Source organism: Urocitellus parryii, chromosome 10 (assembly GCF_045843805.1).
Source record: "Urocitellus parryii isolate mUroPar1 chromosome 10, mUroPar1.hap1, whole genome shotgun sequence".
Classification (NCBI taxonomy): Eukaryota; Metazoa; Chordata; class Mammalia; order Rodentia; family Sciuridae; genus Urocitellus; species Urocitellus parryii.
This window is the reverse complement of record NC_135540.1, coordinates 73,821,704-73,882,651: the sequence shown is the minus strand read 5'-3', so window position 1 is coordinate 73,882,651 and position 60,948 is coordinate 73,821,704. Positions and strand designations below refer to the sequence as shown.

At 38.4% G+C, this 60,948-nt stretch overlaps 1 protein-coding gene across 1 annotated transcript; it reads left to right on the top strand.

Annotated features, from left to right (window-relative positions):
* Positions 1 to 1,513: 1,513 nt before the first annotated feature.
* On the top strand, positions 1,514 to 39,233 carry LOC144257223 (WD repeat and FYVE domain-containing protein 3-like). The gene is made up of 9 exons (XM_077803265.1): positions 1,514 to 1,565; positions 5,154 to 5,263; positions 8,708 to 8,869; positions 12,665 to 12,857; positions 14,102 to 14,288; positions 16,936 to 17,104; positions 22,620 to 22,721; positions 25,201 to 25,394; positions 36,972 to 39,233. Exons 2-7 carry the CDS (start codon positions 5,222 to 5,224, stop codon positions 22,686 to 22,688), a joined length of 822 nt encoding a protein of 273 aa, XP_077659391.1. The 5' UTR covers positions 1,514 to 1,565; positions 5,154 to 5,221; the 3' UTR covers positions 22,689 to 22,721; positions 25,201 to 25,394; positions 36,972 to 39,233.
* Positions 39,234 to 60,948: the final 21,715 nt, after the last annotated feature.

Sequence of the window (60,948 nt, the reverse complement as noted above, 5' to 3'; positions counted from 1 at the left end):
TCGTCTATGTATTCAGTCACTTGTGTATCATTTATAGCTTTGTCATCATCTGATGATATTTACTTATTTTATTGTCTGTTGTGTTCACCATGTATCACTAACATCTAGAAGATGCTCCTCACATATTAGGTGTTTGATAAATTTTTACTGATTTTTGACATAGGATTTTTCTGCCTCCCCCCCTCTCTAATGCTTTGAGAAAGAGCCAGCCTTACTGATTTTTAAGAGAAAAGTATAATTCTGGATATCTCTTCGGTTGGTCTTAAAGAACTCTGGCTACAGGAATCCTTATTCTTTCATTTTTAATCTTGAATGCTGGAAGATTTTTTTGGTCAGTGTCATCAAAAATATTTTCATGGAAGTATAAATAAATTTCTAACTTTTTAGGATTTAGGTACATCCTGAGTCATCTATCTCTGATATTTTATTCAAATTTATTTATTTATTCATTTTTATTATGGTTGAGAAACACATGATATAAGATCTATTCTCTTAACTGTACAGCATTGTTAAGTACCATGCTATATAGCAGTCTCCAGAACATTTTCATCTTGCTTGACTGCACAATAACTCCTCATTTCCCTCACTCCCAGTTTCTGACTTCCAGCCACTATTCACCTTTCTGCTTCTGTGAGTTTGACTACTTTAGATAACATATACAGGTGTTTTTTTTTTTTTTTATTTTATGGGTAGTTATCTTTGGAAGGAATTTTGTCATAATTTACAGTCACCATAATTTTTCTCTAAATTGAATCCTCTTTGTTCCTTTGGAAATTGACTATATTTGTTTTGTACCAGGACAAGTTTTCTTTTCTAGGACTCTTCTGAATTTGGTGTGGAAATCTTGTATGTGTCACTGAATCACCACCCACATAGTCTTTGTCAAATCCCTTCTAACTAGATACTTCAGACAGAAACAGGTGTGCCAACAATTCTGCTATTTAAATCTATCAGAAGTCAGAAAAGAGGGAAAATTTTTCGGGAATATCAAAAGCAAAATGAATACATGGATTCTTGGTTATATGTTAGAATATCTTCATAATTTTCTCTTTTTCTCCTTTTAATTCTCTCTTGGTTGTTGCCTCTGTGTGACTTTTGTTATAAATATAAAGTGACTGTCAGTTAATTTGAGGAGACATCACATAAAACATAACTGGCTGTGTTGTACACAGATTTCTCTCCACTAAAATGTTTATATTTGTAATTTATTTAATCTATTTATGAGTTATTAAGTTCTGATATATTGATTCTGCTTAATTCTAAAGGTATATGGTCAACTTATATTAGTAAAGCAGAAAATTCACACCTATATAAAAATAGTATCTTGAGTTTATTATTAATGACTTTGCTACTTGCAAGGAACCTCTATTAAACCCAGTGGTGCAATTCCCAGTAGATGGCAACTCAGTGATGAAAGCCTAGATGCTGTTGACCACAGTACTCCTATGATGGAATTGGTGGAATGTAGAGAAGCCCCAATTAGACAACCTAGCCTTTTTTTTTTTAAACAGAAAAACAGTGTACCCTGCTGCCCTCCAAGGATTTCAGAGCCACAACACCTTCAGGTAATTTAATTCCCAAGGTGTGGTCATGTGTCAAGTAAAAAGAAGCATGAAAGCTATGAATTCTAATACTGTTTTCTGACTAACCTTTGGAATTTATTTTGGAAGGGTAGATCTGCTTAGGACTTTGTTTCTTCATTAATATGAAACGAGTATAATTTATACTATTGACATGTCTCATACCATCATCCTGAGGAATGAAAGAATTATGGTATTGCACTTGTTATTAACAAGTTTTGCATTATGATCATTCTGAATGCTGTCTAGCTGAACTCACTTATAATCTTTCAGTGTAGGCTGGAAAATTAAATTTGTCTCTAAATTGTCTACATTTTTAATTTATTTAATCTATTTATGACCTCTACTAACTCCATTTCTATGTTTTTCATTCTAACTATCAAAATGAAGTATGAAAGCTAAAGCTTGAATCAAATGATTGATGCTTCTGAAGATGAATTAACATTAATGTCTTTCATTAACACTTAGAGCCTTTGCAAATCATTACTTAAATTTGTATTTGTTACATATTATTGAAATTAAAAGATCTTAATGCAAAGGGTTTGTTCTAGAAGTGCTTTTTCCCCCCGGATTTAAGAACCTATATGATTTATAGAAGAGTTACTTAAAATTTCTTTTTTTAGGGGCTGGGGATGTGGCTCAAGTGGTAGCACGCTCGCCTGGCATGCGTGCGGCCAGGGTTCGATCGTCAGCACCACATACCAACAAAGATGTTGTGTCCGCCAAGAACTAAAAAATAAATATTAAAATTCTCTCTTTAAAAAAAAAAATTTCTTTTTTATATTTCTTGTTTTGCTTTGTTTTTCCTTTTTTTGTCCTGCTTGGGACCAAACTCAGAGCCTTGTGGATGCTGGGCAAATGATGCACCACCGAGCTACACCTCAGACTGTACATAATTTTTTTAAGACCATTTTTTAAAATATTTTTTTTATTTGTCAATGGACTTTATTTTGTTTATATGCAATGCTGAGAATTGAACCCGGTGCCTCACACATGCTAGACAAGCACTCTACAACTGAGCCACAACCCCAGCCCAAGACCATGTTGTTTTTTGTTTTTAAACATTGCTTTAAATGCTATATATTTTGAAAGTGACCAGCTTACCTAACTTAAAATGAAAAGCTGGAGATCTTTGAGATATTCTGAATGACAGCATAATTAAATTGGTGGTTTAAAAGTAAAAATGGTTCTTCTGAATACACTTCTTATGTAAAGGTAGATAGGTCAGTGGGGTTTGGGACTCACCTACATCAGTTGGCCACAGTGGGGTCCAAAAAGCTTTATCTGGATGAGCATGAACACATAGCCAACTAGTAGGAGTGCATGCTTCTGCTTATGTGATCTTTCCAGCTTCTCCTCAAGTAGAATAATTGGTAATATTAAGTTGATAAAGATACTAAAGGGATACATATAAATGATTATAGTATTTTGGTTCTTTTTGGTTTATTTTACTATATTGTCTTATCAGCCAACAATCTGTGTAGCATGTTATAATGTTTAATAGAATATTGCCTTTCTAACTATCATTTGTCTTCTTGTCTTGTTGAATCCCTTTATGTTGATTGACAACTAAAACAAAAATCTCCACATACTTAAAGTATAAATACCCACCATTGAACTCATAAATGAACTATTTTAAAGCAAAAATGCAATTTTGGTGTTTTGGTTCTCAAAATAAGGTTGCTTCCATTGTTTATATTTTACAGTCTGTTGAATAATCATAAACGTCCATAATTGCACAGCTTTTTTTAAAGTTAGTATTGTTAACTTGTCCAAACTTAACTATGAGTCTCTATCTTCTTGAACCCCCAAAATAATTGTTTTGCCTTTTCTCTTACAGTATATCTATAGAATTTAGATAACCCAAAGTATTTTTTTCTTTGTATTACTCCCCTTTTTAAAACTGAATCTTTCTTACCCATATTAAGCCCAAACTCTTGGTGTGTATAAGAAGTTGAGCTCAATGTGTCCTTCTGTTATAATCATTCCTTTGGTCTAGTTAGGTTGATTGATTCAGATGTGCTGTCTATATGCTAGTAATGTGCTAGATAACAAGGATTTACAGTGAACGAGGCTTACAAAGAGTCTAATCATGGTGTTTATTTTCTAGATAGAGATGAGAGACTATAAATTAGTTAATACAAGAAAACAATAATCTCAACACTTAGGAGATATTGAGGTATTAGAAATAAATCAGGCTTCTGTTGCCTTCCCTTGTTTCCTGTAATTTTTTGTTAATCACTATCTTTATCTCTTATAGATTAGATTGCCTAGATTGAAATATGAGTTCACTGACTAGTTATGTGGCTGTTGGCGAATTGCTTATCCTCTCCATTTCTCAATTTATCCTGGAATGAGGGGTATATTAATAGAAAATAACTCAAGGTTTTTGTGAAGATTAAGTGAGTTAAACACACAAGTACTTCAATATAATTTAATTATAATTTAGACTCAATAAAATAAGCTACTTTAAAAATTGTCCCAGTAAAATGTTTTCTCAGATGGAAGCATATAAGGAAATAATGTCCGTACAGAATCATATATCGGTCTTGTATTCAGTATTCTAATAAAGCACTTTTGAATGGGTTAAGTTGAAGAAAAATTACATCTGAGCCTCTAAATTTTACTGCTTCTATTTTATGAAGTTAAGTGTACATCTGTGTCTTTCAGGCATAGTGAACAGTTTGGACTTATTTTCTGATAACTTTAATTCATCTTATAAATCAATATAAATATTGGAAAACTGCAGATGAAATTAAGTGCATGTTTAGAATTTGTTCATTTTTTCTTCTCTCTAAAAACATAACCAGCTAAATTTGCTCACTCAACAACAGTTCTGTGAATGACTTTCTCCTATATCTCTGTTTCTCTATGCCTGCTGTCAGCCTCTCAGGTTTTACCTAAGTAGACTCTTCATTTTATTTCCTTTCCACCAGTCCTTGTTCTTCCAGTCTGCCTTATGCATTACAGCTAGATAGGTAGTCTTAGAATAGCCCTTTCTACTTTGCCCAGGAAACTGTATTTGTTCTAAGAGTCAGCCACAGCCCTTAGGTTGCCTTCTTTCATAATCAGGTGTTTATATTTTTTTAATCACTGCTGTTGATATTAGGCTCTGCCTCTGAACATATGCTCTTTTACAACAGTGTTAATGCAGTTCTTGGTCTTGATCCGTGTTCAGCAGGCTCATTCCTCTAGCCCCACTTGTTCCAGTGCCTTGCTTCTTCTCTCCATGCCTTTCAGCCCTCCCATTTCTTGGACAACATGTACATGTTTTCCAGGCAGATTTAATTCTTATTTCACTCTTTCCCATGACTCTTTTTGATTAGTTTATGTCATTCTTTTTGCTAAAATACATATAGGTTGACTTTTACATTTCTGTATTAGTGAAGTTAGTTTTTATGTATATCATTAAAACATCATAACTTTAAATTTTTTTTTCATAGAGTGTGTAATAGTGCTGATATAAGAAGGATCAGCTTAGTAAGTGATTATTTCTTTGGTAGATTTTTAAGAAGAACTTTTTTTATAATTGATTTTACCCGCCACCTAATGGCTTTCTCTTTGGTTTTATAGAGGCTGCAAGTCGGGCCATAGTCCAGTTCCTGGAGATCAATCAGAGTGAAGAAGCCAGTAGAGGCTGGATGCTTCTGACAACAATTAATTTGTTGGCATCCTCTGGTCAGGTCAGTTTTTAGTTTGCATTTTTGACAAATGTACTCTTTGTTATCTTCTTGTGGGATTTTTTTTTATTAAGTTGATCATTGTATCTAAATAAGATAATATGATAGGCCTTTGTGTTTTCCTAACTCTTCTAAAACATTACTTCATGTTTCTTATAATCTCTGTGACAAGCTTAACTTAGTATTTTATGTACTTCATTCATGACAAAATGCATGACTTAGAGGAGTCTATCTTTGTCATAACACAAAAATCTGATGTCGTCTTTACAGCATGCTAGGCAGAGTTGGACTATTCATGGCTAGAGGCAAGTAGCCTAGGAGCTCTGGGTTCATCAGGCCTAGCCCAACACTTGTGTAACCTGTGTTAGGGAAACTAAGGTAGAAAATCACTATTCATCTAATTCCGCTCAGCTGGTAAGTTGTGAATGACACAGAAAATACTGTTAAATGTTTTTTGGTATTAATAGAAAATAGGAGATATTGACATTTTCAGGATAATGGATTTTCCCTTCTCACTTGATTTATTCTGGAGATTGCTTTTTATTTCCTTTAAGTCAATTTTTTAAGTATCTGACATGGTACATCTTGTACATACTCTTTATGAGCCATTTAGACACCTAATTTTTTGTCTTCATTATTGTTGGAATGAAGGAGGTTTATTTGTAGGAAGATCCAGAGTGAATTACCTATAAAATTCAGTACCAATGTTGGACATGTCTATTGTCCACATTACAGCAGAGTTTAAACACCTCACATCATTTAATAAAGGTGACTATGACACCTATTACAATGAGTGGTCCATGCAGAAATAATACATACTTTTTATTTACAGTACCCTGAAATTAGTCACTAGCCCTAAAGTAGTTAGCACTTGGAATAGTCTCTTTCTGTTTATTCACTATTTTGTTTCTTTGTGTGTTTTACTCAGGGAATTGGCAAGAGCAACTTGTCCTTGTTTTCTTGAACTTTCCACATTTTAGCATAGAAACCCCTTAGTTCCAGGCAAATAGAAATGATAATTCACCCTACATAAACTGAGATAGTCCAGTCACTGTGCTATGGATAACTAACAAAATCCCAATTCTATTTCTACTGATTGTTTAAGTGCCTCTATGCTGCTGTATCAAAATTTGGTTTGAAGTAACATATCTTCATGTTATTGAAACTTCAAAATTTAATTTAAATAATTACTGTTGATTTAATGTGTTTAATATGAAGTTTTAAATTGAAATATTTCTTAGTTTTATTCATATTTTCTTTAGATGTTTTTTCTCTCCTTCTCATTTGTGAGCAGATTGTGTCCTTTCATGATACCTAACAACAATAGCAACTCAGTAGTGTGGATTATCCTAAACATGCACAAATACACACCCCTAAAAGTGTAAGAAAAGAATTAGGAGAAACCAAATCACTTACAACAATTATCAATGTTGCCAAATACTAGTTGGGATGCCAAGTTATACCTTAAATCTATCTGTGATAAGAAGAAAATAAAAAAATTACTGCTTTGCTTAATGGGAAAGGGAAGCTAGTAGTAATCTTAAGTGGAAAATAATACATTTAAAAGCAAATATACTGTTATGCTTTGAGCTGCTTTTTGTTGTTGTTGTTTGTTTGTTTGAGTGCCATTTTCTGCTGACAACAGTGAGATACAGAGATGATGGAAATGTGGTCCTGACTCAACATACAGATGACAGAGATGAAATCGAGAAAGATAGTACCATAAAATATAATAATGGCATATGTTTAGTGCTATTAAAATAGAAATGTGAGAGTAGAACTTTTTAAAAATAAGAGTAGGAGAAATAATGAGGAATTAAAGGGAATTTTGAGACATAGCAGACACTTTAACTAAAAATTGTGGTGGCAAGTGATAATAAATGGTAGTTGGATAGAGCAGGGACTTAGTATTCTTGAGGCAGAAAATAATATTGGATATTTAGAAAGAAGCTAGATTTTTCAAGGTATTGTTCCTGAAGCTCATTCTCCTCTTCCTCATACTGCTACTGCATTAATTCAGGCCCCGTCTTGCATATGGTTTTCTGTTTTAGTTAATTGCCCTTGCCACCTGGCTCTCTATATTAATTTATGATATATACTACCACCAAAAAAAGTGATTGTGTCACTTTTTAATTGAGTGTAACATTTAATTGGGTGTCCATTGCCAGTAAAATAAAAGTCAAACTAGAATGTGAAACTCTTTTCATAGGTTGTTTACTTACACACTTTATGGATCACTTGATTAGCTCTCTAACCTGAAGCAAGGTATGTAAATAATGAGGTTCAGTTGCCTCTTTGTAAGATCAGAGTCATAGGACAATAGTATCTATCTCAGTGTTGACTTGACTAGTAGTTGAGGTACACATGTTGAACAGGGAACACTTAATTGAAAGATTAGCTTTTATTTGTGTGGCTTTTCAGGAATCAACAGTTTGCAGCTCTGGTGTCTTAAGTGTATTGTATACATCATATGTCCTAACTTCCTCTGTGTCTTTAGGTGAATCTTTCCTCCTTATTTTAATTTTGTGTATTTTTCTGTTTCATTTCAGGCAGTGTTTATCATTTCCTCTTTATGTTAGCCTCTATATGCTGCCATTGTTAGACTTCAGAGATAGTAGTTCTTACAAATCTATTATATTTGCTAGTAAACTGTGGCCTTCTGAAGGGCAGGGCTGCTTCGTCTTTGCATTCCCTGCCTCCTGCACACTGCCAGGTTTACCCTAGGCATTCAATAAGTGTTTGATGAGAAACTAAATAAACTAATGAACAGTTGATGCCAACTTGTTGATTCCAGTGCAAGATTTTTTATACAAAACCATATCATGGAAAATTTGGGTGAATATTGTCTAGAATTTCTTCTTTTAAAAAGAAAATTATAAGTATTGATGTATTTAGTTAGATCAGTGATTATTGTATCTCTCAAGTGTCCTTCCAGCTTCAATAATCTATAAAAAGACTAAAGATAAAAATTATAGTAGTAAACTAATATTTTTTAGTACTCATATGTCTTTTGCATTTGTTATTTTATATAACCATAACATTAAACTAAGATGTATGTAACATTCTATCCATTTTATAATAGAGGAATGTGAGGCCCAGGAAAAATAAGTAGTTCCCCAAGTTCATGGTTATTAAGTGCCTTTTCCTTAAAATCCCAAAGCGCATATTCTTTGAAACATGCTGCTGCTTAACAAACAAGTACCAAATTTAATAAATAACATTACATAACAAAAAAATCAATCTCAATATTTGATCTAAGCAAATTGGTCCAAATGTTAGAAATTGAGTGTCTCTAAGAAAGGTGTTATTTCGTAATTCTTACATACATTTAAAAAAGTTTTCTTGATAAATACTTTTCTGGTTTAAAATTTATGAGTCCTTCACCTTTACCAATTACTGTTATGCCTATTTGTCTATTCACTTATTTTATTTATTTATTTTTTTCAGAAAACCGTGGACTGCATGACAACGATGTCAGTGCCTTCCACCCTGGTTAAATGTTTATATCTGTTTTTTGACCTTCCACATGTGCCTGAGGCAGTTGGAGGTGCACAGAATGAGCTACCTCTAGCAGAACGTCGAGGACTACTCCAGAAAGTTTTTGTACAGGTATGAAAGGGACTGTTTTCCTGGGTGTCTCCCTACCTTTATTTAAAGTGAAATGGTACACTCCGGAAGTGAATGTTCTGCTTATTTCCATTTTTATAGTATTTCATTCTGTTTGTTATGATGAGATTTTATCTCATATAACTGTAACATTCTTTATATCTGCAGAGAGAATGTTGAAAAAAAATTTAAGGCTATTTGAAGCATTAGCAAATTTGTTTTTCTAAACAGATATTATTAATATTACATTTGATATATCGTAACATCTTCAAAATGAACTAACCAGGGAAAGTTTTTTGATAGTCATGTTAAGACTTGTGCAACATTTCTAAAAATGTCAAGAAATTTTATTCAGTAGCTGTTTATAAGCAGGAATTCTCTAGCCTGTAAATATTTAACTTATAAAAGACAGTTTATTTTAGTGGCCTCTGACACCTCTTCTGTTCCCTGTCCTGAAAGCTCTTTTCCGCTGTTACCAGTGTTCTTCTAATAGCATTGTGGGTAAACCGAGGTTTAATGGACTTTGTAGCTAGTCTCCTATTACAGTCATCATGGGGAAAAATGATGGTGTTTCTTGGAGAAAAAAATTAAAACAAGCAAACTACAAACAAATAGAATGCAGTCTGCCCATGGTTTTGTCTAATATAGTATAAACATACATCTAATACAAAAAGATAAATATTTCACAATTTTACTTACACCAGGTATCTAAAATTATTAATGATTAGAACAACAATAACAACAACAAAAATAGAATGCTGGTTTCTAGGGACTATGGAGACAGCAGAAAAGGGAATTGTTGTTCACAGAGTATAAGATTTCAGTTTTGCAGGATGAAAAAATTCTACTGATCTGTTATATAACAACATGCATATAGTTAACATTGCTTTACCACACACTTAAAATGGTTAAGATTATAAATTTGATGGCTGGGGTTCTGTAGCTCAGTGATGAGCACTGGCCTAGCACATGCGAGGCGCTGGGTTCGATCCTTAGCACCACATAAAAATAAATAAATAAAATAAAGGTACCGTGTTCAACTATATCTGAAAAAAATATTTTAAAAAAGATCATAAATTTTATGAATTTTTGACCACAGTAAAAAGCAACGACAGCACCTTTGAATCAACATCCCTGAAGTTGTGTAATCTGAAATGCACCCTTATAATGAAAGTGATATCTACTTAAAGAATCTTTGTAAGGTTTAAATCAGCTAATGTATAAAGCTTTGGTTCTCTGCTCAGCACAAAGTAGACACTTAAGTAAAAATAAGTCTTATTGCTACTGTTGCCATGAACATAGACAGAAAATAGAGGATGGTGTATTTGAGGTAGAGAGGTGGGCCAGGTGCAGATGACAGAAGCATGCTCACCTTGGGTTTCAGGAATGTTTCCTTCATGATTCAGTAACTGCCTTTACCAGGTTCTAGTGGTGAAAGGACAGGGGGAGAGAGGGATGCCAACACAATTTTTGGAAGGAAAAGATTGGGATTATTCAATAAAATACTAAATTAGTACAACATTTGCTTTAGTAGATATTTTTGTGCTTGTGGTTAACATCTCATCTCATCTATCCCATAACTTCAGAGCTTTTGTTTTTCCCCCAAAATGATCATGTGAGCAAATGAAACTGAGCCAGAATTTAGACTTGTGGGACCCACAAATCAGATCTAATGAGAAAAACTATGGGAATAAGTGAAGAAATAAGTGGCATAGGAATGAAAACTGCTTGAAGACCTTGTTGATGAATATGGAAGATTAGTCTTTGCTTTTTAGAATAGCAGCCCCATTTCATTAAAGCCATTCTACAGAACTAACTAATGTCTTAGGCAGTAAATGGAAGCTGCATTTTATATGTAAGCATAGCAAAGGTTTTTTTTTTTAATACTTAAAAAAATTACTATATTTGATACCACTGGATGCTGACTTGTAATAATGTGAGGCTCATTTTAATATTCTGTTATTATTGAATGTTAAGACCAAAAGGAACTGAAAGTATCATTTAAATCAGACCCCTCACTTGAGTTATAGAAACTGATGTCCTTGTGCATAAGAGTGGCAGTGCTGAGAACCTTACTGCCCCACTCCCAACCCAGTGCTGCTTTTATTGCATCACTTTTTTTTTGTTTTAGTGCCTCACCAAGGTTTAGATATTATTTTCAACATTTTGTTTAGAAAACAGATAGAGATAACGCTTATTAAGTGTTTTATGACAGATGAAATCCCTGTGTTTGTATTATGTGACAGATGGTTTCCTGGGACCTTAGCGGTTGGTACTGTTTCATGCAGGCATTCATTCTTTGTTGATGTGGCCCATTACTGCTCTGCCACACTTGACTGGACTTTGTAACAGAGCCACTACGAACAGAAGTGATTAGTATAGGGACAGACGAGGAATGTGAAGTAGACTCTGCACTTTTCTGTTTTGTAAAAGGAAGGGATTATAGTAGACAAGTTTAAGAATCATTTTGCCTATAAAGATTAAGAACCAGTTATCTTAGCAGTCAACAGATTCAAAGAGTCATTAAATCAGGTTTATTTTTGAGAACAGGGATTTGGCTGGGAAAAAAACATTTTGCTATTTTAGTTTTGTTTTCTGTGTTACAAATTAGAAAAATGGCATTTGTCCCTCTGATCACATAAGGTAGGGTCAAAGGCAATAAAGAATTTAATCAATAATATACCTCTCTGAGCATATACCTTTTGTTACATTTGATGATCTGTATTTACATGTGGGAAAAGATATACATACTACCCATATTTATGAACATTCTTTATCTAGCAGCCTTTCTAGGCCTGGGGCATCCATATTTACTAATTATATAAAATTTTACTGTTTTCGTGAATTTTTTATTCTTCTTTCTTTCTGATATTTGGCATTTATGAACTAGGAAACTTTTGTATCGAAACATGTTAATGTAATATTTCAAATACTTCTTTTCCTATTTAGAAATTTTCCCTACCAATTTTGAAATATCCAGATTTCATAAAGCTCTCTTTAAGAGAATCAACTGATTTCATAATTAATAGTCTATTCATATTTTATATTTCAAAAAATATTGAATTGAGGATTTAGCACTGAAAAGTTAGCTTTTCCTGATACTGATCTGGGTTTAGAAGGATTTCTATTGAGGGCAGAAACCAAAATTGAAGTCCCCAGAAAGCAGGTGCTCAGTGCTGCAAATGCTTGTGATGTGTATATTGTGCAACTCATAGTTTAGAAATCAGTTTTCATTCTAGACTTGAAGAAATCCGGACTTAACAAGATTTATGGCAGTTAGACACATTTTAAAAATACTTTGAAATTAAGATGATTTATATTATTCAAATATTCTTTTCTACCTTGACAGAATTGAAACTAATTTGAAAATTTCTTTTATTTTCAAGATGTTTTAAATTTCTTATCCTATGACACTGTTTTTTTAGAGAAGAAAATCACATTTCACCTGTGTAAGAACTAATGAACTAAATTAGAATGACAAAATATTGAACAGGAAAGGTAGTGCTATTTTATCCTGTTTTAGACAGGTAGACAAAAATACCATGATGAAGAGAGCGGATAATAAAGATTTTTTAAAAAAATAAACTGATATAAGGAAATGTTTTAACATAGCACACTTCTAAATTTCAAATGTCTTTTTAATATTGCATATGAAAACTAGTCATTGTGGTTTTAATGATATTGCCCAACACTTACCCTCAATTTTTTTTAATAATGTTGAGATCACATCCTTTTCTAGTTTTTCCCTTTTCCTCACCCATTTATTTACTTTATGACATGTTTTGTTTTGTCTTTTAGATCTTAGTGAAACTCTGCAGCTTTGTTTCTCCAGCAGAGGAGCTGGCTCAGAAAGATGATCTCCAGCTTTTATTCAGTGCAATAACCTCTTGGTGCCCTCCCTATAATCTGCCTTGGAGGAAGAGTGCTGGAGAAGTCCTTATGACCATATCCCGCCATGGTCTTAGTGTCAATGTAGTCAAGTATATTCATGGTGAATATCTCGATATATTCATTTTAAATGTTCTGAATCTCTTATGCTTTACTTCATTTGAGACGAATTTTTAAATTATTTCTCCATTATCCAGAAATTGGCCTCTAATTTAAAAAATAAATTGTCTAGGAGAAAATAATTTTTAAATTTATGGAACATTTCAAAAGTAATAAATTCTCATTAGTTCTGTATGATATATATCCTCAAGAGTCAAAACTATTTCATTGTTGTGTAAATATTCAGTCCTATGTCCTAGCCTATTCTTCTGTCTTCTGAAGAAAGACTACAGAAAGACTAGTAACAGTAGCATAGTTGCTGAAAAAGAAAAATATGCTATTGTTACTAGTCTTTCTGTCTTTCTGAATATGTCTCATATATAACCTGATAATCTCTCCAGTGGAAAATAAAGGGAATTAGGTGGATTCTTTATCACTACTAAGGAGGAATTTATCTGTTTAATCCATTCATTCAACTATTCTCTAAAATATCTATAGAGATCATTTGTATAGTGTCTCAAATTATTCACTTTTAAAGTTTTTATTATTGTCCTGAAACTCTTTCAAAATATTAACAACTATTTGTTCACTTGTAATATGAAAGATACATGTGTAAACTCTTACTTAATATGTGAATTAGTCATTAAATAGTTTCTTCCCTTTTATTCTTATGTTGAACTTAGCTTTTTACATGTGACACTGGATCCTCAAAGTCAGTGATGTGGTACAACTGTAGTTTAAGCTAGGAACATGTAGTGTAATCATAATCTTGAAATTTTATTTCTGAAACACTTATGATATCTATACCTTAAATCTTTATTGGTGTATATTCAGTCTGATGTGAATGTTAAATAATTAATGGATTTTTTTCCTTCTTAAACTTTGAAGATACTTTTAGTTTTTTTTTTCATCCTGTTACTGTACCATCAGGAAAAAAAAATCAAAAAAATTATCAGTGACCAATCCTTTTGTTTAATGATAAAATGTAAAACTGTGATGTAAGAACTATAATAAATGTCAATTCTTTCTAGGCACATTTCTATATAACCTTTCATTATCTACTTTAGAGGTAGGCCTTTTACAATGAATTTGAATCTTACATTTAATTTTAGAAGGTTTAACACTTATCTCATAGTGTTTTACATATTCATTAAAATTTAATGTTTCATTAAATACCAGGTAAGAATGAAGAAAATTTTCTTGAGCAGTGGACATAATACATATTTATTTAATTCTTTATTCTTACAGAAAAAGAATGTTTATCTACTTGTGTTCAGAATATGCAGCAATCAGATGACCTATCTCCTCTAGAAATTGTTGAAATGTTTGCTGGGCTTTCTTGTTTCCTCAAAGACTCCAGTGATGTTTCTCAAACACTTTTGGATGATTTTCGGATATGGCAAGGATATAATTTTCTTTGTGATCTCTTGCTTAGGTAAAACCCCACAATTTAAGAATATGTTTTCAATGTTTACTCAGGTTTGTTAAAATCAAAGTAAACAATGGGATTTGTGATTACAAGAAAAGGAAACATTTATTGACTGTATGTTTTGATATCCTCTTGGCTTTACTGCCTTCTTTTTATTCTATTCTGACTACAGAGTAGAAATAGTGAATTTAGAGTAAAAATTCTCAAATGCAGAACACAAATATGAGTTTAGATAGGAAGAATAAAACTACTGTTTAATAACTGAGGAAAAATTAGAAATACTCTTTGCTTTAGTAAAAGGTGAAAAATTTATATGATCTGAAGAGGCTTGGGTTAAGATTAGTAAGGAAAAGTGCTTACTAGTCCATTAAACAATGGTGTTTAATGATACGGTAAAATGAGCTGTATTCATTTATAGAGCTGTTATTAAAGATATTTTTCACCAGTTTTAAAAAAAAGAAATACTTCTTGCTTAATTATACTTTTTGGTTGCTCTTATTTTATAGTACTTTTAGTATTGTTATTAATGTAGTTAATAGTAAGAACAATTATGTAGATTAAATGAGATCTTATAAACATGTTTGACTTAACTACCCTTTGCCATTCTAAATGGTGAACGTGTATACTGAGGAAGCTGCTGTTAGAAATTTTATTAGGAAGAATATACTTGTTCCTTTCCAGCTGTTCCTGGACCACTAGTTATTTTTAAATAATTTGATCCAATGTAAGAAAGCATTGTTTTGTGAACATATTATTCCTAATACCAGTTTAACCTACTTATCTTTAGTTAATGTTAGGCACCTCCCAAGACTATACTTTTGTATTTATATCCTCATTTATAAAAGAGGTTATATGAATGTTGATGAAGTAATCAGTTTACATTACTAGTGGAGTATTAATTGGTACAATCCTTTGAGAATGCAGATTGACAGAATACTCCTAAGAACCTCAAAAATGTTGATACATGCTGAGTGTCATGGAGCATACCTGTTAATCCTAGCTACTTGGGAGGCTGAGGTTTGGATAATATAAGAGAGTTTGGGCAACATAGGGAGACCCTTCTCAAAAAAAGAAAAAAAAAGAAGGTTGAAAATCTGACAAAATACTTTTTTATCCCTGATTATAGATCCTATAATGATATAATGGTAAATGTGACAAAATATTCTGTGTATTTGTCCTTTTATATTCTAACTGTCTCATCTTCTCCCTGCCAAATCTGTGATTGGCTTGCATGATATTAGTAGAATACCAAGCTCTATGAAGAGCTTTATATATATAGTATGAGATTAGAAAAATTAAACTTTTCAGATTAAAAAAAAAAAAACAAGTTTAAAAATATACATCAGTGTGGGCGCAGTAGAGCACGCCTGTAATCCCAGTGGCTTAGGAGGCTGACCCAGGAGAACTGCAACTTCAAAGCCAGCCTCAGCAAAAGCGAGGCACTAAGCAACTCAGTGAGACCCTGTCTCTAAATAGAATAGGTCTGGGGATGTGGCTCAGTGATTATATATATATATATATATATATATATATATATATATATATATATATATATATCATCATCATCATGTTAAAAGTGATTATCTGAGTTGTGAACTAAGAATACATTTTCTTTTTTCATACTTTTGTGTATTCTCCAAGTTTGTTTGTTTGTTTATTGGTGCCAGGGAGAACCCAGGGGCACTTATCCACTGAGCCACATCCCCAGCCTTTTTATATTTTATTTAGAGACAGGGCTTGGGGCCACACTGAATTGCTGAGGCTGGCTTTGAACTCTCAGTCCTCATGCTTCATGCTTTAGACTCCTGAGCCTCTGGAATTACAGGTCTTTGCCACCGTAGCCAGCTCCAAGTTGATTTTCATGAGAACAAGTAACTTCTATTAAGAGGAAAAGCCCAATAAATCTGATTCTTTTAAAAAATAAGATTCTTTTAAACATTTGTGTTCTCAGAAAAGCCATTATCAAAGATAATTCCTTCATGACTCCAAAGTTCTTTCTAAAGAAATTATGACCATTTAAAAAAATTATTAGATTCCTAGAACTTTATTTAATGATAATACTGGAATAGATTAGTGAAATTCAGGGCTGGGGTTGTGGCTCAGCGGTAGAGTGCTCACCTCTCACATTCGAGCTCCACATAAAATAAATAAGTAAAATAAAGATATTGTGTCCAACTACAACTAAAAAATAAATATTAAAAAAATTAGTGAAATTCAGATAAAATTCTTAGAACTCTTCATATAAAATGTCTTAGGAAAGAATACTTTAAATAAAGTTTTGATTATAAACAGTTCAACTTTAACTCCAGAGCTTTGCAGTACCTAGAAGGATTATGTAATCTAGTTCTTTCATTGTAGACTTTCTACCAAAAATTAGTGTTTTATCTAAAGTAGCACTGTTAGTGGGAAAATCAGCACTTACACAGAGTCATGCTTTCTGATTATTAATCTGATTTTTTTCCAATATACCATAATGTGTTTTAATAAAATTGGTAAATTTTAAAAATATGTGTTTTCATATAGGAAAAATAGTAAAAGGAAACTTCTCAGAGTACTTTCTACATTTGTTTACTAAATCTAAAAATGCTTTCTGTATTAACTTTGAGGATATAATAAAACAGAAAAAAATTTGCCCAAATCATCCTTTTTCTAGATTGGAACAAGCAAAAGAGGCAGAATCCAAAGACGCCTTGAAAGATCTGGTTAATCTGATAACTTCCCTAACAACATATGGTGTCAGTGAACTCAAACCAGCTGGTGTTACCACAGGGGCGCACCCTTTTTGTTGCCTGGATTTGCAGTACCTCAGCCTGCTGGCAAAGGTGAGTTTAATTTTCTCCCCCATTTTTGCAACTCAGAGAAGTAGAAAAGGAATGAATTTGTCTTACTTTACTCCTTATATTATTTGCATAAAGATAATTTGTTGCTTTCTATTCAAGTTTGTGCTATATTTAGTTAAGTCTAGATAAAAATTTCCTGAGAGTGTTTGGCAAATTAAGTACTTGAAAATAATATTATAAAAACAAACTAAATGAAAAGTTTTATATTATGGTATTTCATTATAACATTCAAACAGTTTTATATACTAACACACTTCTTTTTAACTCCATGCTTTTTTACCATGCTTGGGTGGAACTTAAATTCACACTCTATAATTTTTAATATAGGAAAAGTATGAGGTATAAATGCTTATATTTCATTTAAAGCTAAATAAAACTAAGTAAAAGAAGTTACATTATTTCATTGATGTCAGAGATTAAATTTTGTAGTCTAGATTTTATAACATTTAGAACATCATCATAACGTGATTTGTTACTTATTAAATATTGAAGAGGATCATGATATTTCCACATAAAACTTAACTAACCAAAAATAACATATCTGATTGGTGATTTAAGTTTTTATGACATAGAAGTCAACAGTTATAAACTTAATAGTCATGAGTATATATGAAGCCATCAAAGTGTGATATGCTGTGCCCTCAGTGCATGGGTTGTATAGAACCTTTTAAATGAGTCCCTGAAATAAGCGTCATTTCTCATGTTTGAGTGAGTCAAGATTTCATTTTTTAATATAATAAAAAAATAGTAGCCTCCTCAAAATAAGTTATAGACTTTAATTTCAATATTCCAGTTAACTTTTTCTATGAGTTAATATAAAAATATTTCAGTGATGTACTTCCTTTTTCATACTTCATTATTGTTTTATTTAGTTGATTACTCTGATCTTGATAATAACAACGTATAATATAGTATAATTTTGTAATAACAGAATTAATGTCAAAAAATTAATCTTTTGTGTAATGTCATTGTTTGATTTTGTCTCATTTATAATAGGGATCATAATTATATGTCCTAGCATCTCTTGGGGATTTTGTGAGAATAAGTGACATATGTTTATGTTACTAGAAAGATGTTGCCCTAAAAGTCAGGATTCATGTGGTCATAGTGACCTTCCAAACTTCAGTTTCTTCTTCAGAAAAAATTGAGCTAATATTCTATAAAATGGATAGGTTACATAACATCATTTTGAGTTTCCTGTATATCTCACAATTACTTATTTCCAATGGCCATTTTGTAGGGTTGATGTAAGAACCAAAGGAGTGAGTGGTATTCCATATAGATGGAATGTTAAGTATGTCATCTTTGTTTTTTTGTCAGCAATATTGAAGTATTATTTGGGTACATTAAAATATTTCCATTTAAATGTTGAATTTGATTAGTTCTGACAAATTTATAATGATTGTATAATCACTACAATAATCATGATATGTAATATTTCCATCCCTCTAAAATGTTTTTGTGTTCCCCTTGCAGTCATTCCTCTCCACTCAGAGGATAACATATTTTCCTTTGTGTGCATTTTCGTTAGGTCTAGTAAGTGAAATGCTGTGCAGCCTTCATCATGGGCTTTTGTGAAGATCACATGGTGTGCTTTATCTGTGCTGGATGTAAGCACATCCCAGGCTCATGTTCCCTAGCACCTAGGAATATAACCTTACAGCTGGTTTACCACTGCTCCACTTGTTACTCCCATGTGTGGTTTAGTCGTTGTTTTCTGTCTATGCTTCTTGAGTGTGTATTGATTTCCTCCCTTCTTTACCAGCCTTACTTGCCACTTCTTTAGTTTAGGTCCTATAAAGCACTCTTTCTAGAATTCCATGGGTGGCTTTTCCTGTTCTCCTTTCTATTCATCTCTCTTTAGGCCCATCTTCTGAGTGTTGAATAGAATCTGACTCTGGTGATGCAGAGTCTAACAAATAATATGAAGTATCCTGAATTTTTTATTTAGAGCTGTATTTTTATTTCATTTTACTTGTGCCTATATTATATAGGCTCTTTTTTTTAACATTCACTGTTATTCGCTGTTATAATTTTTTTTTTATCAGACTCTGAAAATGGGGAGGCTCTATTCTTTGTGGTCTATGCAGGTATACTTCTAAACCTTGGATTAATTCATTTATTTTGTTTCTGTTTGTGTAGACTTGAGAGCAATGAGTGGTGATAGTCATCCTTTAGAATGACTTCCTCACTTTATTTTAGCTATTTTTGTGCCAGATTGAATCAGTGCAAGTTTTGAAATGTAAGCAAGATACAGCTCTTTAGCTAAAACACTAGAGCTCTTATATGACAATTTTTAAGAAATATACTTGTCTCATATATGGGGTAATCTTTATTTATTTTTAAAATTTAATTGTTATCCTCCTTTCCTAACTGAATATTTGAGGAATTTGATGAGTATGATAGTCTTAAATAACTTCTCATTATTAACATTCAAAATACAAAATGTTTCAAATTTGCAAATCACTTATTTTAATATTAGTTTTCAGACATTCCTTTAGATATTTTTTCCTGATAGAAAGCCAAATTAACAAATTCTGTTAATTTTCATTATGAATAGATTTTTTAAATTGAAATAATCATTTCCCAATCAAGAAATGATTGGGATTTACATACAATGTAAGATTAGGTGATTATTTAATAAAATGTCCTGCTTAAAAAAAACCAGCCATGGAAATCAGTCTCAGTGTTCCTTGGTTATTTACTAGGATCAATATATTTTAGCTAGTAATGGCCCCTGTATGAATTGGGTAACAAGTAGGATTAAAAATGGAGCAGAGCACATTCATTATTAGGGAGCCAAAGGCCCTGCTGACCACTGTGTTTCTAAGGTTATCTTTGTATGTGAAGATTAGTACATTTTACCTTTGACTTGTGTTTATGCATATACATTTTTTGTTTAAACGACTTGTTTCTCTTGGTAGTGGACTATTTATCCTTGTAGTTGGTTATGAATATAACATTTTTTGTGAGTGATAATGACCAAACTTGGAAAACTCTAAATTTTCCAAAATTACCCTCAATTTAGCTCTCTAACTTTTCTTTAGAGTGAGGATTCATATTATCACATAACTGAAGTGTGTATAATATTGATTAGAGTTCATCTTTAACTTAATTTGTCACTTCTTTGTCACATTTAGTCATACTTTTACATTTATATGCTCATCAGTGTGTCTAAGCTTAAAGATAGGAATTAAAGATAAATCTTTGGTATTTCCCATACATAGAATAAATTCATGTCATAAATGAGAATTGATAGACTATAGACTGAAGCTTTTTAGAATTCTTTATGTATATATTTTTATAAATGTCCATGCCAGGAATTTTGAGCAAACTTTCTAACCACTTTCATATTTTTCCTAAATTCTATATTTACCCTGTTTCTAAAAACCAGCTTTATCTGTAAGGATTTACATGTTTTGTTTTTTGCGATTTTTTTTTTTTGTCACTCTTGCAAATGCTTAATAGTTATGGACCTGGGGACAACTTTTAAAGTCAACTTGTTTTGGTCTGCCTCAAATATAAATATCTATGTTAATTTCTTTATAAATATTGTTACCGATTTGCCTCACAAGAAACAAGATTTTTGTCTTTTCCAGCTGATGTGTTTGAAAATCAAAGTTTAAAAATGTAACTGGTAACTGGCCATAAACTGCTTTAGCAAACAGTTATATAAAGAAATTACAATTTTAGTTAAAAATTTCAAATTAAAATTATTGTAATTGTAAAGGGAAAATTGAAACTTAAAAAAATTTTCCCCTGCTAATTTCCTGCTTTCATCTTGCTTATCTTGGGCCTATTCTTGGTCCCAAAGACTTTTCAAGTTGAGAGATAACTGTTCTTACATCAGTTTCAGCCTTATAGATAATAAAATGTGATATCATCACAAATTTCCAAGGTGGAAGACTGGTTCTTTTTTTTTTTTTTTTAATTAAGCAATCTAGTTTTCAACATCTGCTAGTCTTGAATTGAAATATTCATAATAATGTTTTAAAGGTTTATTTGGTGTTATTTATTTTTAATTATTTAAACCAATGGAAAAAATAAGACTTTTTGTGAAAATAGGATATGTTATCAGTAAATAGTACATTGATGTTAAAACTTATGAAGTATTTTAAACAGATTAGTTTGCTATGGCTAAAATATCACATAGCACCTACTTTTTTGTTCTTATTTTCTATTTTAGGTCACAGTGTGAGAAATGTCCAGGCCTTTGCAGTTCTTCAGAATGCATTTTTAAAAGCAAAAACCAACTTCCTTGCCCAAATCATCCTTGATGCCATCACTAATATTTACATGGCTGACAGTGCCAATTATTTCATCTTAGAGTCACAGCACACACTGTCACAATTCGCAGAGAAGATTTCCAAACTCCCAGAAGTACAAAACAAATACTTTGAGATGCTGGAGTTTGTCGTTTTTAGCTTAAATTATATTCCATGTAAAGAACTTATTAGTGTTAGTATCCTCTTAAAATCTAGTTCTTCTTACCATTGTAGCATTATTGCAATGAAAACTCTTCTTAAGTTTACAAGACATGACTACATATTTAAAGATGTGTTCAGGGAGGTGGGCCTTCTGGAGGTCATGGTAAACCTTTTACATAAATATGCTGCTCTCTTGAAGGATCCAACCCAGGCACTAGATGAACAAGGGAAAGCCTTTTCCATAACTTTGTTCTTATTTGACAAAGGAATTTAGGAAAATTGTTTTGTTTTTCCTTGTCTTTCATTTGATTATAGATTTGAATGACTTCCTGGTGAGTATTCTTATGACATTTAGTGAGTACTTCCCAAAGTTAACTTAACTGTTCAGTTCAATTTTGGTTAGGAAATTGGGGAAGGGGATCCCAGAATTATGTCACTGTAGTGCAGGACATCTTAAACTAAATGAAAACTGAGGAGAAGCATCTGTGATCCACATAACTAGTATGTATTACTTTCTGTGTCTAAGAGAGTTTTGTAAGACTTCTAGAAATCATTGAAAATTATTAATTAGAATTAAGCGTAATCAAATATATAAATTTCAAAATATTTTTTATTGACTATAGTGCAAATGTGCCTATTTTGTGATGTTATAATACATATATGTAACATGTATGTATATAAATTTGTATGCCATACTTGTGTACACATGATAAAACTACAGTAGTATTTCACAGTATTAAATGTGAATTAACACAAGTTGAATTGGTCACACTATCCTTAAATTTTTCTTTTTGATACATTAAAATCTAGTATTCTCCTTGATAAGAACTCCCGTGAGAAAATATATTTGAAGTTAGTATTTTTATTTTTAAGATTTGTTAGATTGCTGTAACTTTCTAGCCTGCTTTTGGTAATTGTTAGACAGGTATAATTTTAAAAGTTGTATTATATTGATTGCTTTACTGGAAAGTGAATGTTAAAAAATATTAAAAGGAATTTTTAATATAAAGCTGACTCAAAAAATAATCCTGTCAGTTTTGTGATTTAGATCTTTGAACTTTTTTTTGTAGGGGACTCAAGAAATAATAGTTCTGTTGAAGACCAAAAACACCTGGCTCTGTTGGTTATGGAGACTTTGACAGTGCTTTTTCAAGGTTCAAATACAAATGCAGGTAATGAGAAAAGCCACAAGCAAACTTACCTTTCGTTACTTCTTCTCTAGTGCTCTTTGCTACTGAAATGCTATTATTACTTAGAGGAAAAACCGTTAATTCAAAGATGGTACAATTGTATCCCTAACAATGAAATACTTTTAACTGTTAAAAACACATTAAAGATGAAATATATAACATGTTACTATTTCAAAGTGTATTAAATTGCCTTTTATGTTGTACATTGTGTTTATCCTTTTAAAATTTTCACTTACATATGCACTCTTGTACAAATATTTTGTTTATTTAAATTTTTTTCAAAATATTTGCTTCATTTGATGGTTTTCTTAAGCTTATAGTAATACCAGTATTTTAATCAGCTTTTTCATCTCTGTGACCAAAAGATGAGAACAATGTAGAGGAAGAAAAGTTTATTTGGGTTTCAGAGGTCTCAGTCCATCATTAGCTGACTCCATAGCTCTGCATCTGAGACAGGCAAAACATTATGGCAGAAGGGCATAGCAGAGGAGAGCAGCTCAGGACACAACAATCAGGAAGCAGAGAGAGGGAGCTCCATTCATGAGAGACACAATACAATCCCTAAAGACATATGCCCAGTGACCTACCTTCATTTAGCCATACCCTACCTGCCTACAGTTACCATTCAGTTAATCTGTATCAGTGGACTAATACAATGATTAGGTTAGGACTCTCCTTACCCAATTATTTCACCTCTGAACTTTCTTACATTGTTTCTTACATGAGCTTTGGTGGGAACAACTCATATACAAACCATAAAAAATTAAGAGTGTCATTTGGAAATGTCAACATGATTCTTTAATAAAACTTAATCTTTCTCAGATAAAAAGATTTCATTAAATATTGTGCTTTATCTTTCATCTCAATGTTTCTTTCTTTTCTCCATAATTAATAGATAGCCCAACTGTATTTATTTATTTATTTTATTTGAAATTTTATTTTATTTATTTTTTTATTATTAGTTGTTCCAAACATTACAAAGTTCTCAACTGTATTTATAAAATATCATTCTTGCTTTTAAAAACAAGATTACTTGAAATTTCAGTGAACCTCAAAAAATCTGCAGGCAGTAAGGTCAATACAACTTGAGAGGAATAAGTAGGGGTAGATGTGTTGGACTGGGCTTGGATCACAGATATCTTTTCAGGACATGCTGAGGATTATTATTGTATTATATTGTAAGGTAACAGTCAATAGATGAATGAATTAAGAAAGCATCATATATATACAGAATGGAATTTCACTCAGCCATAAAGAAAAATGAATTTAAGTCATTTGGCAGTAAATGGTTGGAAATGGAGGATATCGTGCTAAGTGAAATAAGCCAGACTCAAAAAATTAAGGGTCAAATGATTTTTCTCATATATATAAAATATAGCAAAATAAGGGCAAAGGGGAATTGGAATTGGACATTAGAAAGGTGTAGGAAAGATGAGTGAAATAGAAGAAGGAGATCTAAAAGGAAGGAGAAGGGACAGGAAAGGGGAGGAAATAGAATGAACTTAACAAAATCATGGTATATGCATATATAAATATACGACAGGGAATTTTATCTTTATGTAAATGTAGAAAGTATCAATCAAAAATTTAAAAAAAGCTAAAGGGGGGGAAAGCATAAAGAGTAAAATTACTTGGAAGAAATGCTGATTAGTGATTTATGTCACTTGGTCCTTTTTTTTGTATTTGAAGATGATATTCAACATGAGAACAATATCATTTGTGAACAGAAGTACAGGTTATAGAGGTAGGCACTGTAGGCATAAGTATATTCATGAAAACCTATATAAATTGATTTCAATGTTGGGTTTCCGAGCATCCACCTATGAAGTTCTGAATGTTCTGGATTTGGAGAATTTGTTCGTGGTGAACAAATACTGCCTGATTAATTACTCACTATATCACTTTGGACTTCTGTATGGAAGGAGATAAGGATTAAATAAAATAAATGAATAAGTTTATCTGAAGGCTTTGGAACAAAACAATGACTGATGTTTTCTATCATAGAATTTGTCTTTTTTTGTTCTTATGCTCTGCCTGACAAAAATTTGGTTCTTTAAATTTTTCCTATGGTAATTTATTCCATTCTTGCTATTATTTTGAAAGCCCTTTCTAGTTTAAATCTCACTTATATGGAGTATTTTCATGAAAACCTTCTATATAAATTGACTTCAGTGTTGGGATTCCTGGTATCTACCTATGAAATTCTGAATGTTCTAGATTTGGAGAATTTGGACATGGTGAACATATCAGGGAGTTAATCTTGTATTAGGAGTCTAGAGAATATGTGCATATACCTTTGCTGACATTCTGCAGTGTAATTTTCACTTAAAAGGCAAAATAGCTGGGTAGGTTTTAATTGGATTCTTTTGAATTACTTTACCAATGAAAGAAATTGAATTTTAATTCAAATTTATCTCAAATGTTTTAAGTTTTTCAGTGTTGTACTTTTTCTCCCTTCAAGGAATTTTCCCAGAATTTGGAGGTGTAAGATGTGCACACAATATAGTGAAGTACCCTCAATGCCGGCAGCATGCCTTGATGACTATCCAGCAGTTGGTGCTCTCTCCAAATGGGGACGATGACATGGGTACTCTCCTGGGGTTAATGCATTCAGCTCCACCCACAGAACTGCAGTTAAAGACTGACATTTTAAGGGTAAGTTTGTGTCTATTCTCTAAAATCCGTCATTATTTTGAAGTGAATATTAGAGACAGGGAAATTTCAAAATTCAAAGTATCAAAAAGAAAATCCACACAACTTTGTACAAATTAAAGATTTGGAAAACTGGTCATTTGTATCTCCCAGTATGTATTGATTTACTGCTACTTTGCAGGTTATCTTGGTTTATAGAAATTATCTTAAATAAAATAAAAAAGTGTATCAGTCAAGTATAGCACTATAATAAATTTAAAATATGTATATTATCTATTCAGTTAAAATCACTCAGTATACACATCTGTGAAATAAAATGTTTCACATGACATTGTATGTCACAAATGTGTGTGTGAATATATATATGTATGTATGTGTATGTATGTATGTGTATATATATATATATAAAATCTATATTCTAGTAAATATCAAACTGTATATTAGAAGTTTTACATAGGCTTTTATCACTTTATTCTTTAGCAGTTCTATAAATAGATTCCTATTTAGCAGATCAGAAAACTTAGGCTAGATGGTTTCTGCAACTTGGATATGTTTATATGACTAACTTTCAAGTGGTAGAGATTTCAGTACTACCCACATTTTTTCCACAACACCATTATGCTTTACAAAGATTTACATTCACATATTTTCTCACATTACTATAATTACTGGCATCTCATCATAAGAAGATTTTAGACTCAAAACTGAAATTAATGTTTCACTTTGATTTATTTACAAGTGAATTTAATAATGAAAGTAAGGTGTAATAGATAAACATAAAATAATTTCTCCACTTACTAGAAATCAGTGTAATTGTAATAACAACTAACTTTCATTAACTGCTTTCAATGTGTCAAATACTATTGTGTGCATTTACAGGCATCTATTTATTTAATCCTCTTAATAAAGATAGGTACTATTAATATTCCTGTTTTATTATAGATTATAAACTAACACACAGACTGCTTAAACAACTTGCCCACTGTATGTGTGTGGTAGGCAGAGTAGCCAAGATCTGGACTCATGTAGTTTCTTTACAGAGATGTGCTTTTAACTTCTGCAATATGAATAATAATAATTTAACCAAAAGAAACAGCCTTGCTTATCTAGAAACCTACCTTTGTATTTAAATAACATCTGAGTAAACTGAGAGAAATTCATTAAAATCCATTTTTTCATTTGTTTATTGATACATGATTTCTAAATACCATTTTCCATTATAAGGAGCCTGGGCTCCTTAGAGAAATGATTGATTATTAGGCTGGGCAAGAAAAAGAAACAAAATGAGCTTAAAACATTTTACATTTAGCCAGAAAATAAGGAAGAGATCAAAGTAAATAAAAAAGCAAATAAATGAATACATAAACAGAAGCAAACATATAAATGGAGATAAGGAATAGCTCTTATTTACAGTCAAAAGGTAGATAATCTCCATCTGTGTACTGTTGTAATAATTGATTCAGGTAAAAATCATCACTGGCTGCTAAAAACAGAGGATGAAAGGGTTTTGGTTTTTTGTTTGTTTGTTTGTTTGTTTGTTTTTTAACACAGTCTCAAATTCTACCTTCAAAAGTTTCAATGGACTCTTCCTTAACCAAATGATCAATGTTGATTTTGCCACTAATGGTACCAATGAATAGCTTGTGTCTCCTGATAGGAAGCTCTGAGAAGATTTTAGCATCACTTTTTTTGTTTTCTCCTGCCCAAAGTGATCTAAATTTGATTATTAGAAAACATCAGGTAAGTCCAAATTGGGAGGATTTCTACAAAATATCTGTCCTATACTCTTCCAAAGTGAAATAGAAAATGGCTCAGAAACTGTTCCCTAGTAAAGAGGGTGAAATGACTCCTCCGTGAAGTGAATGATCTTGAATTTTCTTTTGCCATAAAGAGTGTTACTGGGATTTGGCAAAAAACACAATATGTCTGTGGATTAGATAATTGTATTGTTTCAGTGTTCCATTTTCTAATTTTTATCATTATAGGCAAGAGAATTCCCTTTTAGGAACCAATACATTGGAGTTGTTAGGGGCAAAGGAGAGTGGGGGGTTGGAAGAAAGAGAAAAAGAGAGAGTTAAATGTTAATGTGGAAGAGATATCTCAATTCTTTGAACTATTTTTACAGTTTTTCTTCAAGTCTAAAATTATGTAAAAATAACAGATGGGGGGGTGACAGCATGTTTAACCTGACCTTTAAGACCCTGGTGACTTATCTCTCTACCCTCACACTTCTTTCTCTGGTACTCTGACCTGTAAGGGAGGAAAAATAATGTTCCCACTACCCTCCTCAGTTCTTAGCTGGAAATGACCCCTGTAAATAAGGACAGATTAGTGAGAGAAAAACAAGCAGAAGATCATACATAGCCTGTAAACTCATGTATATATGTCACATGCACAGGGAAAGAGTAGTTCTCAAAGAGATGGCTAGAACTCCAAGTTACATATCATCTTCAACAAAGAACAGCTGAATTTTAGAGAGAGACAAGATAAAAGAAATGGACCATAGGTAAGGAAAATTATAGGAAGGCAAATGAATCATAGGTAACAACTAGCAAATAAAGTTTGTTGTGTAGATTCCTCTAGCACCTTATCTAGGTTGACAGGAGTCTGATTTTGTTTTGGGAATCAACCTAACAAAAGAGGTGAAAAATTTAGACAATAAAAACTACAGAACCCTAAAGAGAGAAATAAAGAAGATCTTAGAAGATGGAAAAATATAACCTGTTCATGGATAGGCAGAACTAACATCATCAAAATGGCAATATTACCAAAAAGTCTCTATAGGTTTAATGCAATGCCAATCAAAATCCCAACGGCATTTCTTGTAGAAATAGGTAAAGCAATTATGAAATTCATATGGAAAAACAAAAGACCCAGAATAGCAAAAGCAATTCTAAGCAGGAAGTGTGAATCTGGCGGTATAGCGATACCAGATTTCAAACTGTACTACACAGCAATAGTAACAAAAACAGCATGGTACTGGTACCAAAATAGGCGGGTGGACCAATGGTACAGAATAGAGGACACAGAGATCAATCCACAAAATTACAACTTTCTTATATTTGATAAAGAGGCTAAAAGCATGCAATGGAGAAAGGATAGCATCTTCAACAAATGGTGCTGGGAAAACTGGAAATCCATATGCAACAAAAAGAAGCTGAATCCCTTTCTCTCACCATGCACAAAAGTTAACTCAAAATGGATCAAAGAGCTTGATATCAAATCAGAGACTCTGCATTTGATAGAAGAAAAAGTTGGCTCCGATCTGCATATTGTTGAGTCGGGCACTAAATTCCTTAATAGGACACCCATAGCCCAAGAATTAATAACAAGAATAAACAAATGGGACTTACTTAAACTAAAAAGTTTTTTCTCAGCAAGAGAAACAATAAGAGAGGTAAATAGGGAGCCTACATCCTGGGAACAAATTTTTACTCCTAGCTAGTTATTTTGTAGAGTCTCTCAATGTGAATTTCCTCCTAATTAGATTCAAGTAATGCATTCTTGCAGAATACCACACATGTGGTTGTGGGTTTTTCTCAATCCATTTTATATGCAAGCACAGGCTGTTGGTTTAAATGGTAATTTTAATTTTGACCCTTGGTTGAGAGGATATTTTTTCATTTTATGATTTTTTCTTAGGATGTTTTTCGAGGGAAGATACTTTAAGGCTATGCAAATTTTTGTTTCTCATTTAAGTTTCACCCATTTTTCAGCATGCATTGATTCTTGCCTGAAGTAATTGCTACTAATTATAACAATTCTTACCAGCTGATGATCTTTTTTTCTCCCAACTTTCCTCCTGTATTTATTGGAGTTTTGGGGGATTCTTCATGCTTTATTTTCTCATTTGCTTACATAGACATGAATTCTTAATGGATTATACCATTTTTCCTTCATTGTACTTGTTTAGTTTGTTTCTGTCAGTCATATCCTGCAAATAAAATATTACCCCCATTTCTGTCACCATACCTTAGTGATGCTTTTTTTTTTTAATTTTCCCTATTCAGAATCATATTTGCATAGTCTTTGTTTGTCTTTTGCTCAATCTTTGAATTCAGTTTTGGGCATAGCCTTAGTAAATTCACTTTCCTGCTTTGCTTAGTATATCATTGTAGTGAATTTAACATGTTCCATTGTAGGTGTACATTTGGGATGTTTCTAGTCTTGCTATTACTCATAGCTCCACTATAGATACTCTTTTGCACATGTCTACTATGCACGCAAGTATGTGATTTTGTTGGGGATACACCTGGGAGTAGAATGTTCAAGGTCATTAGATACTATTAATCAGTGTTCCAAAACAGTTGTACCTACCAGTTTACATCCACAATTAGCTTAAAGATTCCTATTGTCAAATATCATCAGCAGCACTCAGTGTAATTAATCTGGTTAGTTCTATGTGGTGAATGTTCAAAATGTAACTTGAACAGCCTTTCCTTGATAGGTCCTGGTCTTCAATTTCTCTACTTCTTCCTCTAGGAGGTGTGTCAGTTTCTTTAAATTCTCCCAGCCACATGTGCTGGGATTGGGAGGTACCTTGGGAAATCACAGCCTCACTTGCTGAGATCATCTCACTGAGTCCCTATTCTCTCTTATCCTAGCCCTTGATTCTTTACTGGTTGTAAATTGGGTTGAGCCTTAAACACCCACAATCTTGTACTTTGATCCAGCTTGGCTCTGTCTTCTCAGGAGGCAACAGGGCCAGGCTATTCAAAAACTGCAATCTTAGATGGCCTCCAAGGAACAGCTATATTAGAGATTACTTTAAACTACCCAATGGAAAGACAACTTCAAACTGAAAGAGCATGAAAGTGCTATGCATCACAACTCTGTAAGCCACCAGGGCAATTCGGCAAGACCCTGTCTTAAAATACAAAAGGCTGAGGTTGAGGCTCTAGTAAAACCTTCTGGGTTTGATCCTCAGTACCACAAACAAAAGGAAAACAACAAATTGAAGGCGAGTTTTTTGAAAATATTGCATTTGACATTGTCAAGATGGAAGAGAAAAAGAATATGAGAGTCAAGTAGAATTCATTCTTATGAAACTTTTAAAAAACTTCACAAGCTACCGTGTGCCAGTAATTAAAAACCTGAAAAAGTTGACTTTTCTAAAAAAAGAATGATGTTTAACTAATGTGATGAGTAGCAGAAAAATTATTAATCTTGATCAATTTAGACAATATAGTTGAAATTTTACATCCTTTTTAGTGAAAGGAAGAAAAATTCACTTAATATATAATTAAGTTTATAATCTGATAAGAAAATATGTTTCCCAAACCTTCCTGTAGGTATCCTTATAGTAAAAAAAAAAAAAAAAAAAAAAAGTGTTTTTTCTTTCTCATTAAATCAGGAACAGACCAAGTTGGAGCCCAACTTCCTAACTGCTTAGTGTCCTGCTGGAGGTCATGTGCAATGTGTGGCACCTTGTAAGTCAGGTGGTTTCTGTGAACTCCCAAGATTGTTTGCCCAGAGTTAAAATGGGGACAATAGTACTTATTAGTGGGTCTCTAAAAGAATGAATTGGGTCAAGAAAAGTATTTAGCAAGTGCCCTACATATAAAGGTCATCCTGCAAATGGTGACTGTCCTAATCCTGGTATCCTTCTGTCAATACTTTCAAACTATCCTGGTTAACTTCACACTAACTTCCTAGAAATTGAGTCATTGGCACAAAGGATTTTGCGAACTTAAACATTGGTTGCACATTGCCAAATAGCCAATCCTATAGCCTTTTTCTTTCACCCCCTCATAGTTATGGGATGGAATGTGATTCTACACCGTCTGCTTTCTTAGACTCCAATAGTCACTTAATAGACACTAGTTTGTCAGTGTTCCACCTTGAGATAGTTTTCAGTTCTCTTATCGTTACTCGGTCTTAAAGATATTGATGTATGCTTACTTTCCAGGTGGTTTGTATACTGTCCAATGGTGGGAAAAACAGGTGTGATGAAATTAAAAAATATATATACTTATGTGTTCAATGCCTGACTCGAATCTAGTGTGTGGTAGTACATCCCATGGACAGAACCTGGTCATTACTGACTGTGGCCACAAAGGTTGCCTACCAGATGATTTGCAGGATGGGAGGAGCTTTCTTGAAGGTGGAGACATGTATGTAGGAATTTCATTAACTTCTCTTCTATTTGTGCAAAGTGAAGTTTAAAAGTCTACTTTTTAAACTAATAATTAAGTTTTGTTCATATTTCTGTTCTGAATTTACTTTTTTCTGAAAAAAAGTTGGAAAAACAATGTTCATTGGTATTGATTGTTTCTATGATATTGTAAATCAGTGGAAGTCAATAGCAGGATTTGTGGCAAGCATGGATGAGGGATTAACCAAGTAAGTAAGCCTTGGTAGACATTTAGTTGTCAGCTGCCTGGTTACCAAACAGAAGAGGTGGACCTGACTCATATTTGTTGGGGGTTCATTCAAGTAGTTCTTAGCCAAGAACTGTCCCAAATTTCTGGCAAAGTTATACTCTCAACTTCTAAAATATTTTGCAGGAATGATTGGGTCCATGTTTGTTTTTGTTATTGCTATGCTTTTTTTCATTTCTAAAGAGTGCAAAAGTAGCAGCTGACAACTCCTGCTTTTGTGTAGTTCTTTGTGTGAGACAGTTGTTACCACAAGGCTCTCAGGACATCATGAAATAAAAATGAAGATGTCAGGCAAGCCACAATCTCTTCTAGAGGCTTATGGTTCTCTTTCAGGCTCTTCTGGGCATGACAGAAGCCATTTCCTTATGGAAATGGCACAGAGGTCCCAATGCTTTGCTCTCTGTCAGCTGTAGACCAATCTCAGCTCTTAGATGTTGTCCAAGTTCCTTTCCACAACCAGACAGGGCACATCAAGTACTTGTTCTTCTAGAGGCCTGTAGGTATAGAATTTTGGCTTCTTTAGGCCTTTCTATGCAATCTACCCATAAATGAAGATGTACCTCTATTTTCACACCTTTCCTTTTCTCCTGGAGCTACTTTTCCTCATCCTTAGAGTGGAAACCACACCACACCTAAAAATGAGTTTGTAGTCCTTAAGTATTTGATAAATGGCCCTCATTGATGCCCCTCCCCATTGATGCTTGTGGCCCAATTGAGGATAATTCCAGAGTGTTCTTTAGGGAAAATCTATCTTCCATTTCCACAGAAGTCATGATTTTCCCTATTCTCTATTTGAAAACACTAAAATTATTTGGTACAGCTTTTTTCTTTGAAATTAGAAAACAATGTTGCAATAATGGGACAACAGTGTCACCATGCACTGAATGGACATTCTGAAGTGTTTTCTAGGTTCAGCAGTGAACACATAGAACCAAATGCTGAATAAGGTATCTCATGAAGGTTTAATTTTGATAAAGAGGCAGACAAATAAATATAGCACATAATGTCAATGGTCAGGTGTGCTAACTCTGAAGTAAACATTCAGGGGATAAAAACTTGAGACATTTTATAATTTTTTGGACATGTTGTAGTTGTCATAATAGCTGTCACTCTTGCAAAGCAAGATGCTCCCTCATATGATTATCATGGATGAGCCCTTGCCTAAGGTACTGACCCCAAAGGAAGAATCTCTGGGAACAGCGTTTTCAGTTGGTTCCATTCTCCAGGAGGCAAAACCAAAGCAGTCATGCATGTTGACAACATCAGTAATTTGTAGTAATTTTGACAGTTCTTATTTGTGTGTATTCAAAAACCCTTCTAAGATGCTTAAGATATCAGAAGAGACTGATACCTTGATCAAAGTACATATGTGAAAGGATTGATCCTTAGTTGGATTCTTTGGCTACTGCTGTGTATATGTATGTCTGTATAAATACACATGTACACATGTACATATTTTTTGTCATGGATTAATTCAGAATCCAAATGATTCTGAAATTTTAAGATACCACCTAATTTATTTTTTTCTGCAAATAGGTGGTACTCTGAATGTATCTTCCAGGAACTGGGAGAGGAGATTGTGGATAGATTGAAGAGCTGTTTGCAAGGTCAGCCTTGGGGTCGGTGTACCAACTGTACATCTGTAGTCCTCCACAAGTGGAGACAATGCCCACAGAGACAATTTGTTCGTGACTGAAAATACTTTTTTGTTGACACACTGGGATGGTGGTATGCTGGCATGTAGTCCAGTGGGTAGAGAACAGAAATGATCCAAAATACCCCACACACAACACAATGATACAATCACACACACCACCAAGAGTTGTCTGTCTCAAATTTCAATGGTATTGTCATTGAGAACCTCTAGACTAAAATAAATAAATAAATAAATGAAAGAGACCTCAGACTAGTCTGAATTTGGACTCAGTAAGTGAAACAGTCCTGAAAGCTACAGTAAGGTGCACCCTGATATTGTAAAAAATAGCAGAGGGCAGTTTGTCCCAAGTTGAGGTTTACTTATATGTCTCCAGGTTCCCTTCAAGTGCCTTGACTTCCTGGTTTAGAAGCATATCACATGCACCACAATCTATTGTAGTCTATTAGAATAGAGTGGGAGGTGGTCTGGTTCAAGCTATGCTTGACCATGATTGCACACACAGGTGAATACATAAATTTAGATGATGTAAGCTGTACTGTTTAGATGATGTAAGCTGTACTGTGAAAAATCTGTTCTGGGGAGAAGAAAAAGCCCTAACTGACATGTGGCTGGGTGGGTAGATAACAGCCTCAACCCTTTGACCTTGTGGTTTACACTAAGTCATGGTACAGATTGGAGTGTCATGGCAATATCTTTTCCCTTTTCCTTTCATGGAGTGCTGTGTGGAGCTCTTTTAGGCCTCTGAGATTCAAAGATGTCCATGAACACACTGTCAGTGTTTTGCAGATATCACTCCTTTGATCCCAGAGTTTTTAAGTCTCTGGGCAGGGGTTCCCTCCCAGCTGTCTCCTCAGCCTCATCTGTTTGTTGGGCTTGCTGCCCAGGAGAGACAGCAGGACTCTTCCTGAGGTTGAGAGGAAAGGTCCCTTCTCATAGGATATGGGTGGCTCTGAAGAGACTCCTCCTCTTACTCCCCTACTTTGGTACATGCAATCAAGACTATCAACTGTGCTGTATGGATGGGTGTCCAATGTCTTCAAACTTTTAAACAGGTGCTAAATGTGTGATGTTCTAGCACTCTGAATCCTTCTGAGATGAGATTGAGTAAACATCTTATCCTAATTTTTAAAATATCCAGCTAATTTTCATTATGGTGAAGAAATGAATAAATTTCAGGATTTTTGTTCGTTGTTTTTCTTGTTGAAAATAATAATTGACTTGGAAATCCATCTCCAGGAACTGTTATTGACATGGTGTTAACCAGGGAGCAGTGGTGAGACAGTTTTGTTTTGACATCTGCATCTATAACATTCTCAGTTCACCTTGGCCAAATCACTTAATCCCAGTAACTTCACCTTAGAAACATTTTCTGAACCTTGACGACTAATTTTGTCTGTCTGTTTTTCACTCTTGGCCAGGGACTCTTCATTAGGGTTTAGAAATTGTGATTAGTTAACTTTCTTAATCAAGTATTTGTGTCTGTAATAAATAAAGGTTAATTTTATTGTGGGCCTAAAATGCCTTTAAGTATGAATATGAAAGTAGCAAGTTATGTGTTTGATAGCTTGGAGCCATCACAAAATGAACATGAAATATGCCCTATCAAAATGCTTACTTATGTAATAGTTTGAAGAATTTTTCTGTTTTTAAAAACATTTTGCTGCTTTTAAAGGGAACAATATTTAAAAAACCAGTTTCTCTTATGACAATTATCCTGTAAGAACCTGGACAAATGATGCATTATGACAACAGGATGAGACATCCAAAATTCTTAGAAAATGAAATGGTTGCAAAAACTCCATATTAAAATATGCTTAGGGCTGGGGATGTGGCTCAAGTGGTAGTGCACTTGCCTAGCATGCATGAGGTAGTGGGTTCGATTCTCAGAACCCTGTAAAAATATAATATTGTGTCCATCTAAAAAACTAAAAAGTAAATATTAAAATATAAATAAATAAAATATGCTTACAGTGGAAGATTATTTTTTGTAGTTGAAGATTTGCAACATTCCTATATTTTATTTTCATATTTATAAGTGGTGCTAAGGATCAAACCCAGTGCCTCAAAAATGCTAAGCAAGTGATCTGCCACTGAGCTACAGCCCTAGACGTGGGGAAGACTATTAAAGGAATAAAAGTCATTAGAAAAGTAAATAAGAAATGCTTAATTAAAACATCATTTTAAATTTGGATAATTAATAATGATAAACTTTACAAAAATGAAGAAAAATTGGAGGAAGTACCAAAGAGCAGTTTACACAGAAAGAAAATGGTTAAATAGAAAATACATTAAAATATCTGTAATGCAATGGTGAGCCATAAAGATATAGAACATAAGAAAAAAAAGCATTCAGGAAATTGTAAGTCAAAATAAGACTTGTTGTATATCAAATAAAAGTTTCTGTATGAAAAATGTGGGAAGGAATAATAATCAAAGACAGTCTCTAAGGTTTAGATGAATACTCATGTTTGAAAATGAAACGAAAATACTCATGTTTGAAAAGAGTCTCATTCTTGTGGTTGTAAGTGTGTTTAAAAAAACAAACAAGGTAGATCTCTGATAGTATAATAACATCCAATGGAGACTGTAAGAAGATGAGGAGAAAGTTTGGGGTGGCTTCTTTGGGAGAAGGAGGGGTGGCCAAGGACAAATTCATCCCTAGTGGTTCTCCTGGTCCTGATGTGCCTGGAGTTGGGTACTACAGGGCCCAAAGATCAGAAAATAGATAATGACAGGAGGATATTGGAAGGAAGAAAGAATCTAATATGCAAGAGCATGCTGGGATTGAAGAAGGGGTAGACACAAGGCAGGGGTTCTCGGCAGGGAATTATCCCCATTGTGTTTTCATTGAATCAACTATATATGTATTTGTGTGTGTGTTTATTTGATACACACACACACACACACACACACACACACACGCATGCACCCACACATACATTATTTTCTTATTTTTAATGAAGTACAATGCATCAAATTCAGATAAATTAATTTAGATAAATCATTTTTTCCTGTAACCTACTCCTCCCATTTCTCTACCTTGCTAATTTTTAATCACTGTCCTCCTCATTGATCAAGGCAGAAACAGGTAGTCATCTCTGACACCTCTCTAATATCCTATCACTTCTACCATCAGTGTCTCTCTTTAGGCAAAACGGGTCCTTTCCATGGATGCCACCATTATTCCTGGCCATGACTGACAACACACTTTTCAATTCTTACCTTTTGCACCATGCAGACAGAAGTTTGAGTCTTCCTTTTGCACATGTTAGCTGGGTGACTTCACTGAACCTCAGTTTCCTCTTCAATAAAGTGAGAATAATACTACTTATCTTTAAGTGTAATTACAGAACGTGAAATGAGAGTAGGGCTTTACCATCATACTTGCTTTTGTATCCTCAGGCCATAGTTTAAATGTAACACTTTTTTTAACTCTTAATATAAAAGCATTTAATATTACCACTTGATTTTGTGTTGAAAATATAGTTGTAAGCTATTAGTATATTAGGACTTTATTTTCCATGTCTCCCTTTACTTTTCCAGATCATTTCTGCCAGCATTGGAAATGTTGGCCTTGTCCAACTCATTGTGTTAAATCCATAAACAAATTTTCAGGTATGAGAATGACCTGGCTGTATGCCAGAATGGAGTCTGACATCATTGGCCTGTACAAGGTACTGGATGAGCTGATCCTGGCCAGAGGTGACCTGGAGATGCAGGTTGAGAACCTGACTGAAAAGCTGGCCTATCTGAAGAAGAACCACAAGGAGGTCAGAAGTTGTTTCTTCCCTCCAGGACCCCCAAATTACAGTTTCAAATTTACAAATCTGGAGTTAAAATATGTCCTGTTAAAGTGGTCACTTGTTTTAGATGTGCCTGTGTGAACATTGCTGCTGGTGCTGTTGATAATGGTTCCTACTAAGGTTTTAATGAATTAGGTAATGAGCATTCTAATTATCTTGATTTAGTGATTTTGAAAAAAAATATATGTATGGCATTTCAAAAGTTAGAAAATAAACAAGTCTATCAATAATACAAAATGCTATCTATGCCACACATGGAACTCTGATTGGCCATGGTGTATATTAGGGGCTGGTGTAGAGAATGGACACTGGCAGTAAATTCCTAAAGGACTCCACTCAATTTTCAATGACTCTGCAATCCCTGCAGGCCTAGGCACTGTTTTCAGCCCTCAGTTTGACAACTGTAGTTGAAATCCTTCCAGCAACATGCTTACCAGGCCTCCCCTTCCTGTACAGATAGTGGACTCTCTAGAAAAAAAGCCAACTATCCCTTCTGGCCCATAGGTGCAGCATGTAGGGTCATAGTCACTAAAAGGACCAGTGAAAATATCATAAGTTTTTTTTTTTTTTATCGTGTTCAAATATATTGCCTTTTTTTGTTCTAATTAGTTACATATGAGAGTAGAGTGGATTTTGGCACTTCATATATAATAGAGTATAACTTCTCATTCTTCTGACTGTATATGACATAAAATTACAGTGGTTGTGTTTTCATATTTACACACGAGGTAATAATGTGTGATTTATTCTCCTAACCCACATACTTCTATACCCCCTCCTCCTTTCATTCCCCTGTATCTAATTTAATGTGTCTCTATGCTTCCCTAGACACCTTCCCTTACTGTGAATTTGAATCTACATATCAGAGAAAACGTTTGGCCTTTGGTTCTTTGGGATTGGCTTATTTCACTTAGCACAGTATTTTCTAGCTGTATCCATTTGTCAGCAAATTCCATCATTTCATTCTTTATGGCTCGGTAATATTCCATCACATATATATACCACATTTTCTTTATCCATTCATCTATTCAAAGGCACCTGGTTTGGTTCCATAGTTTAGATATTGTGAATTGAACGACAGTAAACTTTGATGTTGCTGTGTTACTTTGGATATAAACTGAGAAGTGAGATAACTGGGTCAAAAGGTGATTCCATTCCATTTTTTTCTGAAGAATATTCATACTGCTTTCCATATGGTTGCACCAATTTCCAGCCCCACATGCCCTGTATGAGTGTACCTTTTTCCCCCAAATCCTCAACAAAATTTATTGTTGCTGATATTCTTGATAGTTGCCAATCTGACTGGAGTGAGATAACTGGAGTGAACATTTTTTCATATATTTGTTGATTATATTTATTCTTCTCTGACATGTCTGTTCATTTCCTTTGCCCATATATTGACTGGATTATTTGGTTTTTAGGTGTAAAGATTTTTGAGTTCTTTATATATCCTGGAGATTATGCATATGATAACTATTTTCTCACATTCTGTAGACTCTCAATTCATCTTAATAATTGTTTCCTTTGCTATTAAGAAACCTTTTAGTTTAATTCCGTCCCATTTATTTATTATTGATTTTACTTCTCATGCTTTAGGAATCTTGTTAATAAAGTCAGCTCCTAAGCCAAAGTGGTGAAGAATTGAGCCTACTTTTTCTTCTCTTAGGCACAGGTTCTCTCTTCTAGTGTGTAAATTCTTGGTTCACTTTGAGCAGAGTTTCTCACAGGGTGAGAAACATGTTTAATTTCATTTTGCTACATATGGATTTCCATTTTCCCAGCACCATTTGTTGAAGACGCTATCTTTTCTCCAATATATGTTTTTGGCAACTTAGTCTAGTATGAGATAACTGAATTTATGAGGGTTTGTCTTTGTACCATCTAGTCTGTACCATTAATCTATATGTCTGTATTGGTGTCAATACGATGTTGTTTTTGTTACTATCACTTGTAGCATAATTTAAGGTTCATTGATTTCCTATAAACATCTTTTTTTAAAACCAGGGATTAAACTCAGGGGCACTCAACCACTGAGCCACATCTTCTGCCATATTTTGTATTTTTATTTAGAGACAGGATCTCACTGAGTTGTTTAGTGTCTTATCATTTCTGAGGCTGGTTTTAAACTCACCATCCTCCTGCCTCAGCTTCTATAGCCACTGAGATTATAGATGTTTGCCATTGTGCCCAGCTAAATATCACTTCTTTAGGGATCCCTTTTCTGCTATGCTCAGTGATGGCTCTCACAGGCCCCAGACTGCTCTGCAGCATTCATCACATGAATCTGTCTTCTCATACCTGTCCTCTCCAAAATGACAAGTATTCTGACCTTGTATACCTAATGAGGGGCCTGACAAGGAGATGGAGTTCCCATCATTATATAACTAATATATTCATACATACTCAGCTTTAAGTAAGTGAGTAAATTCACACTAAAATACCACTCCAGAGATTCCATTAATCATGGATGCTGGTGTGCTTGCTTCACCAGAGCCAATCCTTTATAAGAAACAGAACTTGGTCAGAAAATGCCACTCCAGGCAGGCCTGTCAGAGTCAGGAATCCAGGTTCCCAGGTCAACACAACAGAACATAGGGGGTATGGAGCAAATGTATGGCAGTGCAGAGGGCAGGAGGAAACCCCAGGGGAAGGAATGAAAATGCTGCGTAATACTCCATGGTTTATAAATGCCACCTTTTTTTATCCATTCATATATTGAAGGGCATCTGAGTTGGTTCCACAGTCTAGCTATTGTGAATTGTGCTGCTATGAATATCGATGTGGCAGTATCCCTGTAGTACGCTCTTTTAAGGTCTTCAGAGAATAGTCCGAGAAGGGCACTAGCTGGGTAAAAAGTAACTTTAAAGAAAACCCATGACCTTGCCATGTTATTGGTTTCCATTTCACTAGTCACTACTAACTGCTACCTAATAGCCCCTGCCAAGGTTCAAGACCCTAAATCATATCTGGGACAAGGGTGACTAATACCTACTTTCTGCTGATAAGGGTAGGTATCTTCCATACTTGCTGTCAGTGAAATGCTCTTGATTATGAGTTAAGCTCTATCCAGGGGGCCTCAATATCTGAAATAGAGGAAATCCTTTAGAGGCAAATGCCCTATGAGAAAAACAACAAGATACAACTATCAACATAAAATTGATATACCAAGAGGCAGAGAAATAGTAGATACATTGAGCTGTTCCAAAGACCAGAAATTTCTTCCACCAGAAAGTGCTAGAAAACCCCTAACTAAAACTTCTATCCATGGCAAGGGTGGTGAGGACAGAGCATCTTTTGGGGAATGTAAATCTGGTTTTTATGGTAGGGGTCACCAGAGACTGAAGTCAGGGGAAACTCAACACTAAACAACATCCCCAACAATTTTTATATTTTATTCAAAGACAGGGTCTTCCTGAATTGCTTGGGGCCTTGCTACTTTGCTGAGGCTGGCTTTGTACTTACAATCTTCCTGCCTGAGTCTCCCCAGCCACTGGGGTTCAGGCATGTGCTTCACTTTCCAGTGGCTTGTCCTGCCACATACAGGGCAAGAAGTCTTTGGATACCTGTCCTTAATTGGGCAGATTTTCTTCTAGTTCCCTCACTTTCTGTAATGATGACAGACACCTACAGAGGCTCAAGGGTTCTGTGGGGAAGAAAAGGGGGTGGCCATGAAGAGCTGCAGTCAATAATTGTATTGGTCTCTTGGCCCTCTTTTCTCCTTTCTTAGGTCCCTTCATGTTTCCTCCTGGTTTGATCATAAAAGACCTGCATGGCTAACTTTAAGGGAAGTCCCAGGGCCTGCTACCAATTTTGTAATTTCTAATATCTGGGGCAAATTGAAGAATAAATTTATCTTTTAAAATAAGTTGTCTTTCAAGAGATACAGGATCTAAGAATGTATATTTACTAAGCCTTCCTTCAATATTTCTACAAAAGTCCTAGGATTTCACCCCAACCCCTGATCAATTGATGCCAATGTCATAGAATAGGTTTCATCCTATATTTTTTAAGTGCTGCCTTGAGACAAATGATCAGGTGATCTCTGTATCACCTTCAAAGTGATTCATCATAACTCCAATGAGGATGCTCAGTTTGAACAGCAGAAGGGCCCACAAGGTATAAAGTGTTAGGAAAATATAAATCATCCTCCAAACCTTAGCAAACTGAGGTCTCTGTTAGAGTTTGACTCAAAATTATTGTTATATCTCTCCAGATTACCTCAAGGCCTGAGTTTGAATCCCTCTATATATTTATCAGGGTCATCAGCAAATCTTCCTAAATCCTGTTGGGCCTGTTTTAGATCTTGCATAGAAAAATGTACCTGTGTTCTTACCAGTCAATATTCTCCATTTTCCTCTTGTAATGTGTATAAACTGGTAGTAGGCTAAATAGGGACAGACTCATGATGAGGGAAACCAGTGTTGCGGGAATGGGAGCAGGTAATGGTGGGTACAGAGGAGAGTGGGAGAATTTGATATTGACAGATGAGTGTTAGATACATTGTTGAGAGGAAGGAAGGTGTGGTTTGGAGGTTCCTAGGCCAGTAAAGTTTTGACTCATTTGACTAGAAAGGCCTCATCAGAGTAGGATGGGCATGATATTGAAAAGTGGGGTAGGGGACCAAGAGTTTTTGTGTCACTCTATTGGAAACAGAGATAGTCCAAAAATAACAACAGGATTACTGACATAGAAAAGAGCAAGAATCATTGTATTCCTTGGCTTTCCTTTGGAATAATAAATGTGAGGGGACATGGGGTCCATGCAAAGGCACTATAGAGTAAGGACCATAACAACCATTTGGGTGAAGAAAAGATACCAACTGAGAATATATTTCTTAGCTATGAGGGATCTTCAACTAGTGCCCCATGAGAAGATTTGTAAGTAGATAAAGGTGGTTAACTCATTGCCCTCCAGATTCTGGAAGTAACCTATAAAAATGGTGGTGTGATGCCCATTACTGAAGAGAGACGGGGGACACCATAAGGCAACAGCCATAACAGTGGAGCCTCATTGCCTTTCTGATGGCCTTGCGCAAAAGAATGCCACAAAAAGCAAGAGAAAGTGTACATCTACATGTCAGTAGGAAAAAAATGTCACTGTTATTAAGAGGAAAAAAAGATGAACAGTGACAACATAAATGACATTAGACAAAGCATGAATGTGACATATGGAAGAGGTTTCAGCAGAGGAAAGTATAGACAGAGAAACTCAAAGCAAACTGTAAGATATCAGAGGCTAAGTTAGACATCATCTCAACCAAAGCTGGGAGAGGAATAAGGTGAAGTTTAAATTCCTTCCTGTAGATGGCTGTCAATCTGAGTCAAGGCACTTAATTAGAAGTCACTGGAGAGTGGGGGGTTGAAACTCCAAACCTCAAGTCTTGTGTTCCAAAGAAAGAAAATTTGAAGTCAGAAACCAAAGATAATGCAAGATAACTTTTTCTTAAAGTAAAAATAAAGTAAGGCTCAAACAAAGAGCATTCTCCAAAAAGTGGTTCACTCCCAGCAGAGAACAATGAAGGAAGGAGTGCTGTCTCCAAATTCATTGGTATTTTATGGTTGCCCTGGGAACTGGGTCCACATTCACCACTTTTTGACAATCAGGTGTTCAACTCCTTCATGTCAAGGGGTAGAGTTTTTACTTAGTTGTTCTTCTCCAGAACTGTCATATTGGCCATCATATTAAGTGGGGGGCTTCATTTACAAGTAAATACTATGTTACTGTGAGTATTGGGGTCAAAGACCAGAAAGAACTTAACTTTTTTCTCCTGTAATGCTAAGAAAATGTCTCTTCTGAAATTTATTGAGACACTTATGACCATAAATTCTAGCTTCACAATGACCCCAATTGACCCTGACAAGAGTTAGTAATAGCCCCATTAATCTTTCTTGGTGTATTTCTTTTTTTTTTTTTTTAAAGAGAGTGTGAGAGAGGAGAGAGAGAGAGAGAGAGAGAGAGAGAATTTTTAATATTTTTTTTTAGTTCTCGGCGGACACAACATCTTTGTTGGTATGTGGTGCTGAGGATCGAACCCAGGCCGCACGCATGCCAGGCGAGCGCGCTACCGCTTGAGCCACATCCCCAGCCCCTTGGTGTATTTCTTAATTGACTCTCTTTGTTCTGATTATTTGTGTACCTGTTGTTTTTCTGCATTATCTGTCTACCCACTTACCTTAAAAGTAATTTAAAGAAAGCCTTAAGAGCAACATAAAGAAACCCATGACATTGGCTGTTATTTGTTTGCATTTCAGTGGTCACTACTAACTGCGATCTAACATCTCTCACCCACTGAGAGAACTGACAATGGCCTTCTTTGGTTTGGCAGGTAGAGGTCAGAGGAGGGTCCCTTTGCCTTGGAGCTGGCAGGAGGCATGGCAGATGAACAAAATCCCCCTGCCTTCCACAAAGATCATGAAGGAAAGCAGGTAGAGAGTGGGGGTCAGTCACAGAGCTACCTTTGTCAGGATGTCCCTTCTCACACTGTACAGCAACCAGGCTTCCTAGAACTTGGTGAAGTTCTTCACTGATCTTCAACAGCCCCATGGGCAGATTAGACACAAGTCCTCATAGAGAAGAAATTAAAGCAGAGCACAGCTGTCCAAGTGGCCCAAACATAAGCACTAAGGGGGTTGGAATTCAGGTTCCACCGCCCTCGTTCAGGGCTCATATCTATTGGGTGGCAAAGAGCCAGGCACACATGGGCACTGGCCTGGGCAGGCACCAAGATGTGGTATCACCAGACTGAGGTTCTGATAGAGTTGGTGTCTGGTGCAAAACTTTAATTCAACTGTTAGCTCTAAAAACAGGAAAGCATATTTCTAATCAATAAAATTTTCCCTTTTTGACAATATTATGGTACAAAATTCTGATGTCTTTTTCAGATTTAAAAATGAAATAATATAATCTAATATTATTTCAGCATAATATTTAAAACAACACAAAATGCAAGCATGGCTTTAGATTTCTCACAAAACATATTTTCCCCCAGATTAAATTTTTATTCAAATATATCATTTATATATCTTTATGGGGTATATCATGGCAACTCAATAGACGTAGACAAGTTTTATCATGCAACTTTGATATTACATCCAGGAAGTCCCTATAATGAAACCTGAAATTAGATTCATTGTGATGAATTACTTTTTCTAGAATTCATACTGTGACAGAGTCTGAGAGACTGTCTCTTCAGGCCCTTCAAGAATTAGGACATTCTAGCATTTCAAGCAGGCATTGATGCAGGAAAGATGAGTCTGGACACCTGAGGAATTTGGAGGAAGCAGATTTATTTAAGCTGCAGCAACCCAGAGGGGATAACACCAAACAAGCTCTGGACCCCAGGTCTGGAAATTCTCTAACATTGCAGTGGGTGGTTACACAGCACAATGTTTAATATAACTTAACTTTGTTCCACATTCATAGGTTAAACAGAGGTTTCACAATGTTTTACACAGAAAACAGAAATTTTCACACATCAAAAAACTTGATTGGAGACTTTTTTTTTTTTTTAGGATGTAGATGAGCACAATACCTTTATTTTTATGTGGTGCTGAGATTTGAACAAGGGGCCTCACATGTGCGAGGCAAGTGCTCTATCACTGAGCCACAACCCCAGCCCTGCAGGCCTAATTCTTACAAGAAAGAGAAACCTGGCCTTTACAACAAAAAGGAGCTCAAAGCACAATGAGTGCTCTGGAAATTTTGTTGACTTCTTAAAATAATCTCTTCTTGATTAGGAGAGAGACTTGTGTGTTACAATTAAGGTGGGAGTCTTTTGAAAACTACAGCATTACCCCCTTTGATGCTCATTATTTAATCCTATAAGTCAAAGGGCATTATTATCTTCTTGGCTTAAAGTTTTATATAATGTAATATCATAGTTCTTGTTTCTCTTTTTTAAAAAGGAAACCTGCTTCTATTGTAGAACCACTAGTTTTAATGAAAAGAGGAAACAAACATGGAAGCAATACACAAGTTCAGAGCACAATCCATGGTATGTCAATTAAGCTTTTGAATCCACCAAGAAAAGGAAACCATCCTCCAAATAGTGAGCTTGGATCTCAACTGCAATGCCCTTTCAGGATTGAACTGGTACATGTGTTTGTTTTCTGATATTATTAACTATGTGTTTGATTGTTATCAGTCCTAGAGTCAAGACAAAACAAAGGACTCTGTATATGACAGAAGTAAGGGGTGGCAATGACAGGATAAGAGTGAAACAGTCCATTTTCCTTTTGGTTAGCGTATCTTTCACCTTGTACATCCAACCCAGAGTGGCTGAAGCAGGGCTGATGTTTAGTCAAGATTTGGGCACATTCAGGCTAGTCAGCTTCCAGAGTGACTTGAGCAGGGTTGGTGTCCTTCGGATCTTTGAGTTTCTCTGGTGTTTCCTTCTTCCTGATGCTCAGCTTAAGGGGTACAAATTAAGGAGGGAAAGCTGCAAAAGAATGTACGTAAGAATAAGAGATTTTATTTTCAGGAGGTTCCAAAGCAGGCTAAAAGGAACAAAGTATTACATAATGTATATCTCTGCATATGTACATACATGCATTGACATATTTGGTGACACTCTAAAAATTAGAGTAAGGGATTGTAGATAGTGCTCTATGTGGGGGTGTGACAAGAGGTGGGGGATATCCCAGGAGGCTTGAACTATGTAGATCTAACTCAATGTAACTTGAAACAAATTTGAAAACAGCCTATAATTTCACAAGCCTGACCCAACATCGGCTTATGATCTTCCATATATTATTTTTTCATCTAAAAAATGAAGTCAATTCAACCGCCTGCTCACAGGTCAGTTGCCTTCCAAAGGTGCACCTCTAAGTGCGTTGACTTTAATCTCAGAATATATTTCTGCATGGAAATCATGTCAAATGCCTTCCTGGCTCCCAAAGTTTAGGTACTGCTCAACAGCTTAATTTTACCCCTGGCTTATCCTCCTCACCAACTTTACTTTACCAGATGCAAACCCAAGGTTGTACCTAGTTCTGCACCCTGGTCAAGGTCACCCAGTTAAGAGGGATTTAAATCCAGCTCTACCCAATCTGAAGTCTTTACTTCTCCTCACACCACCCCTTAGCCAGACAAACTTGCTTACTTCTATTTTTCCTTTCTTGATAATCTCTTGGAAGAAGCCAGTGTTAGGCTAAATTTGGTAGATTTGGAAGGTATTTTCCTAATAGGCTATTTTTCCTACAAGTCCAGGTATGGCCAGTCTGGCTGTCCCCAGCCTGCTGCAATGTACTGGGGCCTCACACCACTGCCCAGAGACCCTGTGCCCAGATGACCCTATGTCCAGGACACAGTCTCCTCAGGGAAGAGTGGAGGAGTAGGAGAAGGAGACACCACGGAAAGTTCAGGAGAAAGGACCAGAAGGTTCTTCCAGGACTAGACTCCCAGAGCAGCCAAAGATCCCTCTCTATCTTGCCCTACAGGATCAGGTCTAGACCTTGCCAGCAGCTCCCAGGCTCTAACCCCACCCTCTCACCAGTGAGCTGGACAAACCTAGTCCCACCCACTGCCTGCTGTGAGGACTGCAGCCTTTATTTAGAGTGCTCACTTGTTTTTTTGGATGAGTTCTGTGAGTTAGAGCCACAACTCCTCAAGGGTCCTGAGGACTGGTGTCTGGTCCTGGGGTGACAAAAGGCAGGCAGCATGCAGTGGAACTTGGTGAGGTGACTGTAAGGGAGAATGATTAGTTTCCCAGCTCTTATACATCTTGAGCAGAGAAGCATCCTTGGGCTCAATTCACTGCAATGGCACCATCAAGAAAAGGTGGCATATGGTGGCAAGAGCAACATCCAGCTGTTTTGGGCATAGGGCATCAGGCGTCGAAAGTCAGGAGTCGAGTATTGGCGTGGGGTGGGGGTGACTGTGGTGGTGTCAGCATGCAGCTGTGACTTGGGAGTTCCTTGATTCCTACTCATGGTGGCAGTGACAGTGAAATAATCCAGAAACAGTGGTTGTAACAACAGATGCATCCAGCCATGAGTGTTTTCATCTGCCATAGTGACAAGGGTTTGGCTGCAATTGCAATGAAGTGGGCCCCAGTACTGAGTGTCACTGTCTAGTATCCATGTTAAAGTCTGGTGGCAGCAGGGTGGAGCTCCAGAGTCTGGCAGGGGCGGGAACAACATGCAGCTGCATCAGGGGTCCATCCTCAGTAGAGGGGTCGGACACCAGGTGTGGTGTAAAGTACGATGACATTGGGGCCTTGGTGGGCATTGTTGGAGTCCATCTGGAGTTTGGAAGTTTGAGTGCTGCACAATGGTGGTGGCACCATAAGAGCTCAGAAGCAGGGGCAGCAACAACAGGCAGTGTCCAGCAGTGAGCATCTTCATCCTGCAGAAGTAACTGGGTTCCAGCTGCAGGACAGTGAAAGTGGCATCCAGTGGCCATGTGGGGAGTCTGGTTGGCTGCAGCGAAGAGTTCCAGGGTGGCATGGCAGCAAGGGCATGGGATAGTGGGTGTCAGAGTGGGATGTCCTCTCTGGTGGAGGCTCCAGGCCCTGGTCTTGTGCATGGTCGACTGGCCTGCTCAGGAAGAAGAATGCGGGAGGCGGTGGTACCCACGCAGCTGCCCAGGACATTCTGCTTCCCACAGCTGCCATGTCTCCCTCTGTCCATGAGCCCACTGTGTGTCTGCTCACCCCATCGCCTGATATAGCCTCTCTACTGAGGAACTAGGTTGTCTGCTAGGTTGGGGCGGTCTTGAGAGAAAACCTCACCATCCCCAGCCACTTCCTGAGTGGACTGTGGGTGCAGAAAGCAGAGGTCCTAGGACATCTTCACCCCCAAAGTGCATTTCTGTGGCTGGGGGTGGCAGAAGACCAAGACAGAGAACTCGTTGCCCTTAGACTCCCACTGCCACCTGTGCCCTCCACCTTGTCCCAGCCCAGGGATGCACTTGGAGGGTGAGGATTTTCTAGGCCCCCCCACCTCCCACCTCTGCACTCTGCTACCCCAGCCCAGGGGAGATGTAGCTGGGGAGGGTGGGTGCCTTCTCCAAAGGCTGCCCCAGCTGGCAGCAGGCCTACTCATCCCTCAGAGGCTGCAACTCAGGGAGGGGCAGGGTGAACTCAAGGATTAGGTGAGCAGCCTGGTGGGCTCCAGGCCAATGCCAGGCATTGCTGGAATGGGCAGCATAAGGTCCTCAGCAGGTGTCTGGCTACCACCGCCTCCTGCGCCCTGCTTTGTGGGCAGGCAGGCCCTACAAGGAGCAATACCAGTTGCCTGGAGGAGCCACTGCACAGGCCATCACAGCCTCCAGTCACCCTCTGACTCTGAGGCCTGCTGTCCCAAGCTGTCACCATCACCGCTAACAGAGCTCCACACTGAAGCCACTGGAGTCCCCACAGGGCCACCAGTGATGCCGCAGCCACGATCACTGCACTGGGACCGGACTCCTGCCACTGCCAGAGGATGAGAATGCAACTCTCTGGATGCCTGGCTTGACGTTGCCACCTACAGACTCCTCAGTTGCCTTTGCCACCACTGCCATAACTGAACTTCAGACACCAATACCTCAAGCACAACACATCTTCATCGAATAGCTTAGCAAGACCTTCTAGATAACTTGCAAGGGCTTCTCCATCAGCACTTGTTTTTTTGCCTTGCACGTTTACTTTATGGAGAGGGGCTTCTTGGCAAAAACATAATGGACCAAACTCTGGCAGTTGCAATGAAGTTGGCCCCAGTACTGAGTGTCACTGTCTAGTATCCATGTTAAAGTCTGGTGGCAGCAGGGTGGAGCTCCAGAGTCTGGCAGGTGCAGGAGCAACATGCAGCTGCATCAGGGGTCCATCCTCAGTAGAGGGGTCGGGCACCAGGTGTGGTGTAAAGTACGATGACATTGGGGCCTTGGTGGGCATTGTTGGAGTCCATCTGGAGTTTGGAAGTTTGAGTGCTGCACAATGGTGGTGGCACCATAAGAGTTCAGAAGCAGGGGCAGCAACAACAGGCAGTGTCCAGCAGTGAGCATCTTCATCCTGCAGAAGTAACTGGGGTCCAGCTGCAGGACAGTGAAAGTGGCATCCAGTGGCCATGTGGGGAGTCTGGTTGGCTGCAGCGAAGAGATCCAGGCTGGCATGGCAGCAAGGGCATGGGATAGTGGGTGTCAGAGTGATAAGGTAACCAGTAGCTGGGATGTCCTCTGTGGTGGAGGCTCCAGGCCCTGGTCTTGTCCATGGTCGACTGGCCTGCTCAGGAAGAAGAATGCGGGAGGCGGTGGTACCCAGGCAGCTGCCCAGGACCTTCTGCTTCCCACAGCTGCCATGTCTCCCTCTGTCCATGAGCCCACTGTGTGTCTGCTCACCCCATCGCCTGATATAGCCTCTCTACTGAGGAACTAGGTTGTCTGCTAGGTTGGGGCCGTCTTGAGAGAGAACCTCACCATCCCCAGCCACTTCACCCTGCCCCTCCCTGAGTTGCAACCTCTGAGGGATGAGTAGGCCTGTTGCCAGCTGGGGCAGCCTTTGGAGAAGGCACCCACCCTCCCCAACTATATCTCCCCTGGGCTGGGGTAGTAGAGTGCAGAGGTGGGAGGTGGGGGGGCCTAGAAAATCCTCACCCTCCAAGTGCATCCCTGGGCTGGGACAAGGTGGAGGGCACAGGTGGCAGTGGGAGTCTAAGGGCAACGAGTTCTCTGTCTTGGTCTTCTGCCACCCCAGCCACAGAAATGCACTTTGGGGGTGAAGATGTCCTAGGACCTCTGCTTTCTGCACCCACAGTCCACTCAGGAAGTGGTTGGGGATGGTGAGGTTCTCTCTCAAGACCGCCCAACCTAGCAGACAACCTTCCTCAGTAGAGAGGGTATATCAGGCGATGGGGTGAGCAGACACACAGTGGGCTCATGGACAGAGGGAGACATGGCAGCTGTGGGAAGCAGAATGTCCTGGGCAGCTGCGTGGGTACCACCACCTCCCGCATTCTTCTTCCTGAGCAGGCCAGTCGACCATGCACAAGACCAGGGCCTGGAGTCTCCACCAGAGAGGACATCCCAGCTACTGGTTACCTTATCACTCTGACACCCACTATCCCATGCCCTTGCTGCCATGCCACCCTAGAACTCTTCGCTGCAGCCAACCAGACTCCCCACATGGCCACTGGATGCCACTTTCACTGTCCTGCAGCTGGAACCCAGTTACTTCTGCAGGATGAAGATGCTCACTGCTGGACACTGCCTGTTGTTGCTGCCCCTGCTTCTGAGCTCTTATGGTGCCACCACCATTGTGCAGCACTCAAACTTCCAAACTCCAGATGGACTCCAACAATGCCCACCAAGGCCCCAATGTCATCGTACTTTACACCACACCTGGTGCCCGACCCCTCTACTGAGGATGGACCCCTGATGCAGCTGCATGTTGCTCCTGCACCTGCCAGACTCTGGAGCTCCGCCCTGCTGCCACCAGACTTTAACATGGATACTAGACAGTGACACTCAGTACTGGGGCCAACTTCATTGCAACTGCCAGAGTTTGGTCCATTATGTTTTTGCCAAGAAGCCCCTCTCCATAAAGTAAACGTGCAAGGCAAAAAAACAAGTGCTGATGGAGAAGCTCTTGCAAGTTATCTAGAAGGTCTTGCTAAGCTATTCGATGAAGATGTGTTGTGCTTGGAGCTATTGGTGTCTGAAGTTCAGTTATGGCAGTGGTGGCAAAGGCAACTGAGGAGTCTGTAGGTGGCAACGTCAAGCCAGGCATCCAGAGAGTTGCATTCTCATCCTCTGGCAGTGGCAGGTTTCTGGTCCCAGTGCAGTGATGGTGGCTGCGGCATCACTGGTGGCCCTGTGGGGACTCCAGTGGCTTCAGTGTGGAGCTCTGTTAGCGGTGATGGTGACAGCTTGGGACAGCAGGCCTCAGAGTCAGAGGGTGACTGGAGGCTGTGATGGCCTGTGCAGTGGCTCCTCCAGGCAACTGGTATTGCTCCTTGTAGGGCCTGCCTGCCCACAAAGCAGGGCGCAGGAGGCGGTGGTAGCCAGACACCTGCTGAGGACCTTATGCTGCCTACAGCTGCCATGTCTCGCTCTGTCCATGAGCCCACTGTGTGTCTGCTCACCCCATCGCCTGATATAGCCTCTCTACTGAGGAACTAGGTTGTCTGCTAGGTTGGGGCGGTCTTGAGAGAGAACCTCACCATCCCCAGCCACTTCCTGAGTGGACTGTGAGTGCAGAAAGCAGAGGTCCTAGGACATCTTCACCCCCAAAGTGCATTTCTGTGGCTGGGGGTGGCAGAAGACCAAGACAGAGAACTCGTTGCCCTTAGACTCCCACTGCCACCTGTGCCCTCCACCTTGTCCCAGCCCAGGGATGCACTTGGAGGGTGAGGATTTTCTAGGCCCCCCCACCTCCCACCTCTGCACTCTGCTACCCCAGCCCAGGGGAGATGTAGCTGGGGAGGGTGGGTGCCTTCTCCAAAGGCTGCCCCAGCTGGCAGCAGGCCTACTCATCCCTCAGAGGCTGCAACTCAGGGAGGGGCAGGGTGAACTCAAGGATTAGGTGAGCAGCCTGGTGGGCTCCAGGCCAATGCCAGGCATTGCTGGAATGGGCAGCATAAGGTCCTCAGCAGGTGTCTGGCTACCACCTGCTCCTGTGCCCTGCTTCCAGAGCAGGCAGGCCCTACAAGGGGCAATACCAGTTGCCTGGAGGAGCCACTGCACAGGCCATCACAGCCTCCAGTCACCCTCTGACTCTGAGGCCTGCTGTCCCAAGCTGTCACCATCACCGCTAACAGAGCTCCACACTGAAGCCACTGGAGTCCCCACAGGGCCACCAGTGATGCTGCAGCCACCATCACTGCACTGGGACCAGACTCCTGCCACTGCCAGAGGATGAGAATGCAACTCTCTGGATGCCTGGCTTGACGTTGCCACCTACAGACTCCTCAGTTGTCTTTGCCACCGCTGTCATTACTGAACTTCAGACACCAATACCTCCACAGATTCCAAATGCCAAGTCTTCACTGCCCAGGCTCCTGCCCATTGCTGTCCTCCAAGCCTGAGTGCAAAACGTAAGACTCTTCCTTTAATTTAAAGAGTACAGACCATTACTGAGTCATTAATGGTTCTAACTTCAATATTGTGTCTTGAAGAATAAGAGGATGGTGAGCCATGATCTGTGGAGCAATAAGAATGTACATATTAAGGTTTTTATCTTATATGAGTGGGATTTGTAGTGCCACGTTACAGTTAAAATAGATCATAGTATGAGTTATAATGGCCTAAAATCTTCAACAGTCATTAGTGAGTCCCTCCTGCTCCATAACTGGGGCATCTATCTCACCTCCTCCTGGATGGCCTGTTTGTATCCTCTCTCACAGCACCTATGAGCTCTACATGGGCTCCATCAGCAGCTACGCAGTACTGGTGGTGGCACAGCCTGGGGAATGGATTAAGCACTTTTAGGTCAACATAAAAGAATGCCACTAAAAATACTTACAATGCCATAAGAATTAGCATCACAAAAAATAAAATAGAAAAGGCGAAAGATTTATATGATCTGAAGAGAAATAAAATAGATGGTGCAGCCAATTTGGAAAGCAGTATGGAGATTCCTTGGAAAGCTGGGAATGGAACCACCATTTGACCCAGCTATTCCCCTTCTCAGTCTATTCCCTAAAAACCTAAAAAGAGCACACTACAGGGACACTGCTACATCGATGTTCATAGCAGCACAATTCACAATAGCAAGACTGTGGAACCAACCCAGATGCCCTTCAATAGACGAATGGATAACAAACAATGTGGCATTTATACACAATGGAGTATTACTGTGCATTAAAAAATGACAAAATCATAGAATTTGCAGGGAAATGGATGGCATTAGAGCAGATTATGCTAAGTGAAGCTAGCCAATCCCTAAAAAACAAATGCCAAATGTCTTCTTTGATATAAGGAGAGTAACTAAGAACAGAGTAGGGACGAAGAGCATGAGAAGAAGATTAACATTGAACAGGGATGAGAGGCGGGAGGGAAAGGGAGAGAGAAGGGAAATTGCATGGAAATGGAAGGAGACCCTCAGGGTTATACAACATTACATACAAGAGGAAGTGAGGGGAAAGGGAAAAAACACAAGGGGGAGAAATGAATTACAGTAGAGGGGGTAGAGAAAGAAGAGGGGAGGGGAGGGGAGGGGGGATAGTAGAGGATAGGAAAGGCAGCAGAATACAACAGACACTAGTATGGCAATATGTAAATCAATGGATGTGTAACCAATGTGATTCTGCAATCTGTATACGGGGTAAAAATGGGAGTTCATAACCCACTTGAATCAAAGTGTGAAGTATGATATATCAAGAACTATGTAATGTTTTGAATAACCAACAATAAAAATTTAAAAAATAAAATAGATAATCTCAGAGGGGAGGGAAAGGATAGCTGTGCTGGGGGTTCTGGCACTGGGTAATGCTCAGGAGCTCACATGTGGGAGATGCCTTTGAAAAGTTTAGAACTAGGGAAGTGAGGATACAGTCTAGGAGATTGGAGGACTGTGGCCTAATAGTTTCTTGACCTCCTGCCTCTATTGTTTTGGAATTTATATTGCTGCCAGGAAAGGTGGTTCTCTTTCAGAGGATGGGATGGCAGCTTGGAGCACCATATGTACCATACATATATACCAAGTGGAAGATAGTGTTCAATATCCACTGACTTGCTTATTGGCAGCTAAGCTTCCTCCTCTTCTTGAAGGTTCAGTGGCCACTGGTGGCTCCATATCTTCCTGTGTGGTCAATGCTGGTGTCGGACCAACCTCTGATTTTGAGGGCTATTTCTCCTCCTTCACAGGGAATGTGATGATATGCTCTTCCAAATGTAACCAAGTAAATTGGGCCACAGCTGCTGGAGGCAATTATATCACTTGATATGGTGCTAGAGCTGTGGGAGAAAACACCCAACATGACTGACTTTCCTTGGGCCTTTCCCAATTCACACGAGAACCCTGCCTCTGCGAATAGTCCTGGCCCTCCTCCACAATTGGCCATCTTCCCAGACTAGGTTCCACCAGCTGAAGGATGTCAGAGTTGTGTGTCTTGGGAACATATGGCAGATCCCAGGGGCACCAGCTGAGATTCCTCTGCACACACCTTCAGTCATCCACCCCAGACCCCATCATCAGAGAGCTCAGACTTACAGGATCTGTGTTCTTCAGCTGGGGAAGCACATGGAAGTTCCCCTCTGATTCAGGCATAATGATCAACAGGAAGGTCCTGAGAAGCTTCAGGTTGTCCAAGTCTTGGGACCTCAAAAATATTCTGGATAGAGGTACAGCTGCATTTTGATGATGGAGCAGAGGGTGCTGTGGAATGTGGAGTGAAACAGGGAGTCATGATGGACAGGGCTTCTCTTTTAACTGGAACCTCCCAAGGTCCCTGCATCATGGGTTCCCAAAGAGTAGCCAGGCAAGTCCATGCACCAGATCAGAAGGGCAACATGTGAGGCACATGTGTGGGGAAGGGGCTCCCCACACTTGCTCTCCAGTCTCTGTACAGAAAAGTCGTGGCAACCTGGGTTTGGATTGGCTGTGTTGGAAAGGGATCCCCACAGGGCTTGGCTCTGAGGCCCCAACCACTACTCTGTTCCTTTGGTGCCCAGAATCCAATGCAGAACAATATGTTCTTTCTACAGGGTAAACCCCAGAGTTGAGTCCTCTGCAGGAAATCACACAGGGTGGAAATTGGGATTTGCCCAGCCATCATTTATAAGAGCTCCCCATGAAACAGGAGCCCTCCTGACTGGCCCAAAGAACACCCCCTTCTTTCCTTGAAGCTACTCCTCACAAACATCTGGCTGCAGGTTTCTATACCTAGAGATGGTGAGGATGCTGACACCTCTAACATCCTGTGCCCCTCATCTGCCAAGATGGCTGGTGGGCTTGACTAACTTCCTGACAATACTGGAACTCCAGGAGGACTAGTAGGTTTGTCTGAATTGATTGCTAAATAATAGGCCAAATGATGGCCCATGGTGGTGCTACACATATATTTGAGTGATGACTGAGCCAAACCACCTACTGCCTAGCTATTCAGGGCCAGGACCCTATTCATTTCTCCCCAGGTGTCCCTATTCTGGCTACATGCAGGTTGGAATGCTCCCAGATGCAATCCACAGACTCCATCCTAAATGTGGAAATTGTTTTTCCTGAAGCCTCAGAGTGGTGAGGCCTGAGGCAGAGAACTTTCTCACAGGGAGGGGATATGCTCACAGGGTAAGGCCAGAGCTATAGGCTGCCTATAGTTACACAGAACCAGACCTGAGGCAGACACTCTTTGGGCTCATCCTACTCGGTTTTCTAAACATCCAGGCAGGATGCTCCTCTGAAAACACTACTTTCCCCAGAGCTGACTGAGTTCCCAGCACCAAGCAGGAGATGGCCATGTGCCAGGGCTTGGAAGCAATACACATCTTTTACACAGCAGCTCCAGCACCTTCTGAGGGATGTCCAAATTTTGGGAGGAATGCAGTACCTTTCAAGAATTGAAGACAGTAGCTGCCGCATAGTAAGTGTGCATACATTTGTTTTAGTAGCACCACCTACCACTGTGTTTCTGGCCCATGCTCATGGATATGGTTTCTTCATCTCTTCATGGTAATTCAATGTGATGCTTATATCCCCCCTCTAGAGATGAGGAAAATGAGTCATGGTCAGATGAAATGACTTGCCACAGAATACTCAGCTACAAGTGCCAGGGGGGGAATTCAAATCCAGGCTGTCCCACACCAAGTCTGGAAGAGAGTACCGTTATCCACTCATTCAACAAACCCCTATGGGTGCCTCCTGGAAGTGAGTGCTTCCTGTGTAAGCCCAAAGATTCATAGCACCCATGCAGTGTAGGTGTCACTTTTACCATTCCCAAGCTTCCAATGAGGCTGCTGACCTAGGAAGTCAAGGCCCATCAGGCCTGTGAGGAGACTGCACTTTGCATCAGTGAAGCTCCACATGGATTCAGGTTGCTCTGTCCTGATCGCCAACGCACCTGCTTCCTAAGATCACAGCCAGTAAACATCATGGTCATGGCCAAAGGTGGGTTCATGTCATTCTACAACTGTCCATTCCCACAGAATGTGCATCAGCAAGGGGAAAGATTAAGGTTAGCTCCAGACTCTAGGTGATAATGATGTGGGTTTCTGAACTGGAACAAATGTGCCTCTCTGGTGGGTAGTGATGGTGACAGAGGCAGAGGCTGGGCAGGGATGGGAGCATTTGGGAAATCTCTGTTCTTCCCCTCAATTTTGAGCTTAAAAATTCTCTAAAAAGTTATCAAGTAAAAAACAAGAGGAGGAAGAAGTGTGCTTTGTCACTCTGCACTGGGAGAGGCTGAGGGCAGGCAACCAGAGCTTGGGGCAAACAGACCCAGCACCTCCTTCCCAACCTGCCTCTCTCCAAGTTCAGCACAGCATGGTCTTCAAGGGGCTTTGGGGTCTTTATAGAGAAGCTGTCTGATGGTGACAGCTCAGAAGCCCTGCCTGACCCCTCCTCAGAAGGCCTTGAGGGGAGACTCAGATTTAGGGTGGCCCACCTCTCCCTCTCTGTCCCTGGGCTGTCCCTACTTATCTCCATTCCACCCCTGCTCCCTCAGAGGCTGCCAGCTGCTTGCTGCCTGAGCACCTTTGAGCTGCCCTTCCCACTTCTTGGCCCAGCAGCTCCTGTCCATCAATAAGCTCTCAGCGCTCATGCTCATGACACTTCCTCTGAGAAGCCCATTCTGACTGCCACCTAGGAACACCCTGACCCTCTGTCTCCTCTGTTTCCTCAACCATTTCTGAATTCATCCTATTTCTTCATCAGTTTCCTTGTCCTTACTCAGTCTCTCCTACTAGACTGTGGGCATCAAGAGGGCAGGGGCCTTCCTTGTGCTCACTGTTGTCTCCACAGCTCCCCCAGGATTGGAAAGGAGGGCTTGGAAGCTGTGGAAAAGTCATAGGGTTAGGATATAATGAGAAGTGGGTCAGCTGCAACCTGAGGGAGGGCCCTCACTATACCCTGCCATCCTGGCCCCCTGATCTTGGCCTGCCAGCCTTCAGATCTGTGAGAAATCAGTTTCCGATGTTTCAAAGGCCACACAGTTGATGGTCGTAGTTACAACTGCCTCCACTGATTAAGACCTGGGCAATCTGAGCCAGGCTTGGGTACTGCACTCTGGACACTCGGAGGTACCCAGGAAAGCTGAGGATGCTCTCTCCATGCAGCCAGTTGGTGTCTGTTTGTACAATATCAGGGTCTGCTCACATGATCCAGTGGAACAATATGCAGAACAATATGTTCTTTCTACAGGGTAAACCCCAGAGTTGAGTCCTCTGCAGGAAATCACACAGGGTGGAAATTGGGATTTGCCCAGCCATCATTTATAAGAGCTCCCCATGAAACAGGAGCCCTTATACCAGGATTTTGGGGGAGTATTTTGTGTCCACTCCTTATAACAGGAGTGGATACCTGGCAAATAGTAAGCCTGCAGGCAGCACTTAAGACCAAAGACAGGCACAGGGGCAAAATCAGCCACCTCTACTGCAAGGGGCTGTGCTCTAAATGCAGCTGCTCTCACCCCTTCAGTGGGGACATCTGTGGCTTGCCTGCTTGGCTTTCATCTCCCTGTCTCATCATTTACCCTTGAATATTTTTGGTGACTCTTTCTTTCTCTCACACAATGATTCAGCCCCTCCAGGCTTGACCACTGAGATCAATCCATCCCACCATGATGGGCAGGAAGAAGCAGTGACCCAGGCTGGCCCATGACTTTCACTATCATCATTAGGACACTGTCTTTTCCTCCAATGCCAAACTAGAAGATTGTGTCTCTAAAGCTGCTTGGCAACATGCCACCACCCCCAGAGACAGGGTGGGCAAAGAAGGCAGTGTCGGGAGATGGAGAGAGGCAGTGTCCTGATGATGACACTGCAACCTCTGGATAAAGCTGTGCCTGAATCTGTTGTGTTCAGCCCACAATTCCCAAACATGTGAACCAAAGCCACGCACTTGTCAGCCTTTCTTTCTCCTGTAAGGTTATGCTTGTTTACTTATTGATCTAGCTAACATTGTTAGGGTTTATCCAATTTGAAATGTGGACCGCTTTGCTGCTTCATAGCTGTCTGGCCTTGGCTCAAGTCCTTAAACCCTCAGAGCTTCAACTTCCTTGCTAATAAAGAGGAGTTGCTACTTTCACCTACACAAGAGGAAGTCAGCCTTGTAGATTATAGGAGACAAGGCAAAGCACTTAGGATTGGTGTTTGATGAACTGAAGATTCTATAATTCTAGTCTACTAATTAAGCATAATTGACTGAAGAATAACTGCAGGGAATGCTTTCAAAGACCCCAGTATCACTGAGTGTCTGACTCCTAGGGCCTCAGCTATCTGATTTTTCAATGTGGCCTCGGTATGGCAGCAACTGTTGCATTCCATAGAACACCCACAATCTGAGCTCCTAAAATATCAGGAACAGAAGAAGCATAAAAATATGTATCTTCCATCTTCTCATATCACTAAAAGAAAAACACAGTGACCCATCTGAATTTACAACTCTGAAACCCCTCACCCAAGGGCTCAGGACAACTCCATGGCAGGATCAGGAGGCTCCCCCCAAAGAGCTTGCCCCTTTGGACATCAAGAAATACCCCTTGCATTCAACATATAGCACAGCTCTGGGGCCTGCAGCACCCCTACCAAGGGCTTATCCAGGTGATCAAGCTCATGCTCTGAGAGCATCTGCAAAGTCATCTGTAAGCAGAGGGCAGAAACTGATCCCCTGCAGCTGAGTCCATCTTGCTCCCACTGGAGTGAGCGAAGCAGTCCTTCCTGCATACAGATGGCACCACGAGAACAGGTCAGCAACACTGCTGCACAACGGAAAAGAGACTGTCATTCCAGAGGTTCCGGTGCTACTAAATGGGCAGGACCACAATTTGAACCCAGGACTGTCTGATTCCAAACTCTGGCCCTTTGCCAACTCCAACTCACACTCCCAGCATAGGTCACAACCACCTGTGGGCTGTTGGTTGCAGCTGCAGAGCAATGTAAAGCACGGTTTGCAGCCAGATCCCTGGGTGAACCACTCACTAGCTCTGTGACCTTAGGCAAGATACCTGCCATGTCCATGTCCCAGTTTTCTAATGCACCAGTGAAGGTGTGTTGTTCACTCCACAGAGCATGGGGGTGGTTAAATGAGATTGTCTATTGAACAGCTAGGTATCATATGGTAATTTTTTGTTTTGTTTGTTTGTTTTTATGCCTTTATTTACTCAGGATGTCTTTAACTGAATCCTGGGCTTCCTGGAGGGGAGCAAGCCTTATCAGCTGCTGTTTTATTATATCTTAAGTACAGCCTTGGCAAATTCCAGGGAGGACCGGTCACAGAGCATGGTGCCAGCTGGTGGCTAGAACCTAGGGCTCACCAGAGGTGGTGGTCAGCTCTAGAACCTCCTGTGCTTAGAAAGCAGGAACAGGGGGATGTGAGCAGGGACTTTTTAGGAATCACATGGTTGTTAGGGACAGAGGCCTGGGAACAAGGCTCAGGCCATGTCCTGTTGCATCAGGTGCCCGAAGCATTAGCAATTTTGCAGGCCCCTGGGGGTGACAAAAGTGCCCTTTCCTACTTGTTAACCCATGACAAAATCCTCGCCCAAGCTACTACAGCACCTCATGAGGCTTCTGCAGGGAGACCCAACAGCATGGCACAGGAGACACAAGCAAACAAGAAAGCCAGGCCCCTCTTGCCACTCTCACTATTGATAACCAGGAAGATCAAGGCTACCAGACACCCAACACTATCCAAAGCTCCCAGGAGCTGTGCTGCCAGAGTCCTGAAACAGCCTCAAAACACATCATATGGGTGGGACTGCATTATTCATGAGAAGCTCTGCCCCCATGAGCCTACACACAGGCTCAACTGAGTCAATCCTACAGGACTCAAGGGACCCAGAAATGTCCTTCTTGGAAGTTCTGTGCCCATTCAATGAACAAGGATTCTGCCAGCCTTACTCTGAATGCTGAAAAGTGGAGGCTGAGCCTGGGGTTCCCAGCTCAGAGGCAAAATTCTGCAAAGAATAGGCTGAAGTTTCCTCTTTGGCCTGACACCCTAGTGACCGTGCTTCCTTCCTACTGGTCCCTGATACTTCCATGTTCCTCCTCTGGTCCAAACTCCCCCAGAGCTCCCATCTTACCCAGGGTAAGGGCCAAACACCTCAGCAGCCACGAGACTCTGCAAGGTGGACCCTGTTCTTTCTCTGACCGCATCATCACTCTCCTTCACTCTGCTCTGGTTTCATTGGCCACCTTCCTACTCTGTCTTCCCAGCTCAAGATCTTGCAGGTGTTGATAATTCTGCCAGGAACACCCTTCCTGAACAAGCGTATGTCCTCCCTTCCTTCAACGCTCTGCTCAATCATTATCCCCTCAGCGAGGCCAAGCTGACCACCACCTCTGGTGAGCCCTTTCCCTGTCTTTCTGACCTTTATTTCTGCCATGGAACTTACTATTTATCTACCTGTCCTCAGACTGGATTGTACTCTCAATGAAAGCATGTGAGTAAGTGCTCAATTTGCATCTGCACAGGGAGGGGAGCCTCAGTGGTGCTCAGTTCGTCTACCACATGATGCCACCCCTAACACGCAGACACACATGCACACACACACACACACACACACACACACAGACCAGGCTGGCCCAAAATGTCTACACCATGCAAGATCTCGAGCTGACAGCTCACAAGATGCAAACATGGCTGCAAAGGG

What these genes read in the sequence shown, in the direction of transcription:
- LOC144257223 (XM_077803265.1), top strand. Translation starts at nt 5,222, where the DNA reads ATGCTTCTGACAACAATTAATTTGTTGGCATCCTCTGGTCAG. An exon ending in TGTTGGCATCCTCTGGTCAG is followed by an intron (nt 5,264 to 8,707) that starts GTCAGTTTTTAG and finishes TATTTTTTTCAG; the next exon opens with AAAACCGTGGACTGCATGAC. An exon ending in TGTAGTCAAGTATATTCATG is followed by an intron (nt 12,858 to 14,101) that starts GTGAATATCTCG and finishes TTATTCTTACAG; the next exon opens with AAAAAGAATGTTTATCTACT.